The sequence below is a fragment of the Leopardus geoffroyi genome, chromosome D3, assembly GCF_018350155.1.
Source record: "Leopardus geoffroyi isolate Oge1 chromosome D3, O.geoffroyi_Oge1_pat1.0, whole genome shotgun sequence".
NCBI classification, from domain to species: domain Eukaryota; kingdom Metazoa; phylum Chordata; class Mammalia; order Carnivora; family Felidae; genus Leopardus; species Leopardus geoffroyi.
The window spans coordinates 317,997-370,062 of record NC_059339.1 but is presented as its reverse complement, the minus strand read 5'-3'; the positions used below and the strand labels follow the sequence as shown (position 1 = coordinate 370,062).

At 43.7% G+C, this 52,066-nt stretch overlaps 2 protein-coding genes and 1 non-coding gene across 6 annotated transcripts in view; 2 read left to right on the top strand and 1 right to left on the bottom strand.

Annotated features, from left to right (window-relative positions):
* LOC123588428 (zinc finger protein 26) overlaps nucleotides 1-5,680 on the top strand; it is a 15,804-nt gene extending 10,124 nt beyond the window's left edge. For 3 of the 4 annotated variants that reach the window (XM_045459370.1, XM_045459368.1, XM_045459371.1), the window contains one exon: nucleotides 3,685-5,680. In XM_045459370.1, coding sequence (XP_045315326.1) covers nucleotides 3,685-5,036 — 1,352 coding nt within the window. In that variant the 3' untranslated portion in view covers nucleotides 5,037-5,680. The remainder of the gene's footprint in view (nucleotides 1-3,684) is intronic. The other variant, XM_045459369.1, reaches the window with a different exon arrangement.
* Nucleotides 5,681-19,115: 13,435 nt separating this feature from the next.
* Nucleotides 19,116-49,888, top strand: ZNF84 (zinc finger protein 84). The gene is given in 9 exon segments (XM_045459367.1): nucleotides 19,116-19,318; nucleotides 19,971-20,059; nucleotides 20,625-20,737; nucleotides 21,556-21,748; nucleotides 26,772-26,968; nucleotides 38,267-38,393; nucleotides 39,014-39,109; nucleotides 44,196-44,575; nucleotides 44,577-49,888. Coding segments are annotated over 5 exon segments (2,223 nt in total). The 5' UTR covers nucleotides 19,116-19,318; nucleotides 19,971-20,059; nucleotides 20,625-20,737; nucleotides 21,556-21,748; nucleotides 26,772-26,953; the 3' UTR covers nucleotides 46,182-49,888.
* LOC123588641 lies at nucleotides 36,567-36,669 on the bottom strand. The gene has a single exon (XR_006707955.1). It is a non-coding gene; the product is annotated as a small nucleolar RNA U13 (small nucleolar RNA).
* Nucleotides 49,889-52,066: the final 2,178 nt, after the last annotated feature.

Below are 52,066 nucleotides of genomic sequence, written 5' to 3'. Positions count from 1 at the left end.
GTTGTCACCCAGACAGGATCAGTATTTTCCCAGGTGTGGACAGCTCAGATTCTTAGCCATATTTGAGAACTCTAGTCTTTTCTTTAGCTGTTCCTGCTGTAGTTATTTTCATAAACGTCCCTGTCACTAGTTTGAGGAAATACACAAGTATCTTACATCCCAGATTCAACCTGAGTAAACATGAAAGAATTTATAGTTTCAAGTGACACTTGTCTGGCACAGGATGGCAGCTCCACAGTGGCTCAGTGCAGAAGCTCGGTGATGTCAGGGACCAAGGTGCCACGTGTGTCCCTTTTCTCACCCTCAGATGTTACACTTTTCTTCTGCCCAGGTGGTACCTTCATGCCAGGCATCACATGAAGACACAGTCACTGGATAAGCCCTGGTTTTTTCCAGAAAATCCCTTTCATCAGTCCCCAGAATTTTTCTCAAAGCCTGCCAGCATGTTTTCTTACAGTTGACATGCCAGTGTCTGAACTAGCCGGGGGGCGGGGGCGGGGGGGGCGGAGCTTGGTGGAGCACCACGGGGACCCTGCCCTCCCCGGTCAGGGCTGGTGCTCGGGAGGAGGGCAGTACCGTTGGGAGTGTAGTGAACAGTGTGTGCTAGGGTCCTGCCTCTGGGTTTTCATCACACTGCCCTTCTTGCCACCTGGACGCCTTTAAATGCGCGAATGTGAACATGAAACACGGTCATCGCTTCTCCGGGGAGCCGTACGTGTTCTTGTTCTGGACCGGAGTCCAGTCCCAAGTCCAGAATTTCTTGAGATGTGTGTGGTATCAGCAGACAGGTGTGGCTGTGGCCTCACGATCTGAAGTGATGGGGTGAAAAGATCGACGGTCTGTTCCAGACACATGCAGTAGTGGGGAAGGAACTGGAAGCTATGGTGAAAGCTTCTCTTTCCAGAGGGGTGGATGAGGGATGGCAGTCATCACTGGTCTGTCACACACTCTCCTCCTTGGGAAAAAGTTCAAGGAAGACTTCTTGCCCTGGCATTGGTGTAATTTCCCTGTTCAGTCTTCTCTTTTTGTCCTGTGCAGCCCCTGGTGAGATAAGGCTTGGGGAGAATGGCCCGTGTCTGTTGGTGCAGATTTGGGGGTATTTAGGGCTAAAAAATCATAGGCTGTTATCAGATCAGGCTCAGGTTCCCTTCAAAACTTCGCAAGTTTCCAGTTAGTTTTTTTTTTTTTTCCCCTGACTAATTCTGTTAAGCCAGTAACAACAACCAAAAATTGTCCAGACATGTCTTCAAGCCTGAGAAGTCCTCTCTTCTAGCCATTGGTCTTGGTATTATCACCCCATCCCCGCATTCTTGAGTTTAGTGGGCCCGCTTTGAGGTACAAACCATACTCCAAATTGTTTCCACGTGAACAGGGAGAGAGGGTGTAGCAGGAGGTCCTCAGGAAGCAGGAGAGCTCCTGATGATTCCACGGTCTGAAGCTGTCGTGGATGAGGAGGCTGTACCCCGATGAGTGCTCGGCCCACACCTGCCACTTCTTTCCAGGCGCCCTGTGTGGACGTCACACTCACCATGGCGTGATTGGGCCTCATCGCTGTGCGGCCTTCAGTGTCATCCACTCCAGGGCTGTTTTGGTACCCCTGCCCTGGAGCGGATGGACAGGGGGTCCTGTCCATCACAGCATGGAGATCAGCCCCCTCTTCACTGAGCACTGAGCTGTGGTCTGTGTGCCTGCTTACTGTCTTCATTTGGATATTTGACTGGGATCTCAAGTGTAGTAAGATTCAAAACAAAGTCCTTCGTTTTTCCTCCAAACATGGGTCTCTCAGTGTTTTCCCTCTGCAAGGGCAGCACCCTGTTTCTCAAGCCTACAATCTGGAGTTAGTAAAGCGTCCCCTTCTCAGCTTCTCCTTCATCTAGTCCTTTGGTAAGTTTTCTTGGTTCTGTCTCTGTGTATGTTCCACATTTGCTCAGCTCCAGAGTTCAGTCTGAGCCACTATCAACGTCTTCCTGCCTTACTACAGCGGCTTTCTCGTTGGTCTGTCAGCCCTTCTCTTCATTTTTTACTTAACAGCCAAACATCTTTTAAAAGCATGACATGAAAGGGGGGCCTGGGTAGCTCAGTCAGCTAAGTGTCCAACTGGTAATTTCAGCTCAGGTCATGATCTCAGGGTCATGAGATTGAGGCCTGTGTCGTGTGGAGGATTCTCTCTCCCTCTCTCCCCGCTATCCTCTCCCCTCTGCCCTTCCCCCACTCTCACACATGCTCTCTCCCCCAAAAAACGTTTCAAAAAATGTTTTCTGGAAAAAAAAAAAAAAGAACAGGGGCGAGTTGGTTAAGCATCCAACTCTTGATTTCGGCTCAGGTCGTGATCTCACGGTTTGTGGGTTCGAGCCCCACATCGGGCTCTGTGCTGACAGCTCAGAGCCTTCTTTGGATTTGTGTCTCCCTCTTTCTCTGTCCCTCCCCCACACGCACACTCTCTCTCTGTCTCTCATAGATACATATACTTAAAAGCAGAACACGAATCAAGATGTCCTCTAATTAAAACCCCTTGGTAAGATGAAAACTTTTTGTCATGGCCTTGCCTGTTTGGTTCCTGCCTCACTCTATTCATTCAGTGGGCTTTAACTATCCTGACCTTTTTCTATTTCTTTTTTTTTTTTTTTTTTTTTTTTAATTTTTATTTAAAGTAAGCACATGCAACATGGGGCTTGAACTCACAACCCTGAGATCAAGAGTCTCATGCTCTACTGACTGAGCCAGCCAGGTGCCCCATTTTTTCTGTTCCTTAACTGTGCCAAGCAGGTTCCCTTCTCAAGAACTTTGTATGTGCTTTTCCTTCGGTTTGAAATGCTCTTGCTTTAATTTTCGTGTGGCTAACTCAATCTTCTATTCTTTTTTAATTTTCACTTTTTTTTAATATTTATTTTTGAAAGAGAGAGTGTGAGTGGGGGAGGGGCAGGAAGAGAGGGGGACAGAGGATCTGAAATGGGCTCTGCGCTGACAGCAGAGAGTCTGACACAGGGCTCCAACTCATGAACTGTGAGATCATGACCTGGGCCCAAGCTGGACACTCAACCACCTAGGAGCCCTGCTAACTCAGTCCTTTAGTGTCTCGTTGTACCTGTCTGAATATTATACCCTGGTTACTCTGTATTGTCTCAGTTCACTTTTTGAGTAATAAGCACCTGTAATAATGACATTTCGATATCACATAAATGACATTGGCTCCTAAGTGCAGGCTAAGCTTTGTAAGCCTCTGTTTTAAAAGCCATTTTGGGGGCACCTGGGTGGCTCAGTCGGTTAAGTGTCTGACCCTTGGTTTTGGCTCAGGTCGTGATCTCGAGGTTCATGAATTTGAGCCCCACGTTGGGCTCTGCACTGACAGTGCAGAGCCTGCTTGGGATTCTTTTCCCTCTCTCTGCCCCTCCCCTGCTCACCTGCTCATGTTCTCTCTCTCTCTCTCTCTCAAAACAAAAAACTTGAAAACCATTTTTAATCACTGCTAGTTTGCCACCCGTATTTCCGTAATGGGCTTGGTTTGACGTCGTTCCTCGTGCTCCCCAGCTCAGAAAGAAGGCATGTACGCTTGGCCAGTATTTCTTTCGAACCAGTGTCTGAGGTCTGTTATCAAAAAAAGACTCATTACGCGGCAGTTTTCAAACTAATTTGATGCCAGCTACATGTGATGATTAAAAATATATATATGTATTTTTTCCTTAGAAGATTGGAAAGAATGGTACCAGAAAAATCCAGATGAGCTTGGAAATGTTGAGAGAACTTATGCTTGTAGTGCATTTGGAAAACTTAATCTGAGCAGATCCCATGTTTCTTCAAGACAGAGAATCCATAAGTATAACACACATGGAAGAAGTTTGACACAAAACTCAGGTTCAACCAGAAACTGTCTGAGAAAAAACCCCGATGAGTTTCATGGATACGAAGAATCGTATTTTCTTAAGCATCAGAGAGCTCACAGTATAGAGAAAAACTGTGTGTGTAACGAATGTGGGAAAGCTTTTCGTTGTAAATCACAGCTGATCGTGCATCTGAGAATTCATACGGGAGAGAGGCCTTACGAATGCACGAAATGTGAAAGGGCGTTCAGTGCGAAGTCAAACCTCAATGCTCACCAGAGAGTCCACACGGGAGAGAAGCCCTACTCCTGCAGCGAGTGCGGGAAAGTTTTCTCTTTCAGGTCACAGCTCATCGTCCATCAGGAAATTCACACGGGAGGGAAACCTTACGGCTGCAGTGATTGTGGGAAAGCCTACAGCTGGAAATCACAGCTCATTTTACACCAGAGAAGCCACACGGGAGTGAAACCTTATGAATGTGGCGAGTGTGGGAAAGCCTTTAGTTTGAAGTCCCCGTTCGTTGTACACCAGAGGACTCACACGGGAGTGAAGCCCCATAAGTGCAGCGAATGTGGGAAAGCCTTTAGGAGCAAGTCCTACCTCCTGGTTCACGTCAGGATGCACACAGGCGAGAAACCTTACCAGTGCGGTGACTGTGGGAAAGCCTTCAATATGAAGACGCAACTTGTCGTTCACCAGGGGGTCCACACAGGAAATAATCCGTATCAGTGCGGTGAGTGCGGGAAAGCCTTCGGCAGGAAGGAGCAGCTCACTGCGCATCTGAGAGCGCATGCAGGGGAGAAGCCCTACGGGTGCAGTGAGTGTGGGAAGGCTTTCAGCAGTAAATCCTACCTCGTTATACACAGGAGAACACACACAGGAGAGAGACCCTATGAATGTAGTTTCTGTGAGAGAGCCTTTTGTGGGAAATCACAGCTAATTATACACCAGAGGACTCACTCCACAGAGAAGCCCTACGAATGCAGCGAATGTGAGAAAGCCTATCCTAGGAAGGCTTCACTTCAGATACACCAGAAGACTCACTCAGGAGAGAAACCTTTTAAATGTAGTGAATGTGGGAAGGCTTTCACCCAGAAGTCGTCCCTCAGTGAACATCAGAGAGTTCATACAGGAGAGAAACCGTGGAAATGCTCCGAATGCGGGAAGTCCTTCTGTTGGAATTCAGGGCTTCGTATACATCGAAAAACTCACAAGTGAGAAATTGAAGTGAAGTAGATGTTAGAAACTCTCTCATAGAAGTTGATCCTCAGGAGACTAAATGATAATAGGGGTGGGATGCATCAAGCGGGAAGTCCTAAAAATACACTCCTGCCGATTGAGTCCGAGAGAGACGGTCATATTTGGAAGAATGGGCAAAAGCTTTGAGAAGTCAGTCCTACAAGTCTCTGTAGACAAGGACTGAAGGAGTGAGGAACAGTGACCTCAGATGCGGTGGTGTCATTATGAAGATAAAATTCAGAGAATTCATATTTAAAACCTTCTAAATTTAATAAATTGGAAAAGCATTGTCCCATAGAAAATGTTGTATGTGGAGAGTCACATTCCAGATTTGAAGCTATGTTTTAGATTGAAGAAAACCTCAATTATAAACGGTAGATTTTTTCATGGTGGAGTATAAAGTTGATTTTTATTTTGATATGTAAATAAAGCGGTGGAGGAAAATGGCAAGGAACGTCTTCTGAGGGTTGAGAGAGATTTAGTGTGACTTTCCTGAGTAACACTGAATAGCATTTTTAAAAATTTTTGGTATTTTATTTTTTAACGTAACTTGTTAGACATATATTTGGTAGCTTGTGGAATAACATCCCCCCGATATTCTCCATATTAAATGCTAAATATCAGTATTGTCTCTTCATTTCTTAGCAATATGACAGAAATAATGTGGGTTTTAATAATGAAAAGATACTGCTCCCTAAATGGGTTGACTCACTCACCAATCTACGTAAGTGGGTCTGGCAGTCATTACGCGGCTGCTGCATAAGAGAACCCATTGGAACGAACGTGGATTATATGTTAGCAGTGCGGTGTCTGTTCACGGGTAAGAGCACAACTAGTTTTCTCTGCAGATGCACCTCTCGTGTGCGTTGTCCAGTTGGCGTCTTTCCGGGCATCTGTTCATCGGCCATTGCTGGGTCTTTGCTAGATTTTGAGCCTCAGATTCAGTGTCACATGAACCAGAAGGGAAGTGTGGGAACTCACTTACTCTTGCCCCAGAGTTGAGGCCATCAATGCCTCCTGCCCTCCTGGTTTCCCAGAATAACTCTGGGTGCTGTCTCTGCACCTGCTTTGCTGGCCTGTGTGCTTCCTCCTCTCCAGTAAAAGTGTTTTTTTCTGCTAAAGTTACAGAGAGTTAATTTTTTTTAAGTTTATTCATTCATTTTGAGAGAGAGCAGAAGCGCAAGTGGGGAGGGGCAGAAGAGAGGGAAGAGCAAGAGTCCCAGGGAGTCTCCGCATGGAGCTTGAACTCAGGAACCGAGAGATCGTGACCTGAGCCGAAGTCAGACACTCAACTGACTGAGCCACCCAGATGCCCCATTTCTTTTTTGCAATATTTATTTATCTTGAGAGAGTGAGAGATTGTGAGTGGGGGAGGGGCAGAGAGCCAGGAGGACAGAATCCGAAGCAGGCTCCACACTCAGCGCAGACCCTGACTTGGGGCTTGAACCCAACGAACCAGGAGATGATGACCTGAGCCGAAATCAAGAGTCGGACAGACGTTTAACCGACTGAGCCACCTGGGCGCCTCAAGGAGAGTGAATTTCCGGGGTGCCTGGGTGGCTCAGTCGGTTAAGCGTCCGACTTCAGCTCGGGTCATGATCTCACGGTTTGTGGTTCGAGCCCCACTTCAGGCTCTGTGCTGACAGCTCGGAGCCCGCTTCGGATTCTGTGCCTCCCTCTCTTTCTGCCCCTCCCCCACTCGCGGTCTGGTCTCTCTCTCTTCCTGAGTCAAGAAGAAAATCAGATTCTGTTTACATTCCAGTATGGAAACCTGTTAGCCCATAGTATGAAATAGTGTCCTTGTGGACACCAAGAACCTTGTAACCCCTGATGATTAGATTTTGGGAACACTGAGGGACTGTTGCCAAAGAAGAATTTTTAATTTATGAAGAAATAGGAGACGGGGTGGGGTGGCTACTCCTGGTCATACTAGCCCTTAAGCAGTGACAGACGTGAAGCCCTGAAATCTCTTGTCAAGGAAGAGTATTAACTGTGACATTTGTCTTGCTGAAGTAAGCCGTCCATTTCACGTGCTCGCTGATCCCTTATGTAAACAAGTATTGGTCTAGAAAAAGTTGTCTCTTGATGATTTCGTGTATTGATAGCTGACAGGAGCCTGAGGACTCGGCCTAGCAAACTCCTGGCGGACGTCACTAGAGGCTCTAGAAATACGTAGCTTGGATGTTGGAAGCTTACAGCTCACCCGTCACATGCAGCTTGCTGCCTGTATTTGTATGGCTGGCAAGCCAAGAAGTCTTTATGTTTTTAAATGTGTTTTCATGGCTGTATGTATTTGTATGGCTGTATGTGTATGGCTGGCAAGCCAAGAAGTCTTTATGTTTTTAAATGGCTGCAAAAAGATCAAAACTACTTCATGAATTGAAAAAATTATTTGAAATTCAAATTTCAGCATCCATAAATCAAGTTTTGTTGGAACACTGCCAGGCCTAATCGTTTGTGTGTTGTCTGGCGGCTTTTGCACTAACTACAATGGCAGAGCTGTGACAGATACTGTTGCCCAGGAAACCTGCCAACTCCTGATGTAGGGCCCCTTTCCCTCCCTGAAAAAGTGGAAGAGAAAACCTCGCAAGAGCAGGTTTATTCTGCCAACACCCCAGGGCTCAATACTACCAGTTCTGTGCCCAAATCTGTTCTCATAAGGATCCCAGTCGTTGGCTTAAGTCTCACTCTTGTTATCTAATTTTCACGTGATTATTTCCATAAAGAAACTATTGCTAGTTAACTTCACATCCTGAGGTCCTGGAGGCTAAGAATCCAGTACGTCTTTTTTGAACATTTATTTATTTTTGGGACAGAGAGAGACAGAGCATGAACGGGGGAGGGGCAGAGAGAGAGGGAGACACAGAATCGGAAACAGGCTCCAGGCTCTGAGCCATCAGCCCAGAGCCCGACGCGGGGCTCGAACTCACGGACCGCGAGATCGTGACCTGGCTGAAGTCGGACGCTTAACCGACTGCGCCACCCAGGCGCCCCTAGTACGTCTTTTTTGAACAGACGCAATTCCAACCATAAGTTTGCCCTCTGGCTCCCCCTCGCCAAATCTGTGTTCTTTTCATATGCAAAGTACATTCCCCCCAGCCCCAAGCCCCCTGAAGGCTTAATTCACCCAGCAAGCAAGGGAGCTCAACTTGAAAGACTCCTCTAAACACCATCTAAATCAGATGTGTGTGAGACTTGGGGTAGCTTTGTCCCGAGGCAACATTTCTCTCCATTTGGGAACATGTGAAATCAGACAAGTTCTCAGCTTCCAACGTACAGTGATCAGACAGGCACAAGATAGACCTTCCCATCCCAAAAGGGAGAAGTCAGGAAAAGGAGTTGTGAGGCCTAAGCAAGTCCAAAATAGGGCAAATTCCATTAGATTTTAAGGCCTGAGAATAATTCTCCTTGGCTAAATGCTCTGTCTTCTGAGCCCACTGGGGTGGTGGCCCTGCTTCTCATCCTGGATGGCGGCCCCGCCTCTGGAATTGAAAAGGTGGCTTCACCCTCTGGGACCAAGGAGGTGGTTCTGCCCTCAAGGTCGTTCTGACCTGTGTGCACATCTAGATAGCTCTATCAGCCCGTTTTTCTGCCTGTAGAACCCCAGACATCCAACGACTTTCCTTCATTTCAACCCGTCTCTGTCCCCATCAGTCCAAGGTGGTAACATTTCTGCTGAGTCGGTTGATGGATTTAGTCCCACGCCCGATGTCTCTGCTGTTCTGCCACATCCTTGTTCTCTCCAGAGCGTGCTTTTGCATTTTTTGCAGCATGGGTAAATTGAGGGTCTTCCAAATTTGTTTAACAATTGGTTCTTCAGCGTATCTCTGTCCTCCCAAATTGTACCATTAGCGGCAAGAAGTCGGGCCAGGTCTTTAACGCTCTGCTTAGGAATCTCTTCCGCTAAGCATTCCAGCTCATTGTTGCTAAGTTCTGCTTTTTACAACACACAAGAACACAGTCTAGCCACGTTCTCTGTCACTTCGTTACAAAAACCGTTTCTTCTCCACTTTCTAGTACCGTGTTCCTCACTGTGACCTGACACCAGAAGTACCTTGGACTTCCGTGTTTCTACCAACAGCGTCTTCAGTCCAGGCTTTTCGTACCAGGTGCCATCCTCTGCCAAATCCAAAGCTGCTGCCACATTAAAATACACAATTAATTTTTTAGGAGAGCGTGCGAGTGAGCGAGGGGCAGAGAGAGAGGGGGAATCCCACCAGATACAGCGAGAGGGGGAGAGAGTGCAGAGCCCAAGCTGACCTGATGCCGGGCTTGAATTCACCACCCGTGAGATCATGACCCGAGCTGAAGTCGGATGCTTAACTGACTGAGCCACCCGGGTGCCCAGCTTCCGTGTTCTAAGGTATTTGCTGCAGCAGCACCCTGCTTTCCAGTGCAGAGACCTTTATTCATTTGCTAGGTTGCCATAACAAAGTCCTTCCAAATGAGTCATTTAAACAACAGACACTTGCTGTGTTATGGGTCCAGAGGTCAGAAGTCTGAGAACGAGGTGCCACAGAGTTGTTCTCTCTGATGCTGAGAAAGAAGAATCTTGTTGCTAGCTGCGCTCTTTGGCTTGTCCATTCCTTTGCCTCTTCACATCATTTTCTCCCTGTGTGTGTCTTTATTTGTGTCCAGATTTCTCCTTTTTATATGGATACCGGTCATATAGGCCTAGGGCCCATCCCAATGACCTCACTTAAACATGATTATCTTTGGGACACCTGAGTGGCTCAGTCGGTTGAGCATCCAACTCTTGATTTTGGCTGAGGTCATCATCTCATGGTTCAAGGGATAGAGCCTTGGATGGGGCTCTGTGCTGATAACCTGGAGCTTACGTGAGGTTCTCTCTTTCTCTCTTTCTGCCCCTCCCCTGCTCTCTCTCTCCCTTTCTCCCAAAATACATAAACTTTAAAAAAGACAATGATTATCTTTTTTTTTTGTTTTTTGTTTTTTTTGTTTTGTTTTGTTTTAATTTATCTTGAGAGAGGGAGAGAGCGAGCAAGCAGGGATACTGAAGCCACCTTTTGTCTCTTGGACTTTATTAGGACGACTGATGGAATTTGAACAAGTTTTGTGTATTTGATAATAGAACTGCATTTATGTTCGATTTCTCAATTTGATAACTTACTGTGGTTAGATAATGGAATGACTTTCTTGGAAATACTCACTGAAGAGTTCAGGAGTGTAGAGGAATTATGTCTGTCAGAAAAATATGTTCTCATATGGAGAAAGCAGACGTGGTAAAATGTTAACATTTGGGGAATATAGGTAAAATGTATTTAGGAATTCTTCACTATTCTGTGAATTCTATAATTATGTGATTTTTTAAAACTTTGCATCAGTATCAAATAATTTCTAAATAATAAAAAAAAATGATTCATCAGATCAGGTCAATATATCCAAATCAATGCTATTTTTTGCATGGCAGAAACTTTACAAAATGCGATTTAATAAAATGAATCCATTAAAAAATATATTAAAACACAACATGTGAAAAAAAACTTGTGGTGTTGGAACTGTTCAGTATCATGGCTGTGATTATGGATACATTAACCTACACAGGTGTAAAACTGAGTAGAACCTAATACATGAACACGGGTGTAAGTGAAACTGGAGAAATCTTGGTAAGTACCGTGGGCCCTATTAAGGCCAGTATTTTGACTGTGATACACTACAGGTTTGCAAAATGGTAACATTGGGGTAAACTGGGCTAAGTGTGTAAGGGAGTTCTTTCTATTATTTTCTACACTGCAGGTGAATTTACAATTGTCTCAATAAAAGTTTCAATCGAAATAAGTCTATTAAAGATGTAAAAGGGGAATGAATATTATATCCAGTCAATGGAATATCAAGTACTACGACACAAACTACAACTGCATAAACCACACGTCCAAGTATTAGATACATAATACTGAGTGATAAAAGTCACTCTCAGAAGGCTATGCAGAATCCCATTGTTGAAGGCCAAATTAAGGTGAAATGGAATTACATATTATTTAGGCAGGCATGTAATCCGTGATAAAATGATGAACCAGAAAAGAAAGGATGATAACTGAAATATTTGTGTTGGTGTCTGTGCAGAGGAGCAGCAAACAGAAGCTGCAAATTCCTTGTAATTTCTTGTTTCTCAGATTGGATGACAGAGTCATGAACATTCATGAGAAAGAACTTGAGAACTTGTAACTAATGTTAGATGAAAAGAGGACAGAAATACAGATAATTCATACTTTTTAAAGTTATAGGAGAATACTAAGGGTAACCATGTGCCACTAAATATGAAAAATTAGATAAAATTTCTCCATTTTCTTGCAAATTTCTCCATTTTCTTGCATGGCCAAAATTGACCAAGCTGAAAAAGCAAGACTTACTAAGTCAGTAACAAATAAGGAAATTGCATTGTAGTTAAAATGTTCCTCAATGAAATGTAGCAAGCTTAGATTACTGAACAGTAAAACTGTACAAAACATTGACGGACTTGATCATCATTGTGTTATACAACGGTATGAGAAAATTTTATTTTGTTTTTTAGTGTTCGTTTGAGAGAGAGCATGAGCAAGGGAGGGGCAGAAAGGGAGAGAGAATCCCAAGCAGACTCCACGCTGTGAGTACAGATCCCGATGCAGAGATTGAACTCATGAACCGTGAGATCGTGACCTGAATTGAAATCAAGACTCAGATGCTTAACCAACTGAGCCACCCAAGCACCCCAGTATTAGAAAAGTTTAAAGGATAGATTACTCCTAAATTCATTTTACGATCCTAGTATAAACTTCACACCAAATCTGGATAGAGACCATAGAAAAACATATTATAGGCCGGTCTAATAGATGAAACTTCTCTGAATAAAATGGAATCCAAGCTTTCCCATGTACACATCTGTATATGTCCATTTAGGCCGAATTATGTGAAATTACCGATAATTGGCCATTTTTTACATATGTGGTAGATTTTGCTTTCCAAGGATGGCTGTAGCCAAGAGCCAGCCCCTTCTCACGTCCTCTTCTACAGTGTGGCTGAGCCACCCCTCCCACCGAGAGTTCTGTTTGCTGGTGGTCGCCGTAGCCACCAGAATGTGGTGGAGGGCTGCTGCGTGCCCCCCCCCACACACACATATACACACACACACACACACACACACACACACACACACACACACCGGAAAGGCAATGCAGCTTCTGCTGTCCTGCCTGGAGCACTTGTTCTTGAAGCTCTGGGCTGCCACATGAGCAGTCCTTCAGGCTGTGATGCTAGGGGTACCCCTGAGAGTCCATAAAGAGAAACAACGTAGACGGGTTCTGAGGCCACATGAAGAGAAAGATGCCGTATTCTTCAATGCCATCTTCCCAGCTCCAGCCACCAAACAGCTTTGCATGCGACATCCTGAGCCAGAAACTGCCTGGCCAAACCTTTCTGGAATTCCTGACCAACAGAACCGTGAGAGAGAATAACATCTTTGTTGTTATGTGTGCTAGGGTTTTGAGGGTGTTATTTTAGGTAGCAGTTGTGATTAGAATAGAAATTTGGTCTACAAGTGGGGTGCTACTGGCCTTGGCACTGGGTGGTCAGCAGAATCTGGAAGACTCTAGAGGAAAATAGTAGTGAAACCCTGAAGGGCCCTTGGGGAGAGTATTAACAGAGTCCAAAGTCATAGGTTGTTGCTGAGCGCTTGAAGGAACAAGGGGAGAGTGTTATGGGAACATGGGGAAAGGAGGCTTTTTAAATTTTATTTTTGAGAGACAAAGAGACAGAGCATGAGCAGGGGAAGGGCAGAGAGAGAGGGAGACACAGAATCCGAAGCAGGCTCCAGGATCTGAGCTGTCAGCACAAAGCCCGATGAGGGGGCTCGAACCCATGAGCTGTGAGATCATGATCTGAGCCGAAGTCGGACGCTTAACTGACTAAGCCCCCAGCTGCCCCAAGGAGACTTTTTAGATAAAGTCAGACCTTCTCAATATTGCCTTTGCCCTGACATACCTAACGCCCTCAAATGGAATACCTGGGGATGTGGCTTTTGCCTAATTGATACATAAAAAGCCCACAATGTCCCTGCTCCCACTTCCTATGTATCCCCTGCAACAATGCATATTTATAATTACCAAACTCCTTCTCTACCAAAATACTCCTAAAACAGAAATGGGGGTGGGGGGAGTGGGCGGTGCCTGGGTGGCTCAGTTGGTTAAGCATCTGACTCTTGATTTCAGCTCAGGTCATGATCTCATGGGTTCATGGGATTGAGCCCCATGTCTGGCTCTGAGCTGATCGTGGCGACTGCTTGGGATTCTCTCTCTGCCTCTCTCTCTCAAAATAAATAAATAAACATTAAAAAAAAAAAAACAACAGAAATTTGGGAGCTCCTCTTTTTAAGAATAGAAGTCAAGCCTTCAATGAGATAAGCCATAGCATCAGCTGGTGAGTTCTAAGAACCTGCTTGCAAATCTGGTAGAAAAGCATTTTGAAGAAAATTTTATTACAACTTCAATTCCCAAGAGTATTTTCCATTACTTGAGTTGGAGACATGCTAACCAAAGAGTTGTCATGAGATTCATGAATGTCTAGTTAAAAACAAACCAAAAAAAAAAAAAAAAAAAAAAAGGTAAAATTGCAAAGTTAGTGGAAAAATACAGGATAAAATTATGGTATGGCTAATTGTAGTGTTCACAGCGAAAAAGAAAATGGGAGAAAAATCAAATTATAATCTGAAAAGTGATATAAATACATACATGCACACAATAAGTTTTAATTTTTGAATGTTTATTTATTTTTGAGAGAGAGACAGAGCATGAGCAGGGGAGGGGCAGAGAGAGAGACGGCGACACAGAATCCAAAGCAGGATCCAGGCTCTGAGCTGTAAGCACAGAGCTCGACGTGGGGCTTGAACCCATGAACCATGAGATTGTAACCTGAGCTGAAGTTGGACGCTTAAATGACTGAGCCACCCAAGTGCCCCCATACCACAAAGTTTTAAACAGCAATATCAACTTTGACTAAAAAGGACAAACCCTATGCAAAATAAAAGGAGCTCTTAGGACTGCCAACTTTTGGGGTCAGGAAGAGACTGAGAAGGATTTCTTCTTGCAAACATGGATCAGTTTTTATTAATAAGGAAGGATGACTCAGATGGCAGAATCAAGGTCCAGAGGGCGCAGCCAAGAGCTAGGAAGAACTCCAAGAGAACAGGACCAAACCCTAAAGGGCGAGCTGGTAACATGTATTTAGTAGGACTTAGGCATTTCTGTAGACCAATGACTGCGGGGTGGGGACTGTTGTCCCCGGTTTCGAATATGAGTATCTGTAGCGGTTTTTCTGTGTGTGCTCTGCTATTGTATTTTGGGTGTGCGAGATGAAGACAGCCTCATTTAACCTTAATTTCCTTAGATGTCCATCTCCAAATATAGCCACCCTGGGTTGTGATTTCAACAAAGGAATTTTGAAAGAACACAAATATTCAGTCCATAGTGTGTTTAATAGCAAGTAAGAAAATACACTAGGGGAAAAAAACTTCATAATATCATTAGGATTGAGAAGCTTCTTAGGAGTACATCTGGTACAATGTTGAATTTAAAATGATGGGGCACCTGGGTGGCTCAGTTGGTTGAGCGTCCAACTTCCGCTCAGGTCACGATCTCGCGCTCCGTGAGTTCGAGCCCCGCGTCAGGCTCTGGGCTGATGGCTCAGAGCCTGGAGCCTGCTTCCGATTCTGTGTCTCCCTCTCTCTCTGCTCCTCCCCTGTTCATGCTCTGTCTCTCTCTGTCTCAAAAATAAATAAATGTTAAAAAAAAATTAAAAAAAAAATAAAATGAAAACTATCAGGGTGTCTGGGTGGCTCAGTTGGTTAAGCCTCCAAAGCTTGGTTTTGGCTTCAGGTTACGATCTTAAAGTTGTGTGAGTTTGAGCCCCAAGTCAGGCTCTGTGCTGACAGGGCAGAGTCTGCTTGGGATTCTCTCCCTCTCTCTCTCTGCCCCTCCCAACTCACCATCTCTCTCAAAATAAAGAAATAAACTAAAAAAAATAAATAAAATGAAAACTAGGAATAAGTCTCTTAAAAACTTACAGAAGCAGAATTTATGAATAAAACAATAACATTCATAAAAGAACTGAAAAAATTCAGGGGTGCCTGGGTGGCTCAGTTAAGTGTCCGGATCTTGATTTTGGCTCAGGTCATCATCCCACAGTTTGTTGGTTCGAGCCCACATCAGGCTCTGTGCTGACAAAAGCATGGAGCCTGCTTGGTTTCTTTCTCTCCCTCTCTCTCTGCCCCTCCCTGCTTCTGCTCTATCTCAAAAATAAAAAAAACATTTAAAAAAAGAACTGAAAAATTCAAAGATATACTATGTTTAAAAAATTTTTTTTTAATTTTTATTTATTTTCGAGAGAGAGAGAGACAGACAGACAGACTGTGAGTGGGGAGGGGTAGAGAGAGAGGGAAACACAGAATCTGAAGCAGGCTCTAGGCTCTGTGCTGTCAGCACAGAGACCTACCCAGGGCTCGAACTCACAAGTGGCAAGGTCATGACCTGGGCCAAAGTCAGACGCTTAACCAACTGAGCCACCCAGGCACCCCAAAGATATACTTACTATATTGATAGAGTCAAGTCAGTATAATGAAAATATTAATTCTTGCAAAATATACATTTAATAAAATTCCAATGAGAACAATAAAAGAATTTTCTTTCTTGAAATGGGACAGATTCTATCATTTACAGGAAAGTTTACTGGTCTCCAACTATGCAAGATCATCATGAACAAGCACAGGTAGAATAGTTTCTCTTCCAGATACAGGAGGTTTTTTTTAAGCTAGAATATGAAAACATTGTGGTACTCACACAGTGATAGACTAATAGGCAGATGGAACAGAAAATATTCCAGAAAGGGTAACTTGGGCATATAGGAACTTGGGATATAAAAGAAATTAATTTGTAAGTATTGAAGAAAGAATGGGTTGTTTGATACTTGGTGTTATGGGCTGAATTGCGCCCCCCTTTCAAATTCTTATGTTAGAGTCCAACCCCCAGCACCTCAGGAAGTGACTGTATTTGGAAACAGGGGCTTTAAAGAGGAAATTCAGGTAAAACTCAGTCATATAGATGACCCCAATCTGGAAATGACTGGTGTCCTTGTAAGAAAGGCAATTAGGACACAGACACACACGGAGGGACAGCCATGTGAGGACACAGCCACCTGCAGGCCAAGGACGGAGTCTTTGAAAGAAACCAACACCTTAGTCTCGGACTTTTCACGTCCAGAATCTTGACACACGAGATTTCTGTTGTTCGTCCCACCCTGTGGCATTTGTTGTGGCAGCCCCCGTGCTACTGCTGAGAGGGTCTGCGTTGTGTCTGTGGAGTCTTGGTTCTTGGATTCCCCTCAAAACATTTGCGTGGGGATCCTGCTCAAATAAAGAGGGCCAGAAGGAAGGGATCAAGCACAAAGCAGCTTGCTGAGGACAGGCCACTCTCGGGAAGGGAGGGCGGGCAGGTCCAGGGTGGCACCTGCACTGAAGTTTTGTATTGGCGACGGGTCACAGGTAGGGCAGTCTCCGACTGAGGTTGTTCCCCTCCCCTGCGGGGGGGGGAGTTCTGGCTCCTACAAGGTTCTTGCTGGAACTGTCATGGCCATCTTTCCCCATGGGGAGGCGAGGTGGGTGGGAGGGGGCTGAAACCGCCAAATGCGTGAACTATAATAAACCCGGGGTGGGGTGGGGGTCATGCTGGGCAGAAGTTGAAGAGGAGAGCACGTGTTTTGCACCTGTGGCTCTTGGTCTGTCAGCTCCCAGGGTGTTAGAAGCCACAAGGCCAAGATGTTGAAAACCACAAAGGATGTTGTGCCCTCGGCTTCTAATGTGTCACCTGTTTCTCACCACCCTGGCCTCCAGCTAACTGCCTGCTCTGTCACTAGCAAACGAATACCCTTGGAGTCAGGAAATTAGCTTCCCATAGGGCAACAAAATGAAATGAGATCAATACTTCGCACTATACGCATACACACAACTCCAGAAAGATTAAAACTTAAGTGTCAAGCCAAAATGCTGAAACTGTTATAAGATAATTAATACAATCTAGTAGAAAAAGAGAACCTGACAGAAAAATGGGCAAAGGATAATTGACAGTCTATGAAACAAAACCCCAAATTGTGTGGAAATATATACACTTCAGCAGACACGTTACCTGTATGTTCTGCATTTCAAATATTAGTCCAGTTTTTAAAATCTTGATCTTAACTATTCATATCTCGCCACTTACTCCTCCTGATGTTCCAACATTAAACAGCATACTAGCTTTATGGTTATTGTCTATTTTTAAAATTATGTTAAAGCAGCTAACAATTTTTTCTAATTTGTTCTTTTTTTATTCTTTTTTGAGGGGGGAGGGGAGGGGCAGATGGAGACAAAGACTCTTAAGCAGGCTCTAGACTCAGCACAAAGCCTGACATGGAGCCCCATGCAGGGCTCAATGCCATGACCCTGGGCTCACGACCTGAGCCGAAATCAAGAGTTGGATGCTCAACCGACTGAGCCACACAGGTGCCCCTCTAATTTATTTTTTAAAACTCTGGAATGTAATTGTAAAATGTTTATCTATATTTAGAGAGAAAGAGCATGTATGCAGGGGAGGGGAAGTTAGAGAGGGAGAGAGGATCCCAAGGAGGCTCCGCACCGTCAGTGCAGAGCCAGACATGGGGCTTGATCCCACGAACCGGATGATCGTGACCGGAGTCAAAATCAAGAGTCAGATGCCCAACCAACTGAGCCACCCAGGATCCCCTGTTAGTATTTTTGCATGGGTAGTCATAACCAAGTTTTGTCTGAGCTTCCTTTTCAAGTCATACATGTGGATTTTGGTGTCTTTATGCTGCCTAATAAATAGAAACAGTTCCTTCTTCTATTTCCTCTGGAAATTTTTATGTGTAAGAATTCTGTAATCACTGGATGTTTGAAAGAATTCCCCAGAAAGTCAATGATTGGTGCTTTTTGGCAGATAATCTCTGAAATTGTCCTCATTTTTATCCGTGATGTGTTTTTCTCCTTTCTTGAGTTGAATTTGACACATCCATCCCAGGAGAATCGTTTAATTTCAAATTTCTTAGCATAGAGAGGATTCTCATTCAATTTCCTGTATGTCTGTGGTTGTTCTCTTTTTATCATCCTTTCCTTCTCTCTGTAAGGATAGTGACTTATTTAGAACTTTCCCCACATGAATTATGGATCAGCTTTATTTTTTTGTTAATTCCTATCTACTTAATATAAACGTATGGATAAAATTTTTTTTATTTCCTCAGTTGGATTCTTAAACCAATTGTCCCTTCTTTTTTAACGTGTTGATAGATTTGGGTTCCCAGTGTTTCAAATCGTAATCTTTTTTTTTTTTTTTTTTTTATAATGTTTTTGTTTCTTTTTGAGACAGAGCGTGAGCAGGGGAGGGGCAGAGAAAGAGGGAGACACAGAATCCGAAGCAGGCTCTAGGCTCCGAGCTGTCAGCACAGAGCCCGATGCGGGCCTCGAACTCACGGACCGTGAGATCATGACCTGAGCCTCAGTCAGACGCATAACCGAGCGAGCCATCTAAGCGCCGCCTAAATCGTGATCTTTTACGTTTTTCCCAAAAGCGTGTTCACGCAACTCGGTCCTGGGCGCGCGGTCGCCCTCGCGTCTCTAGGCAACCAGCGCTCCTCAGACGGCCGGGCGCCTACGTGCCGCGGATCCTTCTGGGAAATGTAGTACAAAGGCCCCTTCCTTGAGTGAAGCTGACCGAAAAAAAAAAAAAAGAAAAAAGAAAAAAACAAAGGCGTCTTTCTCTCGCGCACGCGTAGTCGCACTCGCACGGCCACCGACGCTTTCGGGTTGCGCCCCTTCTCTTTGTCCTTCGTCGCCTAGCGAGAGGCGAGTGTGGGCGTCTCCGCGCGCGCGCCCGCGTACCCGTGCGCGGCCCCGGGCCCCGCCGCAGCCCGGTCGGGATTTCGTGGGCCCGCTGGCTCAGCACGGAGGCCAGCGGGTCGTGGCCGGGGGCGCGTGCGGGCGGGGGGCGGGGCGTCGGTGAGTCTGGGGGGGGCGCGGGGCGGGTCACGTGGTTCCCGGGCCTGCGCGTCCGAAGACTGAGGCCTGCGGTCGGTGCCGGGTTTTTGCGGGGTCCGGGCCGGCCCTTGCGGTTACGTGTGGGGGGCTCGCGGGAAGGACTCGGCGGTCGTGTCTGGGCCGCAGGCTTGGAGGCCTGTGGGCGTCGGCGCGGGGCTCGGGGTTCGCAGGCAGCGCGGCGGGGCGCCGGGTGAGTGCAGGGGCGCGGGGCCGGGGCCACCGCGGGGACGCCGCCGGCCCCGGGCCTCTGGGCTCGCTCTTGGGGGGGGGGGGTGGCCTTTCCGCTGGGGTTGTGAGGGCCGTGCCTCCTCGCCTGGGTCCCCGGACGCGGGGGGCTGCGTGGGTGGTCCCGGCCTGAGCCCAGAGCTGGTCCTTGAGGCGTCGGGCGGCGAGGGGACTTCTTGCCTGTGCCCCTGTAGCCCGGCTTCATCCGCCCAGCCCCGCCTGGATCAGTAGGATTGTTTCCAAAGGCTTCGCTGCTACAGAACAACCCTCCGGGCCAAACCCAGACCCCAGGCAGTTTCTGACCGACGATAAGTGGCCGCCGTGGCCGGGACAACAATGGCCCGAAGTTCTTAGGGCCGAATTTGGTCCACCCGCGATTTCTGGGCCTCACGTTTGTCGGCTGAAAGTGAGGGGGTGAAAAGAAGTGTTTTTCCCCTAGCTCTGATGCTTTTTGCTTTCATTAAAACATACTTCTGTTTATTTTAATCACTTACTGCTTGTTTCATCCGTGTAGCGGTGGACTGGAAGTGCTCGCAGCTTGCCGGCTCTGCTCTTGGATTAGGGACCTTAAGATTTTGAAAAATAATGTTTATACTTTTTTTCCGTTATGAATTTAGAATGTGTTCACTGCAGTCAGTCTGGAGCATCTGGACCCACAGACTCAAGTGAAAATCTTCCATGATCTCATCGCCAGGAGATAGTGACTGTTAGCATTTTAGTACATTTCTTCTAGTCCGTACACGCGTGTCTACTTTTGGTACACGTTATTTATGTTTGCTTAAAAAAAACTTACTGGGAGTATGCTGTTCGCAGCCATTTCAGTTTATCACAGATACGTTTCTTCAACGTGAGCCATTTTGTTCCAGGCCCGCAGTGTTTTCAGCGGGCCTCTGAGAACTTCTTTTGTTTTCCTCCTTACTCTGCCCTGGTGTCCTTATTTCTGGACAGCGAGTGGACTGCATGGCACCTGTACTGGAAATCTGAACAGAGACTCTGGGGGCCTTTGTCCAGCTCTCCCTCCAGCGTTTTGGGGGCCGGGGGGCTGTGACTGCAGGTCTGAGGGGCACTGAGGGGACCAGCGGCCCAGATTTGCCACTTCCTAGGCGGGTCATCCGTGTTGGGCAACTTGCTGAACCTCTCTGTGCCTTATCACTGTCTGTAATGGGTGCGGGATGCATTAAAAAAAGGCACGATGATGTTTAAAACGTCTGTCACAAAGTAATTAAGTCAACACTTTTCTATTCTCCATTTTCCTCCTGAATTTCCTTTAGAACTTGATGCTAAGTGGAACTGTGGATGATGATGAAGGTTGCGCCTTCCTTCTGAAGATAAACCTGAGAGCTGTCACAGGGAGAGGTGCAGTGTGATGCGGGAAACTGCCCAGGTACACGACAAAACCGCTGAAGTTAAATCGGGCCAAATTGTACAGTGAAGGGCATAGGCTTCATTTGCTGAGAGGACGTGTGGTGCCAAATATAAAAGTTCAGAGAAGAACTTCTCCCTGAGGGGCCAACTTTCAAAACATTTGTTTAGAGTAAGGTTGGATCTCCCTTTTTTTTTTAAACCTTTTTAAAAAAAAATGTTTGTTTATAGGGGCTCCTGGGTGGCTCAACTGGTTGAGTGTCCAACTTCAGCTTAGGTCATGATCTCACGGCTCGTGGGTTCCCAGCCCTAGGTGGGGCTTTGTGCTGACATCTCACAGCCTGGCACCTGCTTTGGATTCTGTGTCTCCCTCTCTCTCTGCCCCTCCCCGGCTCACACTCTGTCTCTCTCTCTCTCTCTCTCTCTCTCTCTCTCTCAAATGAGAGAGACAGAGCACAAATAGGGGAGGAGTAGAGAAGGAGAGAGGGAGACCAATTCTGAGGCAGGCTTCAGACTCTGAGCTGTCAGTACAGAGCCTGACATGGGGCTCAATCCCATGAACCCTGAGATCATGACCTGAGCCAAAGTTGGAGGCTCAACTGGGCCACCCACTTGCCCCTCCTTTTTTTTTTTTTTTTTTTTTTAAAGATTTTATTTTTAAGTAATCTCTACACCCAATCTTGGGCTCAAACTCACAACCCAAGATCAAGAGTCACATGCTCCACCAACTAGGCCAGCCAGGCACCTAACTCTGCATTTTTCTTAATGATAAACTTAAATATCATCGGAAATGTTTGATTTTTTATTTTTATATATGTATTTGTTTATTTATGTAAGTAGGCTTCATGCCCAGCATGGAGCCCAGCACAGGGCTTGAACTCACACCCAGAGAACAAGACGTGAGCTGAGATCAAGAGTTGGATGCTTAACCGACTGAGCAACCCAGGCGTCCCCATCAGAAATACTTTAAAACTACCACACTGATGGCTTGTCACACCCTGTTGAACTGAAATTCTCAACTCTGTTTTCTATAGTAAGTCTACATCATGTTGACTTAAGTTTTCCACTCTTGATAGGTTCTCACTGAAAGCAAGTAAACTTTCTTTGACAACAATTGTAAAGGAAATTTTAAAATCAAATTGTGAATTTGTGTTTAAAGAAATGATTTCAATAAGAAACCTAGTTTCATTTGTCACAATGCCAGAAATTTTATTGTGTGAAATGAAGTGAAAGCATAATATGAAGCAAGTGACATTTGTTGTAGGTATATTTTCTTGGTTTGTGGTGTGTGTGTTGATGTTTTTTTTTTAGCCACACGGTGGTTTTTATATTTAAAAAAAAAAATTTTTTTTTTTTTTTTAATGTGTTGCTTTTTTAATTTTTTTTTTTTTTTCAACGTTTATTCATTTTTGGGACAGAGAGAGACAGAGAGAGGCAGAGCATGAACGGGGGAGGGGCAGAGAGAGAGGGAGACACAGAATCGGAAACAGGCTCCAGGCTCCGAGCCATCAGCCCAGAGCCTGATGCGGGGCTCGAACTCACGGACCGCGAGATCATGACCTGGCTGAAGTCGGACGCCTAACCAACTGCGCCACCCAGGCGCCCCAAAAAAAAAAAAAATTTTTTTTTAATGTTTATTCATTTTTGAGAGAGAAACAGCGTGAGCGGGGGGAGGGGCAGAGAGAGATGAAGACACAGAATCTGAAGCAGGCTCCAGCCTCCGAGCTGTCAGCACAGATCCTGAGGCGGGGCTCAAACTCACAAACCGTGAGATCAGACCTGAGCCGAAGTCAGACGCGTAACTGAGCCACCCAGGCCCCCTAAATTTTTTTGATGGTTAAATTTATTGACTTTTAAAAAAAAATTTTAAACGTTTTTAAAAAACGTTTATTTTTTCTTGAAAGGGAACATTTTATTTGCGTTTTCTAGGAAAAAAATAGGATCAAGAAATACCTTCGAAAAGATTAATACATCCCCATGGAGACTAGAACAAAGAACTCTCAATTCAAGCTCTTTTATTTATGTAAGGATTGTCATTAAGAAAAAAGAAAGATGTACATATATCATTATCTACTCATCTATCTATATAGTTAGGTACAGAGAGGATACATTTACACACATATTCATACATGGTATGTATTGGTTATATAGATATGTGCGTGTATACACTCACACACACACACTACTGTGTGTATCAAGTACTGTTTTATGCACTTTGCAAATAATATCCGAGATGTATAGATTTTTTTTTAAAGATTTTTTTTTTTTTCAACGTTTATTTATTTTTTTTGGGACAGAGAGAGACAGAGCATGAACGGGGGAGGGGCAGAGAGAGAGGGAGACACAGAATCGGAAACAGGCTCCAGGCTCTGAGCCATCAGCCCAGAGCCCGACGCGGGGCTCGAACTCACGGACCGCAAGATCGTGACCTGGCTGAAGTCGGTCGCTTAACCGACTGCGCCACCCAGGCGCCCCAAGAGATGTATAGATTAAAATCACTAAGCCATAGTAATTTTATAGTAATTACAATCTGTGAAGTTTGAAATATGCAAATAATGGTAGAAAATTATAAAGAGGTTTAATGTCATTTTGGTGCTTTTTTTTTTAACACATCTTTTTTTTTTTTTTTTTTTTTTTTAATTTGTATCTGAATTAGTTAGCATATAGTGCAACAGTGATTTCAGGAGTAGATTCCTTAATGCTCCTTATCCATTTAGCCCATCCCCTCTCCCACAACCCCTCTAGTAACCCTCTGTTCTCCATATTTAAGAGTCTCTTATGTTTTGTCCCCCTCCCTATTTTTATATTATTTTTGCTTCCCATATGTTAATCTGTTCTCTGTCTTAAAGTCCTCATATGAGTGAAGTCATATGATATTTGTCTTTCTCTGACTAATTTCGCTTAGCATAGTACCTTCCAGTTCCATCCACATAGTTGCAAATGGCAAGATTTCATTCTTTTTGATTGCCGAGTAATCCTCCATTGTCTATACATACCACATCTTCTTTATCCATCCATCGATACACATTTGGGCTCTTTCCGTACTTTAGCTATTATTGATAGTGCTGCTGTAAACATTGGGGTGCCTGTGTCCCTTCGAAACAGCACACCTGTATCCCTTGGATAAATAACCTAGTACTGCAATTGCTGGGTCATAGGGTAGTTCTATTTTTAATTTCTTGAGGAACCTCCATACTGTTTTCCAGAGTGGCTGCACCAGTTTGCATTCCCACCAGCAGTGCAAAAGAGATCCTCTTTCTCCGCATCCTTGCCAACATCGGTTGTTGCCTGAGTTGTTAATGTTAGCCATTCTGACAGGTGTAAGGTGGTATCTCATTGTGGTTTTGATTTGTATTTCCCTGATGATGAGTGATGTGGAGCATTTTTTCATGCGTCGGTTGGCCATCTGGATGTCTTCTTTGGAAAAGTGTCTATTCATGTCTTTTGCCCATTTCTTCACTGGATTATTTGTTTTTTTGGGTGTTGAGTTTGATAAGTTTTTTATAGATTTTGGTTACTAACCCTTTATCTGATATGTCGTTTGCAAATATCTTTTCCATTCTGTTGGTTGCCTTTTAGTTTTGCTGATTATTTCCTTCGCTGTGCAGATGCTTTTTATCTTGATGAGGTCCCAATAGTTCATTTTTGCTTTTGTTTCCCTTGCCTCTGGAGATGCGTTGAGTAAGAAATTGTTGCGGCCAAGGTCAAAGAAGTTTTTGCCTGATTTCTCCTCGAGGATTTTGATGGCTTCCTGTCTTATGTTTAGGTCTTTCATCCATTTTGAGTTTCTTTTTGTGTATGGTGTAAGAAAGTGGTCCAGGTTCATTCTTCTGCATGTCGCTGTCCAGTTTTCCCAGCACCATTTGCTGAAGACGCTGTCTTTATTCCATTGGATATTCTTTCCTGCTTTGTCAAAGATTAGTTGGCCATACATCTGTGGGTCCATTTCTGGGTTCTCTATTCTGTTCCATTGATCTGAGTGTCTGCTCTTGTGCCCGTACCATACTGTCTTGATGATGACAGCTTTGTAATACAGCTTGAAGTCTGGGATTGTGATGCCTTCTGCTGTGGTTTTCTTGTTTCAAGATTGCTTTGGCTATTCGGGGTCTTTTCTGGTTCCATTCAAATTTTAGGATTGTTTGTTCTAGCTCTGTGAAGAATGCTGGTGTTATTTTGATAGGAATTGCATTGAATATGTAGATTGCTTTGAGTAGTATTGACATTTAAACAATATTCTTCCTATCCAGGAGCATGGAATATTTTTCCATTTTTTTGTGTCTTCTTCAGTTTCTTTCCTAAGCTTTCTGTAGTTTCCAGTGTGTAGATTTTTCACTGCTTTGGTTAGATTTATTCGTAGGTATTTTACGGTTTTTGGTGCAACTGTAAATAGGATCCATTCCTTGATTTCTCTTTCTGTTGCTTCGTTGTTGGTGTATAGGAATGGAACTAATTTCTGTGCATTATTTTTATATGCTGCCACTTTGCTGAAATTTTTTTTTAATGTTTATTTTTAAGAGAGAGACCAAGTGTGAGTGGGGGAGGGGCAGAGAGAGAAGGAGACACAGAATCTGAAGCAGGCTATAGGCTCTGAGCTGTTAGCACAGAGTCCAACGTGAGGCTCAAACTCATGGACTGCGAGATCATGACCTGAGCCGAAGTTGGATGCTCAACTGACTGAGCCACCCAGTTTCCCCCCTCTCCCCCTTTTTAAAAAATTTCTTTTTAACGCGAAGTGCCCAACTCTTGATCTCAGCTCAAGTCTGGATCTCAGGGTTGTGAGTTAAAGCCCCGTGTTGGGCTCCATGCTGGATGTTGTCGTAGACTCTTTTTTTTTTTTAATATGAAATTTATTGTCAAATTGGTTTCCATACAACACTCAGTGCTCATCCCAACAGGTGCCCTCCTCAGTACCCATCACCCACCCTCCCCTCCCTCCCACCCCCCATCAACCCTCAGATTGTTCTCAGTTTTTAAGAGTCTTTTATGGTTTGGCTCCCTCCCTCTCTGACTTTTTTCTTTCCCCTCCCCCATGGTCTTCTGTTAAGTTTCTTAGGATCCACGTAAGAGTGAAAACATATGGTATCTGTCTTTCTCTGTATGACTTATTTCCCTTAGCATAACACTTTCCAGTTTCATCCACGTTGCTACAAAAGGCCATATTTCATTCGTTCTCATTGCCTCATAGTATTCCACGTAGACTCTTAAGTCTAAACTTCTTTCTTGGCCAGCAAGAAATCGGGTGCAGGATTAAAATGGGAGGGATGGCTAATGTTCGTGAAAAGACAAGAGCCCCGATTAAGGGTCCTTGCTCCGTTTTTATTAGGATCAGAAGGCTTACAAACATGGTGATGGACATGCACAAAGAGACAATGAAACTGTGGACATTAACTCACGGACGTGAGGGAAAGGGGTTCTTGAAGATATTCGGGTTTAGGGGTTTGGGTTGATACAAAACAAAATGCTGGCGACAGGTGGATGGGCAGATGTTAATGGCAGACTTGAGGAGCTGTGTCTGTTTATCTTTGCTAGCCTAGGGGATAATACATAGCATGTAACCTCAGTGTTAACAAGGCACCTCACCTTTCTTTTGTTAATTAGCTCCCCTCTGGGCAGCCTCACCTGCAGTGCTCTAGCCCTATTTACCTAATTTGGTCCTTCCTTCCTATGAAAGCAGCTTTTTGCTATAGTACTGAATTGGGGGTGCTTTAGCCTTGAATACCTAATCTTGCTTACCTCATGTACCTTTGTATTGGGGGCCTTCCCCCACTCCCCCGTTCTGGGGGCCTTTGCCCCCACCCTACTCTATTCTGGGGGCCATAGCCCCCCTTCTCTATCCTTATTCGCCTAATCTTGTTTACCCAATCTTGGGTGTGAGCATCCTATGGCTTTGTAAGTCTTTATGCCTTGTTAACCCATCAGTGCAGGCTCAGGGAGTTCCTAAGCTTATTCCCCACAGACATGAAGACTACTTGAATTCCTGGTTCCTAGCAAGAGGAGAAAAGATTTTAGGTGCGGTATGAATATACCAATAAAGTGCTTTATTCCTATGTTCACAGATCCTGGTTACCCACAAATGAGCCTGCTCATGTGATAGAAGAAAGGAGCTCCTGGAGCCAGGAACTTGTCAGTGTGAAAGACCCAGCCACCGCCTTACAGTGGAGCTTTGGGACAGAAGCGGAAGAGGCTCAGCGTGGAGCAGGTCTCAGATGTGCAACTCGTCTGGCCTAGGCAACAGAAAATGACCATGTTACAGGTTAGTTGATTGTTTCTTCTTCGTTATTTTCCAGGGATTAGAAAAGGTATGTAAGTCTTCCAGTGAAAAAGAAAAGTGTAAGTAGTTCAGAAATCAGAGGAAGATAACCTTGGAGTTGAAGATCCAGGTTGGGACAAAACTGGAGCAGTTAGAATAACGTGGGCATCAGGGATGGCAGCTCCCTGCACAGTGGAAAAGCCATGTGTAACTTTTGACTCCCCAAAACTTAACTAGTGGTAGCCTACTGTTGACCAGAAGCCTTACCGATAACAGGTGATTAACACGTACAGTATTTTGTATGTGTATGATATACTATATTGTACGATAAAGGTAGAGAAAAGAAAATGTTAAGAAAATCATAAGAGAACATACATTTATAGTACTATACTGTATTTATTGAAAAAATCTGCATATAAATGGACCTGCACAGTTCAAACCCATGATGTCCAAAGATCAACTTTATTTAACTATAGGGCTTTCAGAAGGTCTTGAGATTTGAATTTTAATGAGCCATAGTGTCCTGCATAATTAATGAATTTGAGGTACAAACTTGGTTCTCAAATTTTTAGCAGTTTTAATAAAGAAATTAGAACATTTCTACGAGTTGCACTATCCTAGAAAAACGTAAACTAATTCTTCATAGAGAGTAAATATTTTTCATTCTTTGATGAAGTTTTGAACAAATAATACCGTGTGAGTGATGTCCTCAGAGAAATATAGTAAATACATGGGTCTTATGGTAATTTTTCATAGTTTTCTGGAGTGTGACCCAGGGAGAAAATGCCAGAACAGAACTTAGTAATCATAATTTCTCTCTTTAAATGTGGAGCAGAATTCACATACAGAAAAGTACATAAAATGTAAAAGTACAAAGTAATGAATTATTATCAACTGAATGAATACCCATGAACCCACCATTCAGGTCAAGGAACAGAACATTCCAGCCCAGGTGAGGCCTTCCATGTGCCTCTGCCAATCACAACTTCTCCCTCTTAACAGAGGGAACCAGGACCCTGACTTTGTAACCATTTCCTTGCTCTTTATGGTTTTACTCCAAAGTATCTGTCCCTAAACACTGCAATTTCATGTTGTCTGCTGCAGTATGTACTAATTCGTGTTTGTTTCTTTCAACATTTTGTTTGTGAGATTCAGTGCAGTTGGAGTCTTCTCCAGTTAAGGCAGCTTCTCAGTGTCACCAAATCCAGTCGGTGGTCACATTTCTAGTTGTCTCGTAAAATTTACAAGTCACTTGCAGTTTGTTTGCATCAGAATCCAAGAAAGTTCATACAGTGTAATTCGTTCATCTGTCTCTTAAGTCTTCTTAACCTGTTGGCTCTTTTTTTTTCTAGCCCCATTCTTGATTGAAGAGGCCAGGGCATTTATTCTGTGGATCTCCCACTGTCTGGGTTTTGCTCCTTGCATCCCCACAGTGTGCCAGTGTGTTCTGTGTTTCCTGTAAATAGGCAGATTTAGAGTTGTGCTGGCTAGTACCCAAGCCACTGGCCACACAACAATGTTTAAATTTAAAACCACCGGGGCGCCTGGGTGGCGCAGTCGGTTGAGCGTCCGACTTCAGCCAGGTCACGATCTCGCGGTCCATGAGTTCGAGCCCCGCGTCGGGCTCTGGGCTGATGGCTCAGAGCCTAGAGCCTGTTTCCGATTCTGTGTCTCCCTCTCTGTCTGCCCCTCCCCCGTTCATGCTCTGTCTCTCTGTGTCCCAAAAATAAACAAACGTTGAAAAAAAAAAATTAAAAAAAATAAATTTAAAACCACCAAATCCAGCCCTTCGGTCACACTAGCCACATTTCAGGTACTTAGTAGCCATGAATTAGTGCAGATAAAAGCATATCTGCATCATTACAGATTTGATTTGGAGGCTTGATCAGACTTAGGTGTGACTTTTTGGGTAAGAGTGTTTCAGAGGTGGTGGTATGTATTCCAGGAGGTGACTCCTGTCTGCTTGCCCGTTTTGTCACGTCAGCAGCTTTATGATTGTTGCCTTGATGGACTGTTTTATTAGGGGCCACAGAATGATACTCTGCTTCTAAGCACTTCTTTGTTTCTTAAATGAAGTTATTGCTCTATCACATGATAAAATATGTCAAGGATCAGCTTGTACACTTTCTGTCCCAGATCTGTAATTAGTCATTTCCACAGTACGTGGCATTTGAAATTTTATGGTATATAAAATTTTAAAAATTTTGTTGCCGAAACGTGGAAATATAGTAGGTTTTTACATACTGACTTTGCATTCAGGAACTTCTTAAGCCTGTTTGTTTATTTTTAAAGTTTATTTATTTATTTTGAGAGAGAGAAAGAGAGACAGTACCAGTGGGAGAGAAACGGGTAGAAAGGGAGATAGAGAATCCCAAACAGGCTCTGTACCTGTCAGTACAGAGCCTGATGTGGGGCTTGAACTCACTAACTGTGAGATCATGACCTGAGCAGAGATCAGGAGTCAGGACTCTTAATCCCTTGAGCCATTTAGGCTCCCTTAAACCTTTTTATTAATTCTAATAATTTTCTTTAGATTTTATTAGATTTTCCATGTTAACAAAAATATCAGCAATATTTTTTTTCTTAGTAAAAATAAATTGTAAATTCCTAGTTTGCCAGGACTTTTTTTTTAATTTAATTTTTTAAAATATTTATTTATTTTCGAGAGAGAGAGAGAGACAGAGCACTAGTGGGGGAGGAGCAGAGAGAGAGGAAGATGCAGAATCTGAAACAGGCTCCAGTCTCTGAACTGTCAGCACAGAGCCCGATGTGGGTCTCGGAGTCACAAACCATGAGATCATGACCTGAGCCGAAGCCGGATGCTCAACCGACTGAGCCACCCAGGTGCCCCAGGACTTTTTTTTTTTTTTTTTTTTTTTTAAGTAAGCTATATACCGCATGTGGGGCCTGAAGTCAACGACCCTTTTAGAGCAGGAGTCGGACAGTCCTCCTACTAAGCCAGCCAGGCGCCCCTGCTAAGACTTTTTGTAACAAATGTTGATTACTTTTCAGTTTTTCGTATGTTTTACTCTTTTCTCGTCTGCTTGTTCTTTTTCATATTTTTGTATTCCTTCCTTATGAAATCCAGTCCTTCTATATGAAAATTTAAACGAGCATTTTAGCAATTTTGTTCAGTTTTTTTCTGTTGTTTGTAGTTCTTGTGTACATTCTTTTAATTTGCAAATATTCTTTATCTGCATCTCTTGAAGTGATTACATATCTTTTCTTAATCTGTTAAAGTAGTGAATATGTATATATTCCTTTTAATGTTAAATGCAACTTGAATTTTGAATTTCTTGGATAAACTCCAACTTAGTCCTTTTTTTTCTTTCCCCCCAGTGCAAAAAGGTGATTTTCTTAAAGCACAGGGATAGGACCCATGGGCAGGAAATGCTGCCTGCCCCAGGACTGTGAGGAGAGACTGATTATATACCCAGGAGTAACTCTGACTTAGCCTTAATTTTTTTTTTTTTTTTTAAGTTTATTTATTTATTTATTTTGAGAGAGAGGGTGAGCAGGAGAGGGGTAGAGAGAATCCTAAGCAGGCTCCACCCTCACAAGTGTGAGATCACGATCTGAGCCGAAATGAAGAGCTGGACACTCAACCGACTGAGCCACCCAGGTGCCCCTCCAGCTCAGTCTTGCTATATTTTCTTCTTTACATACTGCTCAGTATAGTTGTCATTTAGGATTTTCACATCAATGTTCATGTGTAAACTGGCCTTTGCTTTTCCTTTCTTGCAATATCCTTACTGAGTTTTGTTATCAAGGTGATGCTTGTATCAAAGTGTAGGGTTGTGTTCTTGCTTCTGTGTTTGGTAATTGTTTAGTAAAACAGGAATTATTTCTTCATTAAATGTCTACAGAATTAACTGGTAAAGCTGTTTCTTTGTGAGAAGATTTTAACTCATAAAACCAGTATTTTCCACATGACTAATGCTTGATGTTATAAAATCTTTAATGGGAACATTATCCACTGGAAGATCAAGATAAAACGTTAGATTTTTTTTTTTTTTTAAATTTTTTTTCAACGTTTATTTATTTTTGGGACAGAGAGAGACAGAGCATGAACGGGGGAGGGGCAGAGAGAGAGGGAGACACAGAATCGGAAACAGGCTCCAGGCTCTGAGCCATCAGCCCAGAGCCCGACGCGGGGCTCGAACTCACGGACCGCGAGATCGTGACCTGAGCTGAAGTCGGACGCTTAACCGACTGCGCCACCCAGGCGCCCCTAAAACGTTAGATTTTAATGTAACAATATGAGAAGCTCATTAATTGATAAAGGTGGAGGTTGTACACTGCAGCTCATCTTTTTTTTTTTTAATTTTTTTACATTTATTCATTTTTGAGAGACGAGAACATGAGTGGGGGAGGGGCAGAGAGAGAGGGAGACACAGAATCCGAAGCAGGCTCCAGGCTCCCAGCTGTCAGCACAGAGCTCGACGCGGGGCTTGGACTCATGAACCGTGAGATCATGACCCGAGCCTGAGTCAGATGCTTAAGCCACTGAGCCACTCAGGCGCCCCTGTTGTAGCTCATTTTTAAGAGACTACAAGTTGATTAGTTTTGGTGTGGTGTCAGAGAATATCCACAGTTAACTAATTATCATCGTTTGTAGGATTTCTTAAATTTTCTTCATATGCGGTCATACTATGCACGACAGTGTTACATCTTCTTTTCAGTATTTGTACTTTTTCCTTGCGTTTTATTGTACCGGCCAGGACCTCCTGGACAATGTGGGTTAGAAGTGTCATTGCCTCCCTGCTCTCGGCCGGCATTGCTTTCTGTCTGGTGCATTCCAGCATTCGTTTCTGGCACCATCTGGAGTTAGTACAGACTACAGGTTAAGGACACCCAACAAGACTGCTCTCATTTCAGTTGCCAGCTATAAGTCTCCCAAGCCACCTGTACTTGTGACCAACTGGCTACAAATTTGGGGGGTTCCCATGACCACTTCATGTTTGCTGGAACAAGTCACAGAACTTAGGGAAGTGTTATACTTACAATTACAGTTTTCTTATCAACAACACAAACTGGAACCAGCCAAATGAAGAGACACATAGGATGGGGTCTGGGAGGGCTGTGGATGCAGAAATTCTGTGCCCTCTCCCTGTGGAATCAGGGCACATCACGTTTCTGGCACGTTTTTGTGTTCACCACCTAGGAAGCTAACCTCACGTTCCAATGTCCAGAATTTTTATGGAGTTTTTATCACGTAGGTATGGTCATGTAGGTTGGTTGAATCAGCGGCTGTATGATTGAGCTCAGCCTTCTCCCCTTCCTGGAGGTTGTGCTGATACCACCTGACTCAAAGCCTCAACTGTTTAATCAGATGGTTGATCTTTCCAGCCAGTGCCCATCCGGAAGACTAGGAGCCCACCATGAGTCACCTTTTTTGTGAGAAGCATAAACTCAGGAGGGGCCCCCATGAATAATAAAAGCATTTCTGTCACTGGGGAAGGAGCAAGGCTCTGTCCCAGGAATCTGACACAGAGGCCAGACAAATTATACAGCCGTTTGCCATTAGCTACCTGTGCTGTCTAAATTTAAATTAGTTAAAAATAGGGGCTCTTGGGTGCCTTAGTCAAGCGTCTTGACTCCTGATTTTGGCTCAGGTCATAATCTCAGAGTGGTGAGATCGAGCCCTGCGTAGTTTGGTTCTGGGCTGGGCATGGAGACTGCTTAACATTCTCTCTCCCTCTGCTCCTACCCCCCTTGCACACACACTCTTGAGTGCTCTGTCTCTGAAAAAATAAAAAGCTGAGGGGTGCCTTGGTGGCTCAGTCGGTTAAGTGTTTGACTTCGGCTCAGGTCATGATCTCATCGTTCTTGAGTTCGAGCCCCATGTCGGGCTGTCTGCTGTCAGTACAGAGCCCTCTTCACTTTAGATTCTCTGTCTTAAAAATAAACACACATTAAAAATAAATAAAAATAAATATAAGTTGGTTAAAAATAAGTAAAACTAAAAAGTCCTTTCCTAGTCACCTTTGAAGTATTCAGTAGATGTTTGTGGCTAACGGCTACCTTGTTGGATGGTGCAGATAGAGGACATTTAAGTCATCACAAAACAGTCTTTTAGATGATGCTATTTCCAGTCCTCAGGGAGCAAATATTCCTTATTTTGCCGTTAAGTGTGATGTTAGCTGTAGATATTGGTAGGTTATGATTATTAGGTTTGTTCGAGTCTTAGTTTGTTTGACAGTATTTTACAATGAACAGATTTTTATTATATGTCTTTTCCACGTCTGTTGAAATAATGGTTTTTTTCCCGTATTCTGTTAATAAGTTTTATGGATTTCTGAATGCTAACCCTGTCTTGCACTGCTGAAGGAAACCTTATTTGGTCAACTCACATTATGCTTTGTTTATATATGGCTTTTTGTTAGGAATTTTGTTTCTGTTAATTTCCCTGTGATGTTCACTCCTTTTGTGTTCTTGTTTGGTTTGGTCTGCTGGCCTTATACAGTGAGTTGAGAAGTTTACACTCTTGCTCTGGTCTCTGGAGGAATTTCTGTGAAGTCACTTTATTCCTTAAATGGTTGGAAGAATTCACCTCTGAAGCCTCATAGATTTGGAGGTTTCTTTGAAGGAAGGTTTTGGGGGATGGGGTCAGTCTTTTTAACATTCAACTAATACAGATTTTTATTTCATATTGTGTAATTTTTTTTTTTTAAATTTTTTTTTTTTTTTTAATGTTTTATTCATTTTTGAGACAGAGAGAGACAGAGCATGAACGGGGGAGGGGCAGAGAGAGAGGGAGACACAGAATTGGAAGCAGGCTCCAGGCTCTGAGCCATCAGCCCAGAGCCCGACGCGGGGCTCGAACTCACGGACCGCGAGATCGTGACCTGGCTGAAGTCGGACGCTTAACCGACTGCGCCACCCAGGCGCCCCCATATTGTGTAATTTTTGAGTGCACTGTTTGAATATCTGATTCATCTAAGTTGTCAAATACATTAACATAAATTTACTAATTTTGTTATCTTTTTTAACAGCTTTTTTGAACTATGACCTCAGTAGGATCTACCCAATTTAAGTATATACTGGGGTGATTTTTTGGTAATTTTATGTTGTGTTACTGTCCTTACCCTCCAGTTTTAGAGGGTTTGTTTCATCCCAGGAGAATTTTGTCATTTTGCAGTCAATTCCTATTTCCACCCATAGCTAAGGAAACCACCAATTTGCTTCCTCTCTATATAGGGTTTCCTTTTGGACATTTCATATCAATGGATTTATATAACGTGTATTCTTTTGTGTCTAGCTTCTTTGCATTAGCATAGGTTTTTGAAGTCCGTCAACATTTTAGCATATGTCAGAAATTCATTCTTTTTATTGTGGACTAGTGTTCCATTAAATGGATATACCTCTCTTTGTCTCTTTACTACTTGATGGGCATGTGGGTTATTTACCCCTCGCAGTGGTTATAAGTGCTGCTCACAGGAGCAGCCATGTACAAGTTTTACATGAACACGTTTTCATTTCTCTGGAGTATATACCTAAGAGTGTAATTGCTGGGTTGTATGGTCAAATTATATTTACGTTTTAAGAAACTGCCACAGTCCATCGTGTCAGACCACTTTGTATTTCTAGCAGTGTTGAGTTCCAGTTTCTCCACATCCTTTCCAGTACTTATCATCTGTCTTTTTATCATTATGGTGAGTGTGAAGTGGTATTTCATTATGGTTTTAATTTCCTTCATAACTAATGATGTTGGTCATTGTTTCATGTGCTCATGTGCTTATTAGCCGTTCCTGTATCTTCTTTGATAAAATATATTAAAATATTCTACCTACTTTTAATTTTTATTTATTTTTACTTTTTAATATCTTTTTTTTTAATGTTTTTAATGCTCATTTATTTTTGAGAGAGAGAGAGAGACAGAGAGACAGAGCATGAGAAGGGGAGGGGCAGAGAGAGAGGGAGACACAGAATCCAAAGCAGGTTCCAGTCTCCGAGCTGTCAGCAGAGAGCCCGACGTGGGGCTAGAACCCAGGAACCGTGAGATCATGATCCAAGCCGAAGTTGGATGCCCAACCAACTGAGCCACCCAGGTGCCCCTATTTTTTAATATCTTTTTATTTTTATTTATTTATTTATTTATTTTTTAATTTTTTTTTTTTTTTAACGTTTATTTTTGAGACAGAGACAGACAAAGCATGAATGGGGGAGGGTCAGGGAGAGGGAGACACAGAATCTGAAACAGGCTCCAGGATCTGAGCTGTCAGCACAGAGCCCGACACGGGGCTCGAACTCCCGGACCACGAGATCATGACCTGAGCCGAAGTCGGCTGCTTAACCGACTGAGCCACCCAGGCGCCCCATTTTAATATCTTTTTAAAGTAAGCTCTGCGTCCATGCAGGACTAGAACTGCTAACCCCGAGATCAAGAGTCACCTGAGCCAGCCAGGTGCCCCTACCTACTTTTTAACTTTTCTTAAAATTTTAATTTAGTTTTTTTATTGAGTTCTAAGAGGTTTTTCTTATAAGTTCTGAGTCAAGTTTTTTTTTTTCAACATAAGTAGGATTTGCAAATAATTTTTTCTTGATTGGGGCTTGCCTTTTCATTTTTCAATTGTGTAGTTTGAAGTGCAACAGTTTTATATCTTGTTATTTGGATAGGAATGTGGAAACCTTACACTGTCTAGGTGTTGTGACACTCTGTCTGCTGTGTTTATGTTACACCTTTGCATATTGAAAATCCATCAGAAGATAATACGATACTACGATTTTTGCATCCAGCGGTCAAACATACTTCAAGGAACGAAGAGGAGGGGCACTTGGGTTGTTTAGTTGGTTAAGTGTCTGACTCTTGACTTTGGCTCAGGTCGTGATCTCATGGTTCATGGGTTCAAGTGTGGAGCCTGCTTGGAATTCTCTCTCTGCCCCTACCCCACTCTTGTGCGTGAGCTCTCTCTCAAAATAAATAAATAAACATTAAAAAAAAAAAAGGAGCATCTGAGTAGCTCAGTCAGTTAAGCGTCCCGACACAAGCTCAGGTCATGATCTCACAGTTTGTGGGTTCAAGCCCCACGTTGGGCTCTGTGCTGACAGCTCAGAGGCTCCATCGGATTCTGTGTCTCCCTCTCTGTCTGCCCCTCCCCCACTCATGCTCTGTCTCTGTCTCTCTCTCTTAAAAATAAGTGAACAGTAAAGAAAGGAAGGGAGGGAGGAAGGAAGACAAAGAACGGCAAAGAACGTAAGAGGAGAAGATTGTGTTGTATTTGCATGGATATTTGCCATCTCTGTTCTTAATTCTTGAGCCTGGAGTTGCCTGCTGGTACTGCTTCTGTCGGAAGGCCTCGCATCTGTCAGCTCTTTGCCAGCAGCTCTGCTGCCCTGGATTCTCTTAGTTTTTCTTCATAAGAGAAAATGCCCTCACTTCACAATTATTCCTGGTGAATAAGCTGGTTACAAAATCCTTGGTTAACAGGTTTTTCTTTTCAGCACATTTAAAGTGTTTTCCTTTTCTGGCCTCTGCTTTTTAATAGGAAATTTACAGTCATTTGAATTGCTGTTCTCTGTAAGTGAGGTGACTGTTTCCTTGTCTGTATTCTGTAGCAGTTTGATTATGATGTGTTTGGTGGTGGCTTTCTTTTTTTCACGTCAGACACGTAATGTGCCGACATCGTAACAAGGTTTAAGGGTGGCACATGTCACACAGTGGCGTGAACGCTCACTTATCACACTTATGAACTACAAAAGCTCGGTGGTGGCTTTCTTTATGTTATCATCCAGCTAGGGGATCACTGAGTTTCCTGTTGACTTATGCCTTTTGCCCCATTTGAGGAGCATTTGGCCATCATTTCTGTTTTCCACCATGTTCTTGCTTTTTTCCTTCTGGAACTCCTCTGACATGCATTTGGTGACAGTGTCCTGAGCCCTGAGTGTCTGAGCTCTTTTTTAAGTTTTTTTTTTTTTTTTTCCTCAGTTGCTCAAAATGGGTACTTTTATTGACTGTCTTCAGGTTCACCAGCTCTTCTCAGAGTGTATGATGTGCTGCTTAGAGTCAGGTTTCTTATTTTCTGATGCTATTATGGATTATTTAGAGTGCATGTTTTCTGATCATCTCAGGTAACTTTGGGATGGAAATCCGTCTCTTTAAAAATTTTTTTTCTTAATGTTTATTTTTGAGAGAGAGAGAGAGAGAGATCATGAGCAGAGGAGGGGCAGAGAGAGAGGGAGACACAATCTGAAGCAGGCTCCAGGCTCTGAGCTGTCAGCACAGAGCCTGACGCGGGACTTGAGCCACAAACTGCAAGATCATGACCTGAGCCGAAGTTGGATGCTCAACAAACTGAGCCACCTGGGCACTCCGAGATGGAAATCCATCTTGACCTAAATCCAGAAACCTTTCTAAAACCTACATTTGGTTATATCTCTCCCATCTCATGGAATCATGGCTAGCTGTTGGCAACGAGAAAGTGTCTATCTCTGTTAACCAGTCTGCCCCCCCACCCCCCACGTGGCCTTTTAATCTAATTACTACTTTGTACTTTGTGTTCTTATCTAACTGAACTGTTTGTGTCTCCTCAACTCGCCTGGTTTTGGGGTTTCATTGGAGCTGTTGGCTCCCAGAATGCCTTTGCACTGCCTTTCCTTTTTTTGTGGAAAGCATTGCTAATTTCTTAAAACTCACCTCAGGCTTTACCTCTTGCAGAGAGCCCGAGTTGACACCGAAATTGAAGCTGTCCTTGCTTTGACCCACGTGGTGCCTCAGCTACAGCAGCTTATTTTATGAATAGGCGTATATATTTGTAGCCTCTACAAGACTATGCAGTTTTTTAGGGTATTGCGTTATTACCTTTTTTTGGGTACCACCTCTCCGGTGGCAGATTTGAGGTTCAGTAAATATTTTGTTGGTGGTTCAGAAGATTTTTGAATTTTTATTTTTTTAATTTGATTTTTGGGGGGGGGGGGGGCGCGGAGAAAGAGTATGTGTGTGACCAGAAGAGGGACAGAGGGAGAGAGAATCCTAAGCAGACTCCAGGCTCAGCATGGAGCCTGACATTTGATTTCACGACCCTGGGATCATGACTTGAGCTGAAGTCAAGAGTCACACCCTCAACCAGCTGAGCCATTCACACGCCCCCTGTTGAGATTTAAACTCCCGAATTCCATTTCTGATGTATATATGGAAGGGTGGAAGAGTGCATCATCGTGTTTTATTGCAGAAATACCGTGCAAAGGACACAGTCATTCTCCATAACTTGCTGTGATGAGAAAAATGTGCTTACACTCCAATTCTTTCCTATCTCTCAGAGTGATAATTGCTTCAGATTCACCAGGGTTATGCTTTTACAGGAGGCATTCTCATTTGAGGATTTATCTGTGGACTTCACCCAGAAGGAGTGGCAACTCCTGGACCCCAGTCAGAAGGACTTATACAAGGATGTCATGCTGGAGAACTACAGCAGCCTAGTTTCGCTGGGTAAGAAGAACTTCCTGCAGGACCTCAGACTATGCCTGATACCTTACTTGTTTAGTTGCTGAGAGCTGTGGGGCTTCTGAATTTTTTAATGGTTTTGAACCTGAATTCAGGAGATTAAAAGTTCCGTGCACTGTGACACTAGGGAAAACATCTGGACCTGACCTTGCAATTAGGAAGGCTTATTTTCTTTATGTGTCCTCCGAAACTTACCGCATTCATGGGGGGTTGGCACCTAATGCAAGGAAATGGCTATGTTCCACTTGCTTCTTCTGTGTTGACTTACTTACAGAGCAGTTTTGTATAGCAGGTACAATTGTGCTCCTTTTAAGTCACTTTCCCAAGGATTGACAGCTAGTCCTTGAAAGGGCCTGGATTTGAACCCAGGCTGATGGGCTCGGGAGCCTCTGAAGCATGTAATGGTTTTGTATTTGGATTACAGAAGTGAACAATCTTAGAACCATCAGCCACCAGGGAGACCCCTGCTGTTGAGAATTATTTAGTCTGTTCATACACAGATGGGTACTTCACTGGGCCGGTGTGATGCCAAACCTTTCTGTTTCTTCGGTGGCCCTGAAGCCCAAGCAGTCAGGGTCAAGGCTTTTGTGTTTTCCCCTGAACAGGGTATGAAGTTATGAAACCTGATGTCATCTTCAAGCTGGAGCAAGGAGAAGAGCCATGGGTGGGAGATGGAGAAGTTCCAAGTGCAGACTGCTCAGGTGGGTGTGAGAACCAGCCAGAAATTCAGTCTCAGTTGGCCACTGGGTTGATGACATCTCTGAAATGTGCTTTTGAGAGCTCTTTTCACAATCTCTGGCCCCGTGGTGGGGTTTCAGAACACCTGATGTGAGCCACTTTGTGCCTTTAGGTGTGGCGTTTTTGCTTCCAGCTTGTTTAGGCCATGAACTACTCCCTGTCTGCCAAGTCTGGAACTTTGGCTTCTTTCATATTCTGACATGTTTAATCTTCTGTCCTCTGCTCACCTACAGTTAGACACGTCTGCTTGTACAGTTAGGAGGTTTCTTTCTCGCCTCAGTGGGGTGTCTGATGCCCAGAGAAGTACCCCGTGGGCCCACTGCACTCCATTCAGCCTCTGTACAGCTGAGAACAGTTGCTCGTTCCTCCCAAACAATTGGTCCTTTTTCTCCCTTTTTAAAATTAGGTTCTGTTGTACTTTTCCTGTAGATTAGATACCACGGAGTACATTGAATGGTCTCTCTCTTATTTAAGTTTTTTTGCCCTTTGGAAGTTATCTTTTTAACTTTACTCCTCAACGCACACTTAAAACTAGGCCCATGATGTCCCTTAGGGACATCTGAATTATCCAAATAACTGGATTTGGAATTTACTTCACTTACTGAATTATCCAAATTTCTAGATAGGTGTAGAATCTAACCTTCTTTTATAAGTTCAGGCTCCCTCGAAATCACCCCCTGAGATACATATCTGAGTGGCACTGCGGTGGGAAGAAGGGCGTTGATGTGGGGGTGGGGAGGGAATGGCAGTGCCTGTGATGGAAGGGTGCTCACCTGTGGCGGCTGCCTGGACCCCCCGAGGGACCAGGAAGCCGGTCACCTGCTAACGCCCAGTGCTCAGGGCTTGAGCGTTGCTCTGGGGGCGTTTGTGAATTCTCCAGAATGTCCAGAATCCCTGCACACAGACCAAGCATGTGCTTGCAGCTTAAGGATTATTTTGGGCAGAGAGAGATGGGTGCCTGGGGTGGGCCCCACAGTCTTCCCAGGGTGCAGGTGCCATCTGAATGTGGCTGAGGCATTGACAAGAGTCTGCTACAGCCTGTAGCCTCTTCTTCCAGGCTCTCCACTGTGTGAATCTGTGCAGCCTCTCCTGCTGTTTATACCCTCTTCCTCAAATTCATGGTCAACTCCATTTGAACATTTCTCAGTGTTTTCAGATGAAATACTTACTCTTCTCTGCATCTCCGTTTGATTGTGCTGTGTTTTATCTTAATCCTTTCCACACAAACTCTGTTTTCACATACACATTCATACACATGGAATGTTCCTTGACTGTCCAGCTCAGCTGGTCTCACTTTTTTCGGAAGTCCCATTCCAGACCTGATCACAGGCTGGGTAATATTCTTTAGTTGGTTGGTCTCTGAGCTTTGTGTGCATGCACAGACACAGGCTTATAGTTTTATACCCAGCTCTGTGTCAGACAGGATTCATTCCGCAAATTCTTCTCCACAAGCCCATTGTTCTAATACAGATGTTTTTAGCCAGGTGTTCATTAGATCACATGGGGATTTGATTCAGTAGAGTGGTGTATACGTATTTTAAAATGTAGTATTCTAGAACTGGAATTTGTAGTTTGAGAAACTCTTGTGATTTTTTTTTTTGTTATGTGCCCCTCTCTCATTGATGGCCACCACTTGAGTTTCTACTAAAGTGATTAAAAGTAAAATACCTGGAAAATACCATACAGAAGCATAGAACTTACTTAAGAAGTGACATTTGCATCGAATTTTTTTAACTCTGCATTTAAATAGTGAACATTTATGTTTCACTGCAATGTAGCACAAAGTTAGTTGTCAAAATTAACAAGGCCTGCACTTCAGGGTCCCCAAGAACACCACTATGCTCAGAGGTTCAACGGGACTGCGGATGTTGTAGGAATGGCTAAGATTTATTACAGTGACATGATGACACATAGCTGCATCACCATGGAACGGGCACAAGCAGAGTCTGGAGGAATCTAGGTGCAGGTTTCCTGTGCTGCTCCCTCCATGAGGGTGACACGAGCTCACTTCTTCCCCAGCAATGAAAATGCAGTAGTATGTGTGGTATTTCTGCCCAGGAAAGGTCACTAAAGACCCAGCACCCAGGGTTTTATTGGGAGCTGGTCAGAGGCACCTCTGCCTAGCACTTCAGCTAGGAGTCCAGCATTTCAGACTCCCAGGAGACCAGGTACTCAGCATAAACCACGTGGTTTGCACACAGTCCACCACAGGGAGCCTCTTTTATCAGCTGGGAATGGTAGGAACACTCCAGAAACCCAGGTTCCCAAATGCTAGCCAAGAGCAACCTTGCAAGTAGTCGTGTGTGCATAGCACTCTCAGGCCTGGTGCCAACTCTTTTCTGCACAACAACTTTAGCAATTCATAGAAAATTGAATATGTGTTGATTTCTCTTATTATTTTTAAGGTATTGTGCTGGATGGTGTGGGTATTCCTTGTCTACACAGTGCTTACTTTCTCACGGGAGGATAAAAGTGAACAAGTTTTCAAATAACCAGGGTAAAACTGAGATCCTGAAAGTGCTCTTATAGAAATAAGGTAGATAATAATATGGTAGAGAGAGTGTTAGTCTGCTCAGGAAGTTACTCCCGCAGTTTTGGAGGCTGGAAGTCACAAGATCAAGGTGCCTGCGTGATTTGGGTTCTGATGAAAGCTGTTTTGCTGGCTTGTAGCAATGTAGCTCTGCCCTCATATGGCCTTTCCTCATTCATGCATGTGGGTAGATTAGGGGCCAAGGAGTACTCTGGTGTTTCTGATAAGGATACTAATCTTTTTGGATCAGGGCCCTACCATTATGATCTCATTTAACCTTAATTCCTTCCTTTGGGATCTCATTTCCACATATAACCACACCGGAGGTTAAAGCTTAAATATATAAATTTTGGGGAATGACACAAACATTTGATCCATAACAGGGTCATGTGGAGAAGGCAACTCTAGACATGAAGACTGAAAGGAACAAGCTATCTGAATTAGGAGAAAGTGTTCCTTAAAGGAATGACAAATATGGGGGTGCCTGGGGGGCTCAGTTGGTTAAGCATCTGACTCTTGATTTCAGCTCAGGTCATGATCTCATGGTTTGTGAGTTCGAGCTCTGTGTCAGTCTGCTCTGACAGTGCAGAGCCTGCTTGGGATTCATTCTCTCTCTCTCTCTCTCTCTCTCTGCCCCTCCCCTGCTCGCACTCTCTCTTTCTCAAAATAAATATTAAAAAAAAGGAATGATAAATATGAATGCATTAAGTCAGGAAGGGACTTAGTTACTTAGAAAGGCCTTGCCTCAGGGAGATAGGGGTTGGGGAGTGTGCGGAAACGAGATCATACATCAACTTGTAAACAATAGGAAGGAGTTTGAATTGATTCAAACAATTTTAAATAATAATAAAATTATCTGATTTGTATTTTAAAAAGCTTAAGCTGACTGCAGAGTAGAAAATTAACAGGAAGCAGGGAAACCAGTTGGAAGGATATTTTACTGAGATATTAAGATGGATTAAATTACAGCAGAGAGGAACACCTGGGTTGCTCAGTCGGTTGAGCATCTGATTCTTGATTTCAGCTCAAGTCATGATCCCGGAGTCATGGGATTGAGCCCTACGTGGAGCCTGCTTGTGATTCTCTCTCTGTTTCTCCTCCTGCCCCTCTTCCTCACTCATGCTTTCTTTTCTCTAAAATAAAAAATAAAATACTTAAAAATAAACAAGCTACAGCAGAAAAAAGTGGTGGGGAGAGTTGGGGTATCTGGGATATACTACAAATGGTCAAACACGAAGCAAACCCATTTTTCTAATGGGGAAAAATTAAAGTTGGAAGAAGTTAGATACAATTTCCAAATGTGTATTTAGTTTACTCATTTTCTGTTCTCAGTTTCCTGTTACCACTTTATTCAAACCTGTAAGGTACATCTCAAAGCTAATATTTCTGTAGTAGACTTTTGATTTTAACCCCCAGACTTCGTTTTCCTTCATTCTTCTCAACTCAGTAATGAACACCATAATCCACTGAATTGCTCAAACCCCAGTCTTAGGGTTCATTCTTGATTCCTTGCTTTCCCTTATTCCTTACATGTCAAATCCATCAGCAAATCTTGTTGACTCTACCTCCTGAATGGATATGGCCAACAGTAAGTTGTGGGTTTCCTGCAAATTTATTACCCTTGATTGACATTTAAGTCTTTAAAAAGTTTTTCACATTACTGGTTGGCTTTCATACCTGTGGGTAAGAGCTCAGGAAAAATTCCAAGTGTTGATTATTAGTGAAAAATAAGCCTTTTGAAGAACACTTATAACAGTGGCCTAAGTGGTTATGTTGTGAGAATAATGACAAAAGAGCTACATAATAAAGGGCAAATTGAGAATATTTGAAGAATGGGAACTTGTATCTTAAGATATTTTCAGTGAAAGAACACATAGATTGTGAGGTTTTGTGCCTAAACACGTTAGATGAAAAATAGTGTGCTCCACGAAGTGGCTCTCTTGGTGATAACGCTGAAAATGTTTCTGGTAAGTTTAAAACGTTCAGAAAATTTTAAAATGGGAAAAGGGACAAATATGATTTCTCACACTCTAAGCTTGGAATGGCTTTAGTAGTTACTCTGTCAACCTGTTAATTTTCTCTATTTGTTTTCTTTTCCATTACAATTAAGTTGCGCAAGGTCAGGGGCTTGTTTCCTGTCTCTTGCGATTCGTGCTCCACCTGGGGCACAGTGTGTACTCAGTAGGTGTTGAGGAAATCATTTCCTCACAATATTGGATCAGTGCTTCTTCCAACCTCCTTTCTTCGTTCCTCGTTGCTCTTGATATATTTTTTACATTCTATTACATTTTATAAACTTATATTTGACCACAATCACAGGTGACATAATATACTGCCTGTATGTCATTCCTATGTACAGCATTTTATTTTCTTTTTTTCCCCAGTACCTAGAGGATAGACCTTCTACCTGGGACTGGGAAACGGCCTTCCCCAGCATTCATCCCCTTACATAGCATAGCTGGTTTTTCATTTAGGAAAGACAACCACAGAAACATTCACAGGTTTTTATTTCTTTGTAGAACAAGACTTGCAAGGAAATGGTCATATGACGTGGCGCCAGGATGACCAGGAGAAGATTAGAAATCTGAAACAGGATCACGAATGTGATGCATTTGGAAAAAAACTCAATCTGAGCATGAACTTTGTTCCTTTAAGGAAATCAAACAGTGAAGATAATGTAGATGGATTATTTTTAAAACATCACTTAGATTTACTTATTCCAAAAGCAGATTATGGAAAGACAGAATCGGATGGTTTCAGTGTATTTGATAAGTTGTTTCTCGATACCAAGCCTGAGGAAACTGATGCTTGGTTAAAATACTATGACTATGATAAATATGATAAAATTAGTTCTAAGAAGTCACAGATTATCATATTTCACAGAACTCGTCTAGGGGAGAAAACTCTATGAATGCAGTGAATGTAGGAAACGCTTCACTAAGAGATCAAGTCTCATTAAACATCAGACCAGACACATAAGGGAGATAGCCTATGGCTGTGGTAAGTGTGGCAAAACCTTTCCCCAGAAGTCACAGTTTGTTACACATCACAGGACTCACACAGGAGAGAAACCTTACAATTGTAGCCAGTGTGGGAAAGCCTTCTCCCAAAAGTCACAGCTCACATCCCATCAGAGAACACACACAGGAGAGAAGCCATATGAATGTGGTGAATGCGGGAAAGCCTTCTCGCGGAAGTCCCATCTCATATCACACTGGAGGACACACACAGGTGAGAAACCCTACGGGTGCAACGAATGTGGAAGGGCCTTTAGTGAGAAGTCAAATCTTATTAATCATCAGAGAATTCATACAGGAGAGAAACCTTTTGAATGCAGAGAATGTGGGAAGGCCTTCAGCAGGAAATCACAACTCGTTACACATCACAGGACTCACACAGGAACAAAACCCTATGGGTGTAGTGATTGTAGAAAAGCCTTCTTTGAGAAATCAGAGCTCATTAGACATCAGACAATTCATACTGGAGAGAAGCCCTATGAATGCAGTGAATGTCGTAAAGCATTCAGAGAGAGGTCAAGTCTCATTAACCATCAGAGGACTCATACAGGAGAGAAGCCTCATGGGTGCATTCAGTGTGGGAAAGCCTTCTCCCAGAAGTCACATCTCATTTCCCATCAGATGACACACACAGGAGAGAAACCCTTTGTATGCAGTAAATGTGGGAAAGCCTTCAGCAGGAAATCTCAGCTTGTTAGACATCAGAGAACTCACACAGGAGAAAAGCCCTATGAATGCAGTGAGTGCGGGAAGGCTTTCAGTGAAAAATTAAGCCTTACTAATCATCAGAGAATTCACACAGGAGAAAAGCCTTATGTGTGCAGTGAGTGTGGGAAGGCCTTTTGTCAGAAGTCCCATCTCATATCACATCAGAGGACTCATACAGGAGAGAAGCCCTATGAATGCACTGAATGTGGGAAAGCTTTTGGTGAGAAGTCCAGTCTCGCGACTCACCAGAGAACTCATACAGGAGAGAAACCATACGGGTGCAGGGATTGTGAAAAAGCCTTCTCCCAGAAGTCACAGCTCAATACTCACCAGAGAATCCACACAGGAGAGAAACCCTACGAATGCAGTCTTTGCAGGAAAGCTTTCTTTGAGAAATCTGAGCTAATTAGACATCAGAGAACTCACACAGGAGAAAAACCTTATGAATGCAGCGAATGTGGGAAAGCCTTTAGGGAGAAGTCAAGTCTCATCAATCATCAGAGAACACATACAGGAGAGAAACCCTTTGAATGCAGCGAATGTGGAAAAGCCTTCTCTCGGAAATCACACCTCATACCGCACCAGAGGACACACACTGGGGAGAAGCCCTACGGATGCGGCGAATGTAGGAAGGCCTTCTCTCAGAAGTCACAGCTTGTTAACCACCAGAGAATTCATACAGGAGAGAAACCTTACCAATGCCATGAATGTGGGAAAGCCTTCTCCCAAAAGTCACAGCTCATTAATCACCAGAGAACTCATACAGCAAAGAAATCCTAGGATTGGAGTTAATATTAGTCTTTGGCAGAGACTTTACCTCTTTGTACTTCAGAAAATGCAGTTATGGTAAACCTATCAAATAAATAGTCACATCGCATTGTAGGTCTGAGTAATCTTTTAGGGTAGGAACTCTAAGTGAGGTTATGTAGGGAAAGTTTTCAGCTGATTAACATGCTTATATAGGAACTCATGGAGTAGAATGAGCCTATGAGATGCAGTGGATTTTAAACGCTTGGCAAGCATACAGTAGGAAATTAATAGCAAAGATGAGTACTGTGAACATCAGAAAGCTTTGCAGAGGCCACATCTCATTAGCTGTTGGAAATATGCCCACTGGGGTAAACCCTAATCCAGCAAATGAAGAAAAATCCCTTGAATGCGGCAAGTGAGGTGATGTTTCCATCAAGAAATCACAGCTCATTGTGCATTAAAATACTCTCAGGAATGAAGCTCTGTGAAAATACTAAATATGGGACACTCTTCAGCAGGTAATCCAACCACATTTTGAGGGGGGGGGGATTTACATTGTGGGTAAGCCTAACGATTGAAAGAAATGGGAAACGTGCCCCTAGAAATAAGGCTATAAAGGGAAGCCATACATTTTTTTATAGACGTGGTTATTAGAAACCCCATACTGATGATTGACATGTTCATTCTGAAGTATGAAGTTTTAAAAAATATGTGAATAAATTGAGTCATTGAAACATCTAGATAAGACATTTCTCAGTGGTATTTATGGTTTATTTTCCTGTGTCACACAGTGTGTCTCATATTTTGGAATCACATATGATGATGTAATTGTGAGCATGAAATGCACATACCTTGTAGTAGTGCCTCTGATGTCAGGACATAACCACATGCCGCTGGTGTTTCTGTTTTAATGATACTGTTGAAATGGCAATTGGTATAACATGTCTTACTGTTAAGTACGCAGCTTAATAACACTACATCTCTTTTTTTCCTTATGGCTTGTTGGCATATAAACGGGTCTGTGGTTGCTAAAGTCTGCAATCTCAGACTCAGAAACAATTTACCTAATACCTGGTTAATGAGTATTCAAAGACAGGAACGCAAAACGCAATAGTGACTCATTATGTACTGAGTGAGCAAAAGAAAGGTGTGTGGACTGTATCACACAGCACTCGAGCTAAATGGCAGTAGTGCTGTCCCGGTGTTGTTCTCATTCAGTGTGGTGCCTTTGGGCATCCAGTGTACGTACTTCAAGTGCTGTGTGCCCAAGCACAGCCTGTATGTAAGTTACTCTGATGAAATATGCTGTGTGCTATTGTTTTCGGTGTTTCGGAAGATATTTTGTGGAAAAGCTAGGGGGAGAAACCAATTATTTAGGGGTCACTTTCAGAAAATGTAAAGTATAGATTTTTTTGTGCTGAGAAATATATTTTTGATGTATTCAAGGAAGCCTATTTTACCTTCCTGCACATTTCTGTGATGTCCGGACAGGTATTAGGAAGTAGGCCTTTCACTGCTTCATCATTTGAAGTATCTGTGCTTTGCCTCTCTTCACCAGCTGCACCGTGCACATGGTGATCCTGTTGTGAACCTTTCATTGTAAGTAGGGCTTGCTTCGACAGTGCATGAACCACCCTTTAGCTCAGGTGGGACTTTGCAGTGATCTTTGTCATGATCCTTGACAAAGTGTATAGTATTCTTTGTATGATGGTGAAATTCAGGAAAGTCCTGACGTTGATTCCAGACTTGGGAAAATCAAGACTTCTTTCATGCACAAGTTGCTTTGTCTGCACCTTTGAGTTTACCAGTATTCTTTCCTGTAATTACCAATTTTACATCATTGTTGAAAAATTGGGACTTCAATGAGGGTAATTTTCTAATCCACTACACCAGGATGGTAATTTTAAAAGTATCTAACTTCCCAAATTTTTATTCATGCTCAAACATATGGACTTCCTGCTTTTCTCCCACAAACCTGAAGGTGATTTTATCAACTTCATTTGTAAAAGAATAGTTATAGGGTTATGTTTTACTTTGTAGATTCTCCCATTTAAAAATTTTTATCTCTCCTGATTCTCTTCCCTAGTCCCAGATATTGATTCGTTAGTTCTTGGATTGAGTTTGGAGTCTGTTGTCTAAAAATGACCTAATTTTCCTCACTTCAGTTCTAGATTGTTCCATTTACTATTAAGGAGTTAAACCCAGTAGTTTACTCTCTAGATAACCGAACTTTGGCTTTAGCCTACTGGTTGAATACCGAAGAGCAGATTTTTTCCTTGGGGGTCATGTGTCAGTCATAGGGGGTGCCAACGCTGGCAACAGAGGCCTTGTTTATCAAAATACCTTACGTGGAGACCCAGGTATGCTGTGTAGAACTCACTGGGTACTCTCTTTCTGAAGAGGGGTCTTTGATTCTGAAATTAGATATTTTCACGTTTTAAATTACCTTGGTAAACCACAAAAAAACACGAGTCCCCACATTTCCCCTACCACAAATCCCACATCAAGAAGAAAGCTGGTTTTGATGCTAAGAGGGATTTACTTGCAGCTTTATGGAGCATAGTAGCTGATGTTGGTAGAATGCATAGGGAGAGCATCCCCTCCCTCCTCTTTCACCACCCAGGTTCCCCCACTGTCCTGGAAGACCGTTCTGCCAAGGACAGTTCTACTGTATTCCTTTTACTAAGTAATGGATCACTTGGAGATCAAGTCTGTGAGTCTTGGGGAGTGCCTTTCTATTCAGTGTTTCTTTGTGGGCTTTTGTAATGTGACACCATTCTCTCTATGGATCCAATGTTCTGGGTATTTTGATCTCAAGATCATCACCTGTAGAACCTGAGGTGAAATAAACCCAAAGAATATCCAATTTATCCAGCAATACCCGTATACCAATAGAAGAATGTAGGTGAGTGGGCATCTGGAATCTACATCCGAGGCTTCCCTCATTTGGCCGTTTATTCCAGCAGTATATGCTCAGGTTGTCAGCTCTGCTGGGCTCATGAGTCTACAGATACGGTACCAGCAAGCTGCTAGGTGTTCAGCACCTAGTCTGGCCTATGCTGATGTGCTAATCCAACCATGACCCTTGTAGCTGTACGTATAATTTCTTGCACCTTGCCTTCATTCTTTTTTTAGTCCATTTTCCACACTACACATAGTATTTTAAGGTGCAATTCTGATTATGCACTTCTGTGTTGAAACAGCAGGTAGCTAATTGTGGACTTAATGAGGACTTCTGTATAAATCCGGCCTACCCATCATTTCTGAATATCTTTCCTCCTGCACAGTACTTTTTGGCCTCCTTGAACTACTTGCAGTTCCTCTGTATTTCTACAATCTCACAAGTCTCCTGTCACTGAAATGCCCATGTTCCTTATTAATGCTTGGCCATCCTTTATGAACCGCACGTGTGTTTGTCACTGTGGTAATACAATCATCGCATGTCTTATCTTTTCCATTAGAAAGCTTCTGGAAACCTGGGACTATCTTGTTTGTCTATACGGTTTTAGCAACTGAGGTGGTAATCTATGAACGTGGGTGCTCACGGTGGCTGCTTTCCACCACATAGGGAAGCATAGTCTGCAGTGAGGGAGAAGAGTGAAGCCTGGAAGCTTATTCCGGGACCTGGTTCTTGTCCTAATGTCCAGACTCACGTCTGCCCTTTTCATGCCTTGATTGTTGCATTCTTCTGTGAGATATCCCAAATACCCTTCTAATAAATTCTCATGCTTGCTTCATCTGGTTCAAGTTGTGTTTGTTACTTACAACCCAGATATTCCTAACACAGGAGGTTAGGCTGTGCGATAAGTTGGGTTCTCTGGAAGTGGATCCTGAGATGCAGGAGCGCAAGGTGGTTATTGAGGATCAGCATCTGTGGGGTGATGGGAAGATGAAGAGGAAAGGGTGGGTCGGAGGAAGAAGTCAGGCTGGACTGAGGCTGGTGAGACCCTGGCCACACCAGTAGGAAGCTCCGAAGGAAGTGCTGCTCGTGAGTGCCTCCTGTGGGGCCAAGATGGTCAGGTCTCCACATCCCCGAGGAGCTCCGTCACCAGGGGCCTGTTGCCCTGGGAAGGGGAGCATCCCAAGTGAATCTGCTCTCTTTAGCTGAGACCAACTCCACAAACTCCAGCAACTGGGGGCAGTCAGCTGACCACTCCCTGCTGCTGAGCATCAAGTCCTTCCCTGGAGAGGGTTGGGTGGCCTCACTCTGTGCCCACAGTCCATCCCACCTCTGCTGAGTTCCATTTTCCCGGCGTTAGGTCTGTCCGAGGAGAGACTGAGGAAACAAAGTTCGCCGGGACCAACTGGTCCCTCCTGATGCTGTCGTTTTCTCTCACCTGTGAGCTATTCTGGGGCCTCTGCCACCTCTGCTGGCATGGATGGCTCACCTCCTTGCTGAGGGGTCTGAGCCATGGTTCCCGTGCCCTCAGACCAAGTTGCTGTATCTGTGCATGTACCTTCACAACTGGGTAAGAAAGTTGCAAGAAGCCCCTAAGTGGATCACCTGAATCCATCCCTTCTCCCCACCCTGTTGTGTAAGCAGCACTGCGTCCTCCTCGTGCATCAAGTGCCCCTGAAAAAGAGCGACTCCTCGTCTGCCCTGCTGGTCCCTGGACACAGGGAGCACAATGCCCACGGTGTACCTGGAGCTTGCGATTAAGTAGGAAACTTGCTCTGTCTTGGTGAAAAGTGTGTTCTCCTTACAGATCAAGACTTCTAACCCTGCAGAGCCCAGAGTTGTGGGTATGGGAAGCACAAAGGCCTCTGGAGGCAATCATTGGTAATGTGACGGTAGGTGAGGCCATCCCTGCTTAAGAGAGACAGAGAGAGCACGTGGTGAAGGGCAGAGAGAGAGGGGGATCTGAAGCAGGCTCTATGCTGACAGCAGCGAGCCCAGTGCAGGGCTCTAACTCACGAACTGTGAGGTCAGACTTTTGGCTCTGAGCCAAAGTCAGATGCTCAGCCAACTGAGCCACCCAGGTGCCCCTCTTGCTTTCCGTTGTTTTTTTTTTTTTTTTTTTCTTTTTTAAAAGAAAATTTTAATGTTTATTTTGAGAGAGAGAAAGAGAGAGGTCGTGGGGAAGGGCAGAGAAAGAGAGACAGAATCCAAAGCTGGCTCCAAGCTGACAGCACAGAGCCTGACACTGGGCTTGAACCCATAAACTGTGAGATCAAAACCTGAGCTGAAGTCAGGTGCTCAACCAACGGAGCCACCCCAGTGCCCACTTTTCTTCTTTTTAAAAAGATTTATCTTAGAAGGAGAGGGAGGAAGCGGGATAGGGAGAGAATCCCAAGCAGGCTCCACACTCAGCACAGAGCCCGACATGGGGCTTGATACCATGACCCTGGGATCATGACCTGAGCTGAAATCAAGAGTCAGATGTTCAACCTACTGAGCCATCCAGGCGCCCAGAATCTGCTTTTCAAATGGAGAATATTTCTCTGCCACAGAAATCATGGCTTTGCAACAGAACCCTAGAGGGCTCTGCAGCTCTATCAGAGATTGAAGTAGACTCCAGACAGCATCCTTAACTGCCTTGGATACTTCTAACAGCCCTTCCGCACCATGTGAGTTAACCTACAGGGTACCTCGCACCAGTCCTGTGCCTGCTGCAGGGCTCTCTTGCTCTAGGCGCCACTCAAAATTGGGAGCTTTACAAACCACCCAAGATCGGAGTCAAATTTCCAAGTGTGTTCCATGATCCCTTCCAACGTCAAAGAGGCCCATGTTAATGTTCCTTTAACAAATTTTAGTCTTTCCATTTTCTTAAAAAAATTTTTTTAATGTTTATTTTTGAGAGGCAGAGACAGAGCACGAGCGGGGCAGGGGCAGAGATAGAGGGAGACACGGAATCTGAAGCAGGCTTTAGGCTCCGAGCTGTCAGCCCAGAGCCTGACACGGGGCTCGAACCCAC